Below are 72,089 nucleotides of genomic sequence, written 5' to 3'. Positions count from 1 at the left end.
AGGTAAAAAACTCTCTGCAGAGTTCCTTTGTTACATCTTGACCTAATTAGGTCATAAAAAATGACTACTTGACCTAATCCTATCCTGAAATAAATACAAAAAATATCTCGGGCCGTGCTCAGGGCCGATGTATCAAAACTGAATAAATGATGTTGTCCTTGGTGGCTTGCTGCAGTGTTTTCTGCAATAAATGAGTATGGGTTTCTGCTTCCTTGCTGTCCTGGTGCTTTGAATGCCTTGATGGTGATTTGAAGGCGAGGATGGGCTGATGCTTATTGATTTGACTTTCTGGGGGCTTCATCAATGTTCAGGTGCCTCGAGCCCCTAAAAATCGTGACTGATTCTCTCTGGCGTCTTTTCTTCCACTGATACTCTCTGACAAAATCTGGACTGCTGATCTGATGTGCTGAGGGTCTAATCACCAGTAAATGGCCGCTGTTCGGCCTCTGTATCATTTGGAATTGTCTTCTGATCCTTTTGGTGTGCTCTGTGAAGAAAACGGATCATTTTTGCGCCTTTTCGGGCTTCCTGGGGCCGCATGGTGAGAAGATTCCTTAAAGATTCCCTGAAGATTCTCCATTTTGATTCTGGGGCTCCAAAGTGCGACTTTTACGCCTCTGTGCCCAAAAAAGAGCTAATGACGTCAGCATTGTACGGCGGGTGACGTCAGTAGGGTGATGTGGCGGGATGACGTCATCACGTACGGACGATGACGTGGCAGGTACGGTGGCGGGGACACGTGGCAGGAGGCCACACAGGCAGGTAACTCATCGGGTGACTGGACAAGGGGTGACGTAGGCGGTGACGTCACCTAGGCAGGAGGTGGTAAGTGGTATGTGGTGCACTGCTTTTCGGGGATGGCGGTTTTGGAGGGAGGGGCTCCGCCACAGCCCAGTGCCTGATGCGTGGCGGGAGTACGGTGGTAATACCGCCCATCTCCCGGACGCTAAAGTTCGGGCGGTTTAGGGATGGGGCGGCCCGCCCACCGTCGATCTGCGGGGCTGTGGATCAGACAGCTGGCGGTTAATGCGATATGACGGAGGGATAAGGGGCTGGTATATTCGCGGTATATGCCTTTTTTAATAATGCGCGCGGGGTTTAAACTTCGGGAAAGTGGGTTATGGGGTTTCAAGAATGCGCGGGTTAATATTTATGCACAAAACTTTGGTTTAGGGGCGGAATATGGGTTTTTTTTTTTTTTTTTTTGGGGGGGGGGGGGGGGGTTTTGGGCTAAGGAAGAGGTTACTAGCTGACCAGATGTCAAACTAGCTCCTTAATGACTCGGATGGGCTAAAAACAGTCCCAGATGGACTGAGATTTCCCGGACTTAGTGAATATATGGCTATATTGCCAGGGAGGGGTATTTACATAGGGGAGTTTATATACATGATTAAAGTTAGGGGAAGGGGGAAATTGTTAGGGAATTATATAATAAGGGTGATGAGAAGAAGGGAGAGGTTAGTGAATTCTAGCCTGAGTACCTCCAGCTGAAAAACTGCCTCAAACCAAAAAATGGATTTCTTATCAAAATTGGAACACAGCAGTGGCACTTAGACTAGCACCCTCTTATGGACACTTCTTTGGCCATCTGTAGCAAATATGGAGCATTGCAGCATGCATAGTACGGCATATTTGGCATGTAAAAATGTCAATCATGAAAGATGATTAACCTGCTGCAGCAGGAGGCTAACAGAAAGCTTCTATCATCTCAAATGCAATGTCAACAGGAGAATGTGTTTTTACAATCTGGCCAACAATCCAATTCAATCAATAAGTTTCCATTTTATTTGAAAGATTTCCATCCATTTCTCATTAGATTATTTGAAAATTGTTTGAAAATTTTTCGTTCAAGGAAGATTGTTAATAGTTTAACATTTGTACATAACACTAACAATTTTTTCTAGGACTTTGAATGTAAAAGTTGATATCCATAATCTGCCTTGTTATCTTTTCATTTGAACATTTCCGAGTCCTTAATAGAAATCCATCCAGATTTATATGATCCAATTGGTATTCAATTGGAAAGGAAGTTTCAAGAGAAGGAGATTTTAATTAAGTTTCTAACAATAACTATAAATTCTATTTACAAATTTATCTTCCTTAGTTTAGTTAGATTTGTATTTTTAATACTAACAGTTGAACTGTACATATATGTAGCAATTAAAATGAGAAAATGGTTACACTAGAAATATGACTATTGTTGGAAATATTACTGAGAGGGGGGGGTGAATCAGTATTATCAAATTAATATAACTTTTTCATTTCCAGAGTCTGAGTCATATATGCTGCTTCAATTAAGAATACCCACTTATATTCAGTAAAGTTATGATTCAGTTAATTGATCTTCAATGAGTGCATTAGAACATTATCAACCATATTAACAGTAAAGAGGTGTGGTAAAATAGAACAGATCATCACACATAAGCCACACACATGAACACCATGATATAAGGTGGAAACCCAATGTGGGAGAAAACCACCTGCTTCAAGTCATCTCAATCTTCTTCTTAATAAGAAAATCCTTTTACAATATTTCTGTACTAGTGCAGTCTTGTACCAGTACGCAGGCTTCTACCTGCAGAGAGCTACAACCCTCTCTTGTTTTCCAATCTCTCTTGGAAGGGAGCTACAACGCCCATAGTTCTTCCACTAGCCGATCCATTTACTAGTACGCAGGCTGCTACCTGCTACAATGCTCCGATGTTTTCAACTGCTACTGAAAGGGAGTTTCCACCCCCTTAGCTCTCGTACTAGCTAAGATACTAGTACTTAGGTGCCGGCCTACAATCTTCTCTCCTCTGGGTTCCACGTTTCATACATTTGCAGACTGGATACACCTGAAGCACAACACATAATCTAAAAGGCCACGTTTCATCCAATTTTCATACTGGACCCATAAACATCATTGAATCACATAATCAATCAATCTTCTGAATCACCCAATCACTAGATCAATACATATACAAGGATAATATGTGTGTTAGCAATCAAATCTAGTCCATCAGATCATATAAGGATAAGTCATTATGAACATAATCAATCAATCAATCACTTCTTAGAATGCTGTTATCAGAACACAGTACCAGTACCCAGACATCACTTCAGAACCCAGAATACTGCAATAATAAACAGGACCAGCTAAATGAAAAATCTGCAACTTCACGAATAGAAAACCTGCGTACATCCGCACCTTCTCCTATTGCTTGCGTGCGCACCTACGCACCTGAGTCTATGGCTTGCCTACACACCTTCGCACCTGCAGCGCTTCTGGGCTTGTGAACCTCCACACCTGTGGTGCTTCTAGGCTTGCGAACCTCCGCACCTGCTACTGCAAACCGCCTGCGGACCTCCGCACCTGATCTGTGCGTGGACTGTGGTCCTCCGCACCTGCAGCCGTGTCGCACCTGTGGTCCTGTAGGTATAGATCAATTTTTCAGACTTTACTCATACCCCAGACTATCATATCTACATATCTGATCATGCACCAAGGAGATCTCGACCCATCAGTAGATCTGCCTTATAAAGCTGAGGTTCCTTCTTTATTCAGATTTAGATCTGCACCATAACCCAATCACCGTATTATCGATCTAGCACTTTATCAAATATTCAATTAATCAGAAGATGCCTTGCCAAATGATCTCCTTCCTCTTTTATAGCCTTAGGCCTTTCACAATACCATGGACCAAAAACCATAACAATTCAATACCATGGACGCAATACCACGGACCAAAACCATAGGATCAAAAACTGTTGAACTAATACCATGAACCAACCATGAAAGTGCGTGAACTTTTCTCTACATGAAAGGAACTTTTCTCTGCATGAAAGTGCGTGAAATTTTCTCTTCATGAAAGGAACTTTTCTGTGCATGAAAGTGCATGAACTTTTCTCTACATGAAAGAAACTTTTCTCTGCATGAAAGTGCATGAACTTTTCTCTACATGAAAGAAACATTTCTCTGCACGAAATGGTGTGAACTTTTCTCTACATGAAAGAAACTTTTCTCTGCATGAAAGTGCATGAACTTTTCTTTACATGAAAGAAACTTTTCTTTGCATGAATGTGCGTGAACTTGAAAATAAGTTTGTTGCACAATAATTTATCATCTGTGTGATTTGCCATCAAGGACAACACTTGTCTCATAATGCCAACAATCTCCCCCTTTGGACTTGATGGCAAAGCTAACTTGTCAAACTGAGAATTGTCATCTGATTCCTTTGAGCTGTCCTACATCCTATGTATTCTGTCACATCTGATATTTTTTCCATAGATTCATCTAGATATATATAAGTGAGTTGATCTTCTACGAGTTGGTTTCCATCAATTACAACACATGCATCATAATGCCAACAATCTCCCCCTTTGGACTTGATGGCAACAATACCAAATCACTCTCCCCCTTTGACATAAAGGGCAAAGGGCAGACCAAGATATTCTCTTCCTTTGCTGTCCATACTCCCCCTGAGTGTCTGCTGAAATTTCTGAATGAGCTCCCCCTTTGTATATGCCAAGGTGTACCAATCTGTCCATGCTTCCCTTGAGTACATGCTGAGTCTCTGCACTGCTGAAGTGTGCTGTTCATGCTCCCCCTGACTGTAGGCAAGATCTACAAAAATATGTTCTACAAGAAGAACATGACTCTATCTTAAATGACCTTCCTATCACCAAAGACTCATACATACATCCATCTCTCAACCAAGTGAGGATATACAAATATTGACCCATCCACCCATCCAAGTGGGCTTACACCAGAAGTTTACTCATGATAAACAAGTACATTACATCATTCATCCTAGGCATAGTGGGGAAACCAAAAAAGGTCATTACATGACCTTGATAACAAAAGACATATATGACATAGAGACGAAATATCTAGAGAAAGACTATGAAAGTTATCAATAATTAATATCAGTAGCATCTGTCAATCACTATTCAGATCAGCAACCTGTAAATGTCTTGTAGCAAGGAATGTCTGCCTATAGATATTAAGTCATCCTCTTGAAAGACATCATAGCCATCTCATCAAGATCAAGATCTGCATGATCTTATATATCATCCATGTATCATCAATCTGGGACATCTGTATCAATCAACATATGTAAGTATCAATCTGTCATTTTATCATCATCATGTCTCCAACAATGCATATTTGAGTAATCATTCATGTATCCAACATACTGTATATAGTACTATGTATCTTTAACTCAAGATCATCAACCGCAACAATCCTCATCCACATGAGAGCCAAGAACTATATGAGACTTGCATCAACTATATTATATGATCTTTATACATATGATGACAGCAGCATATGATAAACTCATCATCAAGTAATGAAGATGTGTATACAAGCTTTGTACTTTTCCTTATCCTTATAAAGATCACCATGTAAGAACTATATCAGAGAATCAACCACAAATCTGATCTGATCATCAACTATGTAACCCCAAACATCATATGAGATTTTGTCATGGACAACTCATAATCATATCATAGCAAGATGTATCCTAAGCATCATCACCAAGGACCACTAACCATAATGCCAAGAATGCATTATTAAAAATATCTCCTCCCCCTGAACCTGTGCCATCTATTTACTGTCAAATCTAATCACGCATATATCAACAAGAAGTATCAAGACATCATCATCATCAAGTTAGGATCAAGACATTTCCACACATCATTAACAGATTGTAACTATTATCAAACATGTTAAATAATGGACCTCTTTCTTGAGCATGTCCCTACTTCTTTTCCTCAAACAATCATATACACGATTGTGCAGTGACCAACTCGCGTATATACGTAACTTTCCTTTATGAAACTTGCGTATGAAATTCAAGATACTGAAGTCTCACACTTTCAGCTCCTTCTAAGTCTTTTGTGCCTGTACATTGTGCTGTGCCACATTTTTCTGACTGTACTTCCTTTTTCTTCCATATCTTCAAGTGTGATGATGTTTTCTCCTTTTGGTGTGGTGCCCGTACCTTGTTCCTACATTCCTTGGCTATATGTCCAAGCTTGTTGAATGCATAACATATTACATGTTTCATATTCCTTCTGTAGCAATCAACAACTTTGTGACCGAACATATTGCAAGAAAAACAATATCCACTAAAATACCTGAAATGTGATGATCTTTCTGTGTGATGATCTTGAACCATTCTTCTTCTGCATCTAGCTGCAACATGTCCAAGATTATGACATTCATAACATTCAATATTATTCATCTGAGTAAATGGCCGACTATTACATCCATAGTTAGGAGTAAAAGATTTTCTTTGAAGAATCTCTTTCCTTGATTGTTGATGGGGTTGAACTCTCCTCTCCTTGTTGATCATTTTAGATTTCTCTTTAGAGTTCCTTGCCTCACCTTGTGAACTAGATTCACCTTCAACAGATTCATGAAAACCAAGACCAGTTTTGATAGCAGGAGACCTTTGACTACTAAGAATATCATCCAAGACTTTAGTACTATCTTGAAATCATAACAGTTTATCCTTTTCTTCTTTTAAGATATTTACCTCAATCTGAAGTTGTTCTTCCTTTACCAGAGATTGCTTCTTCAAAATTTCTTCAGACTTTCTTCCTTCTTCCATTTGTTGCATTAGTTTGAGAATCTCCTTTTCTTGTTCTTCATTCAGATCCTGCTGCATTTGACGAATTCTGAAGGCACATTCCAGCTGAGATTTCAAGCTGATAACTTCGTTTTGTTGTTTTTCAATAGCTTGGAGTAGATCTTTATTCTGCTTCTTTGATTCTTCAAGATATTCTTTTAGTGAGAGGATCATAGCTTCAAGCCTTTCATAATAACTAGATCTATCTCTGAGTTTCTTGATTGTTGTGCTCTTTTCATTGACTTCATTTCTTAGAGATGTTACTTCATCCTGCAACTTTTGATATTTGTCCTTGAATAACTTCCTTACCTTGCTTCCTTCCTCTTGTTGAGCCTTTAGTCTGGTAGCTACTTCTTTGAAGGCACCATCCTTTATGTTCAATAGATCTTCTTGATCTCTAATTTTGTCCGTCAGCCTCTTAAATTCTGCCTCTATTTGATATCCTTCTTGCTCACCCATAAGAGCACATTCAGTTGTTTCGTTATCACTTACATCACCTTCAAATGGATAGATAGTTGGAATATCAGAGGATAACAAATTCATACCTGATAGTTCATCTTCATTCTGAAATGATTCTGAATCTGATTCTCAATTTGAAGTGCTTTTGCATAATCCCCAATCGATTCTCCCACTGTCATAGTTCTTCTGAGATGTCTTCTTCTGCTTAGGCACTTTCTTCTTAAGCTTCTTTCCCATTGTTCCACGGATCTCCTTCAAGCGATCAAGCTTCTAGAAAAGGACCTGCTCTGATACCAATTGTTGGAAATAATATTGAGAGGGGGGTTGAATCAGTATTATCAAATTAATATAAATTTTTCATTTCCAGAGTCTGAGTCATATATGTTGCTTCAGTTAAGAATACCCACGTATATTCAGTAAACTTATGATTTAGTTAATTGATCTTCAATGAGTGCATTAGAACATTATCAACCATATTAGCAATAAACAAGTGCGGTAAAATAGAACAGATCATCACACATAAGCCACACACATGAACACCATGATATAAGGTGTAAACCCAATGTGGGAGAAAACCACCTGCTGCAAGTCATCTCAATCTTCTTCTTAATAAGAAAATCCTTTTACAACATATCTGTATTGGTGCAGCCTTGTACCAGTATGCAGGTTTCTACCTGCAGACAGCTACAACCCTCTCTCGTTTTCCAGTCATTCCTGGAAGGGAGCTACAACCCTCATAGTTCTTGTACTAGCCGATCCATTTACTAGTATGCAGGCTGCTACCTGCTACAATGCTCCAATGTTTTCAACTGCTATTGAAAGGGAGCTACCACCCCCTTAGCTCTTGTACTAGCTAAGATACTAGTACGTAGGCGCCGACCTACAATCTTCTATCCTTCGGGTTCCACGTTTAATACATTTTCAGACTGGATACACCTGAAGCACAACACATAATCTGAAAGGCCATGTTTCATCCAATTTTCATACTAGACCCATAAACATCATTGAAGCACATAATCAATCAATCTTATGAATCACCCAATCACTAGATCAATACATATACAAGGATAATATGTGCGTTAGCAATCAGACCTAGTCCATCAGATCATATAAGGATAAGTCATTATGAACATAATCAATCAATCAATCACTTCTCATAATGATGTTATCAGAACACAGTACCAGTACCCAGACATCACTTCAGATCCCAGAATACTGTAATAATAAACAGGAGCAGCTAAATGAAAAAGCTGCAACTTCACCAATAGAAAACCTGCGTACACCCGCACCTTCTCCTCCTGCTTGCCTGCGCACCTCTGCACCTGAGTCTATGGCTTTCCTACACACTTCCACACCTGCAGCGCTTCTGGGCCTGCGAACCTCTGCACCTGTGGTGCTTCTGGGCCTGCGAACCTCCGCACCTGCTGCTGCAAACTGCCTGCAGACCTTCGCACCTGATATGTGCCTAGACTGCGGTCCTCCACACCTGCAGCCGTGTCACATCTGTGGTCCTGCAGGTATAGATCATTTTTTCAGACTTTACTCATACCCCAGACTATCAGATCTACAGATCTAATCATGCGCCAAGGAGATCTCGACCCATCAGTAGATTTGCCTTATAAAGCTCAGGTTCCTTCTTTATTTAGATCTAGATCTGCACCATAACCCAATCACCGTATTCCAGATCTAGCACTTTATCAGATATTCAATTAATCATAAGATGCCTTACCTTAGGCCTTTCACAATACCACGGACCAAAAACCATAACAATTCAATACCATGGACCCAATACTTGGGATCAACACTTTTGGATGCAATACCACTGACCAAAACCATAGGATCAGAAATTGTCGAACTAATACCATGAGCCAACCCTGAAAGTGCGTGAACTTTTCTTTGCATGAAAGGAACTTTTCTCTGCATGAAAGTGCGTGAACTTTTCTCTTCATGAAAGGAACTTTTCTTTGCATGAAAGTGCGTGAACGTTTCTCTACATGAAAGAAACTTTTCTCTGCATGAAAGTGCGTGAACTTTTCCCTACATGAAAGAAACTTTTCTCTGCATGAAAGTGCGTGAACCTTTCTCTAGATGAAAGAAACTTTTCTCTGCATGAAAGTGTGTGAAATTTTCTTTACATGAAAGAAACTTTTCTTTGCATGAAAGTGCGTGAACTTGAAAATAGCTTTGCTGCACTATAATTTATCATCTGTGTGATTTTCCATCAAGGACAACACTTGTCTCATAATGCCAACAATCTCCCCCTTTGGACTTGATGGCAAAGCTAACTTGTCATACTGAGAATTGCCATCTGATTCCTTTGAGCTATCCTGCATCCTATGTATTCTGTCACATCTGATATCTTTTCCGTACGTTCATCTAGATATATATAAGTGAGTTGATCTTCTACGAGTTGGTTGCCATCAAGTACAACACATGCATCATAATGCCAAGGACTATACCTAGCCATTTTCATGTATATGGTTAGAATAGAAGTAGAATTAATTTAGTTTGTTTATTTTTATTTCAACAGTTTTGCAGATTAAAAAATAAAACAAGGCAATCAACCCTTCTTATACATGTTCAGTGAAACATTTTCTTCCTATCAGAAAGTTTTAATTCTTCTTTTCGTTTTTAAATTTCTTACAGTCATACCTCTACCCATGAATACATCTCTACCTATTTTGAATAATGTATTGATAGAATTTAATTGAGTATGCACCTGGCACACATTTAAATCTATGTTGATATTCTTCCATAGTTAGTGGCTTTATCCCATTTGGATCTTTATTTTATTATTTGATGTTGCAATATGCATCATATTCATTTACTAAAGGAATTATTGAACAGTCACCATAACAATACAGATTCTTCTCAAGTTATTCGGAATAAGCAGAGGTAATAAATTGTTGTTCCAATTCAAAAGGGAAGACTACTTTCATATTTATTTCTGGTAAATTTTATATTTCCTGAACATGAATAACCAAATTTTATTTAGGCTGATTGCTCACTCCGATTTAGAATAAATAATGAGATGAATCTGGACAAAGGAAAAATTTTGATAAGGTGAAGGAAGAATTAGAAGATTCATGAGGTAAAATCTACAGACAATTTCCTTCCAGGTACGCATTTACAAGTTCATTCTCATCTATTATTAGTTTCTCTTTTCCTTAGTTTATTTTTTATTTTTGTTTTGTTTTATTTGTAGTTTTCACTTGTTTTCAAAACTTGAAGTAAGCAGCAAACCCATTTCAACTTTGCAATAGGTTTAGTGAAATTTTATTTGCCATTCATTAGAATCTGAGCATTTTTAAACTTTGCTTTCATTTAACAGAAAACCCAATTGAAATTTCAAGCAATATCACAGGATTCATATTAGAAACATTTCAACTTGATTTTCATATTGCTGATACTACAGTGAAGATATTTGCAATATTCCCATCCCGCTCATCGTCATCAATTATTTCATGCTGATATCACATCATCCATATCACAACCATTTGCATCATAAGATTTCATCAGAAGTAGCTCTTAGCATTTCTTTTGATAACAAATTGTTCATAAAAGATCTCTGATGTATTACCTCACTCATATGCCATATCACATTTCGCATATTGGGGGTTTGCAGTTGAAGTGTACTTCCATTATCGTGAATCACCGATCTTCGATAATCGACTTTACCAATATTGCGACAACCACATAGTTCTAGACTCGATATGAAATTCAAATCAAATACATAAGAAATATCGCATCCTCTCAATCACAATAATGGTAGGAGGATAACCTTAAAAGGGCTGATGTCTCGAATCCGATATGTTATTAAATTTCCATCATAAAGTTATCGTGTCCACTCTTCATCGCATATCAGCATGGGAAGAACCATATTGTTATTGGGTCCACTCTTCATCACATATCAGCCTATCAAGAATTGTTACCTCATGTGATTAAGATTGCCGATCACCGATTAGCCACGTCATACATCACATCACCGATATCACAATCGCTTCATCGCAGTTTTATTTATGCTCACATCAGAATTCTGAATCTGCAATGTGTGTTGTGTGATGTGGGAAGCACAATGTAAATATTCCTCGATCCCGAATATAATATTTCTTCAATGATGTGATTGCTCCATCTCATCGCACATCTTCTCGTTACATGTTTTCATATCGGCAATTTATCATTGCAACCTCCGATGCGATAGCTTCCAGTGAAGCATGGTGAAGAAAGGTGAAGTCTTGAAGATTAAACTTGAAGCATGGTGAAGAAATATGTGATGTGAATCATCCGATACGATGATGTGTTATTTTAAAAGCGAGCTTGGGTAACCACTATGGTAAGAAAATAGTTAATGACCAATTTACAACATATTTAAATCATTTCGATTTCTCATATATTTCAGTTTTAAATATATGATACCATAATTAAATATGGAATTCAAAACCTCTCTATCTTCATATTTAAATTTTATTATCTTGGATTTGATCTTGATTTTGGACAATTTATAAAATCATAGAGTTTATATGAAACTTACAATATTTTGAGAAATAGTCATTACTGCAAATTCTCATTCTCATTTATGATGCATTTGTTTTAATTTCAATTCCCTTGAACACTAAGCATTCCATTTTTACATTTTACTGCTTATTTTAGTTTAAATAAAATAAATAATGATTTTGGGTTATATAATTTTGGTTAGTTTGCCTTCTTCATGTTTTAATGTTAACTAAAAGAAGAAGTTAGTTAGTATTGGAGAAACTGATACATTTCAAGTAAGATCAAATGCAATTATCTAATGGTAAGATCCATGTACCCACTTTCATTAATTTCCATTTCATTACTTTAGTTTTTTTTAAAGTATGGTGATATAAAAAATCTGTTTTACATTCCTCCATTTGAAGCTTTCAATCCTCTGTCAGATCATATTTTCGAAGTCCTATACTCTTCTCTTGGTTTTATTTCAAGAAGAAACGATAATCTTCGTCGGAACAACTACACTATGAAGGTTTTGAACCTCTAGTTTGTTTCTTTAAGCATTCCTTTCATTAGAAAATTATTAAGATGATGCTTTGAAACAAGAAGATTGATATCAGACATAAAGTTTTCATTGTGGTTGAATTTTATCGTCACTGCTATCCAAAACGTCTAAAATACTTACAGCCCTACAAGGTATGATTTTTATAAATCTCAACATAAGAAGGAATGATTACATGATTATTTTCTTGTTTTCTCATATTGTTGAGACATTGGTATAAACATTCTTGTTTGAGTTTATCTTTCAAAACATGGATTTTTCTTTCCACTTTTAAATTTCTTTATTTTTATTTTTGTTTGTCGATTTCTTTTCTTATTTTAGCTTAAGAATTCTTTGGGTTTCAGTTTGGATTTTGGTGACTTTGCTATGATTTATATGGAAAGCCTTCTTGCTACCTAACAATGGTCGACATAAATGGGGAAGAATTGTTAATAGTCACATATTAGCTTTTTCTTAAATCCCTTAACAAAGTTTGATTTTCTTATTATAAAGGTAGACATACTTAAGGAAAAGATTACAAAACAAGAGAAGTTGACAAAGTATCTGTTGGTTCCTTGAAAATCGCTGCATAAACATTGGGGAAAAGCACCCATTCGGAACCTTAAAAGCAGCTCCTTTTCCGTTTGGTGTGGTGGCTCCGACTGGATATAATGGGACCAGTTTCCCAATGATTTATAAATGGGATGGATAAGTGATTGATTTTCTAATATCTAATGGGAATAATGAATGATTTATTCTAAAATGTAACAATATAAATAATTAATCTATCCCAGGAAGTCTTTCTCTTAGTGCATTTTTTGATGATTCTTATTGACAAGTAGGCATATAGATCACTCTACTTATAAACAAAGATATTTATTCATATGATAATTACTGTGTTCAATTAGTTGAACAAAGTAATAATTAAAACGTTATCACACTAATATTTATATATTATTGACATACATATGTATGAAAAATAACAACTCTTAAACATTCAATAGTGATAAGTCAAAGAATTGTTGTGAAAGCATATACATACATCAATAATAGCAAAATAAATAAATGCTAGCTCACATAAAAGCATGAAGCAAAAACATAAATAGTAGTACCATATGTATTTCAGTCTCCTCCAATATGAATTGCATTCAGATCCCACCTTTCAACTTGGAAATACATTTACAGGAAGCAATAGTGCATATCACATAAAAGTATTCTTCATCAAAACCCAGAATTCAGGTCTAGTTTTTATAAAAATAAATATATCGGAAGCACTATAGTGCAACTTCTGATTTAAGTCTTAATACAAAAATTTGAGGACCCTTTCTAAAAACATGAAAGGGTCTACAAATACTATTTAATATAACAAACCATGAAATAAATATGCTATGCGCTAGTATAACCAAATCACAAACATGTGAAAATATTCTCAAAATAGGCATGTTGTAGCCGATCAGAATGGCTCATTATATTCGCTGATCATGTTATCACTTGAGCTAACAAATGGTGAGCATCGGTTGAAATTTTGGTGGACGACTCATGCGTGAGTGTAACTGAGCGGTGTATGTGGCATCAGTAAGTTTAGGAATCATATCGCTGGCTGCATCGGTGAGGTATTTCATCGTTGTCCGTTGACTATATGATTTAACAAGGAAAAATCAAAAGGTTTCCCATGTTAAAGTTTGAATACCTATGATCAATCTTTCCCTGTGCTCTAGTTCCTATTTGCATGTCTGTTCTAATGCTTTTACTGATGGAAGCTTCCTTGGAGAACACTCTGTGATTAAATTTGATAAATAAAGAGTATCATTAATGAATTCAACCAGATTGTTTGTTGCCGATCTCCATCTTGATGTCACTCTTTCTTCCTTCATTAGTTGAGATTGCCATTCAGTGAATAGGATTTCTTTATGCGATTCCAGAATTTGTGGTAGATTAGCAACTTTTCCTTCTTTGGTTTCTTGCCAAGAGAGAAAATTTGTTAATCTTTCATCTGCATTTTCCAAGTTTAGTCTTCCATCAACTGATTTATCAACCATGGATGATGAAATTTCACACAGAGGAGGAATGAGTGAGATATTATGACATAATAGGCTCAACTAACTAGATGATGCCTTGGTAATTTGTAAAGCCTCCGATATGAATTCTCCCACTTGGGGATATTCTTTGAATCTTTCTCTCTGGAGATATAGTTGAGTGATCTTTTCTTCCTTTGATTTACTCAATTGTTCATTTAAAGATTACAACTTTCTCAATTCTTGGGATAATTCTTGTTGTTTATGAATTACAAGCTTATCAATCCTTTGTTTTTCTTTGAGCAATTGCTCGTTCAATTGGTCATTTGACTACCTCTGGACTGCTAACTGTTGTTCCAACTGCTCTATCTTCTATTGTTTCTCTTGTGCCTGTGTTTCCAACAAAATGATTGCTTGGTCTTTTTTTTGAGCAAGTTACTCACCTCTGATGGTTTGCCCATTTTGGCCGCTGTGTATGCTCCAGCATATTGAGAAAGTTTAGTGAGATCTTCAGAAGGATTAACTTCTTCTCTCCATACCATGTTTGTTATCTCCGTTTGTGAAGTCAAACGAGGAGACTGATCAACTTTCCTCTTTTTCCTTTATCTTTTGATTACAGCCCTATGCTTAAGGTTGTAGAAGACTTCCAATGATGGTATTTCTTCTACATGTAAAACAATTTCATCGGAGGGATTTTCGGCGATTATTTCTACATCCTTGTGAGTTATGGGTGGGTCGCTAGTTCCTTCAGTCAAAACTGTATTGATTACTGATTTTTGACCAGTTGTCACCTCAAGTGTGTTGAATCCTTGAAGGCTCTCAGTATTACAAATGATGGAATCAAATTGCTGCCATTTCTTGATCAGTTTAGGATCAGCATAAATGCTTGAATCAATGAGTTCAGTACTTTTTCCTTGTCCCTGCTCCTACTCTGGCAATTTTTCTTTTTCAAGAATCTTCTCCACTACAGGAGTCTTGTCAGCAACTTTCTGTTCACTTTGAATCTGTGGCTAAACATTCGGCGATGTGGCTAATAGGTCCAAAGGCAAAGTTTGCAACCTCTGGGCTCTGAGCCTATTGAATGTTTCTAACCCCTCTTCTCCATACCTGATCCTAGCCAATCCTTTAACCTGAAAAAATATTTCAGCTGAAGCAAATAAATCATCAAAGTCATCTGCTTCGTGATCAAATTTAGCAAGTTTAGCTTGAGCGATAACATTATGGGCAACCTTCCTTGGGTCATATTGCCTATTCGGAATGGTGGCAAGATTCAACATCTGAATCTTCTCTGCCTCTTTCTCTGCATGCTTGTAATAATGTAAGGTAAAAATTCCACATCGTAGGGGGAATATAGGCCATATATGTTTCTTGGAATCCTTAAAGGTTCTTGATGTTCCTTCAACTATTATCTAATATCCCAATTCTGGGGCTAACAATTTATTAGGAACATATAAAGGAAGAACTTGGGATTCAGTGATACTACCAGAAAGCCTTACATAGGTAAATTTCTCTTGTCCGAACCAGCTACCTACTGCTGTCAGGTCAATTGCTGCTTCCTGAGATATCCTATGGGCAGGATTATTGAAAATAGAATAATATACAGGTAAAACAAAACCGTTGAAAATTCTGTACAGGTGATTTTTATATTGTGTCTTCCACAACTGTTTGTGATAGATATGAATAGGATTAGGATCTTGGGAAGTCCACTTCCGTCTGAGTACTATGTATTCAGAATTGAAACAAATAATATCCAGAATACATGCACTGTAGTAGAAAGGAGGAATGATCCGGAAAGTTGTATATGCTTTCCTTTTGTATTCTAATATCTTAGTGGCTAGTCTATCAGAAAAATATTTTCCCAATCCATAACATAACCACAAATCGTAGCTTCCACTAATGGGACCATATATGTAGTAAATTTTGCAGAATCATGTTGTCCCCATAGTATACACATCATAGCTCCAACATAGGAATAAGGAGACACTAATGAGTTGACAACGTACTTACCCAATGACTCGTGCTTATGTTTCTTCGGGAAATGCCTCCAGTGCTTGATTGGGTCCAACTCTAAGTCGTTTTCCTTTGCAAATGCTTCCACGAATGCCTTGTTATACCGCTTCTCGAGGGGAGGTAGATTGTACATTTTCCTGAGATCTTCAGGTTTGAATGACCCGAATATCATTCCATCAGTCATGGAAAATTTTTGATCTGATGTTGGGATTTTCTCGACAACCCATCTAACTACATTACTGTATGGCAAAATTCTGGCCCATACTGCTATCCTGTGAAGGTATGAACGATCCAATTCTTTGAGAGTTCCCTCTGACTTGTTGGTTGAATCGGTTGTGGCTTCCTCTTCTAATTCTTCGGGCTCCTTTGCTTCTATCAAATTATAAATGCTTTTCCAGCTAGCATTTCCCAGACCAAGACATGTTGTATCTGATATTAATCCCTTCTTGCTTGATCCTGGTTGTTTGGCTACAGGAGTTGCTTTGGCCTTCTTAGATTTCTTTCCCATCTTCTCTGGATTCATGGGTTTGAAGAAACTCTGCATAGACAATTACAAACTGTAACACAGAGATATTGCCACTGAAAGCCAATATGAAAATGAATAGAATTAGGGTGATTGACATATGATAAATCGGATGTAGTTAGGAATTATCACGAATGAAATATTTTGAAGGATTTACTCTTAACTGTAAAATTTAATAGCCATTCGAACCGCCAATTGTGGTGAATAAATACCATAAATACCCGTCTCGTCGATCATATATCAAATGATTATCTCAAGCGTGTCTTCGGATTTCCTCAATCGGCGTTTCAGTGATAAATCACAAATCGCAATCAGGAGTTTCAATGGGAGAGGCTTTATCACTTGCAATGAATATCTCTAATTTTTGAAAAGTGATATTATAATAAAGTGGAGTATTATGCATGCAAACCATTTGAGTGTATGTTTTCCTTTTGAGATGCACGCCCAATTGATTGATCACAATTGGGGTTTGGCTTGTGCTTTTATCCCTTTGTCATATGATATCTCATATTTCTGATCGTGATTTCCTTCATCAGATCGAAGGATTTGATGAAGCCTTGTTTGTGTGTGTCTCTTTGCCATTGCGATATGCAATCTCCGATCGCTTTATCGCAATGTAGAATTATTTATAATATTTTTTAAAGTAACATTTTGTTCTTTTCAAAAGGATTTATAAAATGAATTATTTACATCAAGCCTTTTGATAAAGATTTTTCTTGTAATGGAGTCAATACCAGTTTTATTTATCAACTCAAAAATCTAACTAAGTTTATTTAAAAAGGGACCCATTTTATATTAAATTTTTTTTATAAACGTTTTATAGAAATGCAGGGTTGTTGTAGAGCACAATAATTGGCGATTCACTGGAACAAACTGTTATCTCTAAGAAGGTAATGTAACATTTTAACTTTCTTAATCTGAAAACCATAGTGGATAGAGAAAATCTAATATAAGTAGGTAATCATAAACTCTGAATATAATGAAAACTATTTTGCTATCTCTTTCTCATCTCAAAATTAAATACATTCTAAGTTTAAGTAAACCTTAATTAGTTGATAATCATAAAACACGAGACTTCTCCAACTTAGCTTGTATAATGAATCCTTTGTCATAGGTAGAGCCACTGCTACCAACAAACGTTTATAGTCTCGGTAGGGTTACCTTTTAACCATTTGATCATTAATTGTCCCATCCATTATAATTTCAAAGAACGAACCCAAAAGATATGTTTCCACACTTTTTGTATTGCATTTTGTTTTTTCCTTATTTTTTTATTTTGTAAGATAAAAAGCCATTGTCCTGGTTTGGTGGCCAGTTGTTGACAATTCCATTCACTATTTATAATTGAACTGAACAAGCTGGCTCGTGATGAGACCCCTTGTCTTATAATTATAAGCCATTATCCTGTTTTAGTATGCAGTGTTCGTAATGTCAGTTGAACTAGTCCCCTATGATTATGGTAAGTAGGCTCGTGATGAGACCTCTTATCTTTTATATCAAATATATTTTAGAATTACACTCTGAAAAATCATAAACTTTGATGGATGGGATCAATAATTTTCTCCTTAAGAGAACACGGATGATAGTTTTGAGAGTTTAAAATGCTAAAATTGGATCAGTCTTTGTTTTCTATTGATAAACGTTTTTTAGGCTTCTCAAACTTAGAACGATTTACAGTATTTTCAAGTTTTGAAACGATTCCACAAAAGTAAAAAGGGTTTTCAGAGTTTAACTATACCTAATTTCCTAGAGCTTTTTCCTTTTCCTTCAAGGCTTCCATCTATCAAAAGTAAATATTAAGACTATTTTCTTTTAAGTAACCTTTTCAAAATAGTAAATACTAATAGAAGGCTATTTACAAATTTATTTTCTAAGAAAGAAAATAATCTAATTATTCACACAAATATAGCTGAAAATTGAATATTTACAAAGTAAGAATGGGTTACCTCCTCAATTGAAGAATTTTTTCAAAATAATCCCATTGACAGGAAGAGAATCTCTCTTTTCTGATAGATCTTGCAATATGAATGTCGATGGGCCTATCTTCTCATTGATTTGAAATGGTTCGAGCCACATTTTCTGAAATTTAGTGTGTTTTCCTTTATCCTCATGGGCTTTGTCCCATTTCAAAACAAGATCACCAACTTGCAAATGTTTTGAGTCGGTTGAAGTTGTATCAAAAGAAGAATTAATAATTTGTTGATGCTTTACTTGTGTAATTCGAGCTTTCTCCCTTCCTTCCTCTAGTTTCATGATCTGATTATGTCTCAATTGAATAGAAGATGAGGGATTTTCTTCAATAAACTTCACTAAGGCTAGTGATGGAAGTACTAAGTTTGCTGGTATGACAACTTCCTTTCCATACACTAGATTAAATTGAGAAGTGCCTATTGAGGCCTTATGTGTTATATGGTCTGCCCATAATGAAAATATTAAAGACTTATGCCAATTCTTATGATTCTGATCAATAGTTCTCTTAATGATTTGGATAAGATTTTTATTGGTGGATTATGCTAAACCATTACCTTGAGGGTAGTAGTTTGTAGAATATTTCAATTTGTATCCTCTTTTGATAGAAAATTCAAGTATGGAATTACCAAAGAAATAAGATGTATTACAAAAAATAAGAGCATTTGGGACGCCAAACTTGGTGATGATGAACTGATCTATGAATTCAATGATTGCCTCAGAGTTTGTTGTCTTCAAAGGAATTGCTTCTACCCACTTAGTAAGGTAATATGTAGTTGTAAGGATATACCTATGCTATTTGGATGAATATGGAGTAATTTCTCCAATTATATCCAACCCCCATTGTTCAAAGGGTTGTTCAATGTTAAGTAATTGTAAAGGAAAAGCTGGCTTCCTTTGTCTTCCACTGGTAGTTTGATCCAGATTTAAACAGGAACGCAACAAATTACAAAGAAAACCATATACACAAAGATGCAGTGGAAATAATACTTCATTTCATTAATGGAAAATACTGAAATATGCTTACAACCAGAAATGGAAATAAACCAGCTAGGGCGATGGTAGCTTATCTCTGAGAAGAGATGTGATGGCTACATGCCTCTGAACTGTGTGACAATGAGGCTCGAAGGCCTATTTATTGTTGAGAAACAATGGAAAACCCTTAACATTCCAAAACCTAACCCTAGGAGATGAAACGCCAAACTGTGGGCCCCGTTTGGGGTAAATTGGTACATCAACTTCCCGGGGTCGTAACTTTGGCATATGATCTCCGTTTGACGCATACAATAGCTCGTTAGAAAGATCTATCCGAGTAATACCATTGTTGGAATAGGCAACATGGTCCATTCCATGGACCCATGTTGCCCGCGGATTCCCCAAAAAACGTCGTTTAGGGCCTCAAAATGGCTCCGGAAGTTCAGGACCCGAAAAACTGCTAAAAATAGTAAGTTGTGCTACAATTAAGGAAACTGAAAACGCTGAGAAAGACAATGGTGGGGGTCCAGGTGGACTTGGCAGGTGGCCACCAATATCCACCTGGATCATTCCTCCCCCCTTAGGAAGCAATGGTCCCCATTGCGTTGAGCTCCTCCATGAGATGAGGAAACTTTTGCTGAACTTGTTCCCTGGTGAGCCACTTGCCCTGCTGAAGGAGTTGGCCTGCTTTGACAACTCGATACAGTTGGATATTCTGTTGGCGAGTGTTCTTGATCTGTGTGTCCATGATCCGATCAGTTGCAGCTTGTTCCATGCAATCTGGATTTAATTCTGTGGGTTTGAGCTGTTCTGCAATGTCGGATGTGTCTAGCAATGGTGGAAAGTATGGCCGAAGGCGGTCCACATTGAACACTGGGTGCAGGCCAAGGAATGGGGGAATGCTGAGCTCAAATGCATTGTCTCCCATAGCCTTAGTAATGGTGTAAGGACCATATCGGAGTGGTCTCAATTTCCGATAGGCTCCAGTAAGGCGTTCCTTTTGCAAATGCAACCAGACTTTGTCGCCCACCTGAAACTTGTGTGGCACCCGATGTTGATCATGTCGCTGCTTGTACTTGGCATTTGATTTCTCAAGAATGTCATGGACCTGCTGGCGAATATGTTGGATGCACTCAATGAAGCTGGTGGCCTTATCTGTTTCGGACTGGACATGAGCTGAATTCATGTGAGTAGCTGCAAGTGGCATGGCCACATCAATGGGGCATAGTGGCTGGAATCCCAAACCCACCTGAAAAGGGCTATGGCCAGTGGAGCTGTGAAGAGCTCGGTTGTAGTTGTGCTGAACATAGGGGAGGCTCTCATCCCATGTGCGTGGATTCTTTGAGTTATACATGCGCAGAATGTGCACAATCATCCTATTGACAACCTCTGTCTGGCCATCAGTTTGAGGATGGAAGGCTGTGGACTTCGTGAGTTTGGTGTCCAGCATTGACCAGAGACTGGACCAAAATGTGCTGAGAAACCAACTGTCCCGATCTGAGATGATAGATTGTGGGATCCCAAAGTGCACCCACACTCGTTCAAAGAAGAGTTTAGCAGTGGCTTCTGCTGTGATATTCTTCTTGCAGGCCACCATAATGGCCATCTTCGAGAACCTGTCGACGACCACAAAAACATAGTCATTTCCATGCTTAGTGGAAGGAAGGCCTGACATGTAATCCATGGAGATGGATTCCCAAGGTCGACTAGGGGTAGGCAACGGGGTATAGAGGCCGTGCTTCTTAATGGTCGGTTTGGCAATGGCACAGGCAGTACATGATCTGATGTACTTCCCAACATCCTGTCGAAGATTCGGCCAATAGAAATAATTTTGCAGTACTGCCACTGTTTTCTCGACCCCGAAATGCCCAACAACCCGACTGTAGTGTGCTTCCCAAATCATCTTGGCACGCTCGCTTGAAGGAACACAAAGGTGACCGAGGTGGCATAATAGGGCATCCTGGAGGTGAAAATCTGCAACACGCCGACCCTCCAAGAGTGTCTGGTATGTGTGGCCGAATTCTGGGTCACTTTTGTAGAGAAGTGGCCAATCAGAAGTCTCGTGCCCACAAGAGTTGAGCACGGTGGTTAACGCCATGATCGGTGGTCGACTGAGGCAATCTGCAACATTATTGGTGCTGCCATTCTTATACTTGATATCCAAGTGGAACTGTTGCAGGTATGTAGACCACTTCTGATGGCGATCATTCTGCAATTTCCCTTGGGTCTGTATGAACTGTAGGGGTCAGTGGTCTGTGTGGATGACCATTTTCTTCCCCAAAATGTAATGCTTCCATTGTCGGCAAGCCTGTACAATGGAATACATCTCTTTATCATAAGTGGGGTACTTCCAGACTGTGTCTGAAAGTGTTTCACTGTGATATGCCACTGGATGTCCATGTTGAGTAAGGACTGCCCCAATAGCATAGTCAGAGGCATCTGTCTCGACCTCAAATGGTTGTTGTAAATCTGGTAACGCGAGCACTAGTGCCATGCAGAGGCGATCCTTCAACGCCATGAATGCCTTCTGTTGAGATTCAGACCAAAAGAATTTTGCTTTTGCCCCTCCCTTGGTGACCTGACTCAAGGGCCAAGAAATATGAGAAAACCCCAACACAAACCTGCGGTAGAAGTTGGCAAGCCCTAGAAAGCTGCGGAGCTCTGTTAGAGTGGTTGGAGAGGGCCAATCCCGAATGACTTGGATCTTGGCTGGATCGACATGCACCCCCTGTTCATCAATGATGTATCTCAGATACTGAACCTGGGTCATGCCAAAAGTGCATTTCTCCAAATTGGCACATAGCTTGTGTTGCCGCAGTGTTTGGAGAACCTATCGGATGTGGTGGAGGTGCTCTTCCCAACTCTGGCTGAAGATTAGAATGTCATCCAAATATACTACTACAAAGGAGTTGGTGAATGGCTGCAAGATGTCATCCATTAGCCTCATAAAGGTTGCAGGAGCATCGTCAATCCGAAAGGCATGACCAACCATTCGAAGAGGCCCTCCTTGGATTTGAAGGCAGTCTTCCACACATCAGAGGGTTTGATTGGTACCTGGTGATATCCTGACTTCAGATCGATCTTGCTGAAATATTTCACCCCCTTTAGTTGGTCTAGGAGGTCATCAATCCGCGGGATCGGGTACCTATTACGGACAATGATCTTGTTCAGCGCCCTATAGTCAATACAGAGTCTCCACGTCCCATCCTTCTTCTGTACCAACATGATCGGGCTCCCACAGGGCGATGATCTCAGACTGATTTGACATTTCTGCAGGAGCTCCTGAATCTACCTCTTGATTTCATTGTTCTCCAGAATGGAACGCAGATAAATTGGTCCATTGGGTAGCGGCGCACCTGGGGTCAAATCGATGGAGTGCTTGACTTGACAGTGCAGAGGAACCCCTGCCAGGGAGGTGAATATGTCCTCGTACTCCTCCACAATCTTGTCCATCTGTAGTTATCGTGAAGAGGGACCCCGTCTAGAGGCCGCGGCCACTGTCTTCTTCTTCCCTTGAGGACGTATCATCAGGAAAACAAATTTCCTGGTTTTGGAAATGATCTTACTGCATTGTTTTGCAGTAATCAAAGAGATGGCGGCAGGTGGTGCTACCTCGAACAACTTATTTCCCAATGTAATAATAACAGCACGGGGCCTTGATTCATACACAGCATGTCGCTTCCACAAGCATGGTTGTCCTAGTAATACATCACAAACCTCAAGGGGAGCAATGTTCACAATACCTCATCCGTGAAGGGCTTGATGTTGTATGGAAGACGGCACTGCTGGCTCATGCGAAGATCTCGTCCTTGGTGAAGCCACCCAATGGTGTATGGTTGTGGATGTGCTGTGGTCGGTAAGCCCAACCGCTTCACGACCTCTGCCGAAGTGAGGTTCTTTTGACTCCCGCTATCAACAATGAACTGTATCGGGGAGCCCTTTACCCACATCTGAGAGTGGAAGAGATGCTCCTCCTCCTCTGGATCTTCGGGTTCATTTTTCTAGATCTTTGCGGTAGCAACAGTGGCACTGGGATCCGCATTAATGATCTGCTTCCCTTTTTCATACCGCTTATTGGGTTCTGACTTAGAGTCGGAACATGCATCTGATTCTGAAACCTTTAGCTCAGCCACCAGTGACTGCTTGGCCCGACACTCACTTGTGTTGTGAGTGGAGCTCTTATGGAACTCGCACCATTTTCCAGTGTCCTTTCTCAGCTTTGCGGCACTGTTCTTTGCTTGCAGCTTCGGCTGGCTGTCTTGGGCTATCCCGCCTTGGCTTTGTCCTTTGTTCTGTGGTTTTGGGGCACCTTTCCCCTATTTTGGATTCGCAGATCCAAAGTCTCGCTTCTTTTGTTTAAACTTCTGCTCGACCTTGACGGCATATCAGTATGCTGCGCCGAGCGAGGGGATGTTTAGGAATTGTATTTCTTCCTGGATGTACTTGTGCAGGCAGCCACAGTATTTGAGTATCAAATGTTGCTCCGAATCCTTGATACCCAACTTTGTGCGAAGGGTATGGAAAAGATTGGTGAACTCCGGCACGTCTTGGTCCCTTCCCTGCCGCAGCGTGGTCCACTTTATGTATTCATCCTCATAGCTTCCAACAGGGTAGTACTGCTCCTTGACGGCATCCCAGAACGAATCCCAGGTGGGTGCGGCTGAAAATAGTGAGCCAGTACTTTCATCCTTCTGCTCGCAGTAGGTTTCCCACCAGTCCTTGACGTGGGGGACTGCTTTGAGAAGAGCAAAAACAATCTTTTCCCCACTCGAAAATTCATGAACAGAAAAATAACCCTCTAGCAGATTTAACCATTTATCTACAGCATCTGCGTCTATCTGACCCTCGAATACGGGGATTTCAAAATTAACTTGTACCTTAAAGGGTGTGGCGTTTCCAGAGTAGCTGCTGGAAGTCGATGTGTCGCTTCTGGGTAGCCGCTGAAGGATCTGGGCAAAGCTGTCCATCATCGCGTTCCGCTGTCGCTCGAGGGCTTCTTCGAGCAAGATTTTGATGGGATCTCCTGCCCCCTCGTCTTTCTTCTCGTCCGCCATGGGAGGCCGTCGGGATTTGCGAAGCTGGTCTTGCAAAGGTTCAACCAGTTCAAGCCCTAACTCCTTATATCCCAACCTTGTTGGGGACATGCAAAGAAAAACAGAGAAAAAACAGACCGCTCTGATACCACTGATCCGGATTTAAACAGGAACGCAACAAATTAGAGAGAAAACCATATACACAAAGATGCAGCGGAAATAATACTTCATTTCATTAATGGAAAATACTGAAATATGCTTACAACCAGAAATGGAAATAAACCAGCTAGGGCGATGGTAGCTTATCTCTGAGAAGAGATGTGATGGCTACATGCCTCTGAACTGTGTGACAATGAGGCTCGAAGGCCTATTTATTGTTGAGAAACAATGGAAAACCCTTAACATTCCAAAACCTAACCCTAGGAGATGAAACGCCAAACTGTGGGCCCCGTTTGGGGTAAATTGGTACATCAACTTCCCGGGGTTGTAACTATGGCATATGATCTCCGTTTGACGCATACAATAGCTCGTTTAGGGCCTCAAAACGGCTCCGGAAGTTCAGGACCTGAAAAACTGCTAAAAATAGTAAGTTGTGCTACAATTAAGGAAACTGAAAATGCTGAGAAAGACAATGGTGGGGGTCCAGGTGGACTTGGCAGGTGGCCACCAATATCCACCTGGATCATAGTTTGACATGTTCTGCATTTCGTTACATATTCATGAGTGTCTTTAAATAAGGTGGGCTAATAATATCCATCATGAATAATTTTGTGGGTTGTTGTATCAGCTCCAAAATGTCCTTCTACTGGACCATCACGTAATTCCTGCAAGCCCTTTTCCACTTCAGGTTTTTCTAAGCATCTTAACAAAATTGAATCATAATTCTGTCTAAACAACACATCATCAACAATCATGAAATTTTTTGCTTTCAGTCTTACTGTGCCTTTATTTTTATAGGAAATATTAGAAGGAGCATATCCATTTTTCAAATAGAATATGAAATCTACATATTGGGATTCAATATTAATGGTACTTATCTCATTGATTTCTTCAATATTGTTTGTAACTTCATGTTCCTGAATATTAGAAGCTCTTGCTAACAACCTACAAAAACCTTGGCCTTTGACAATCTTTGCTGATCTAATGTCCAAATCATACTCTTGTAATGCTGTGACCCAGTTTGCCCTTTTTTCTCCCAATTCCTTTTGAACTAGTAACTGTCTTACTGCTGAAAAAGGGACTATAACTTTTGTGTGAGCCTTTAAGAGAAAAGGCCTAAAGTGTTTAATGGCTTTGTATACAACAAAGGCCTGGTTTCCAACTTTAGAGTAATTAAGTTCAACGCCTTGAAGATTTGAACTATAAAATGAAATTGGTGCTTCTAAGTTTTGATCACTGATTTGTGTCAGGACTATTGCGTAAGATAAATCAGATGCAAAAGTATATAATATGAAATGATTTGAAAAATAAGGGGTGTTCAATGTGGGAGCATTATTATTGCTTGCTTGATTGAATCAAAAGCCTTCCTTTCTATATGTCCCCATTTAAACACTGAGTTTTTTTATTATGTAGAAATGGAATATCAGAAATCTCTTTGATTCTATCTGGATCAATATAAATACCATCTTTTGAAACAATGAACCCCAAAAGTTTACCTTAGTCAAGAGAAAGAAATGACTTCTTAGGATTGAGTGAAATGCCATACCTTTTACAACGTTCAAAGATTTGTTTCAAATCATGTAAATGATTTGATATTTTCTTAGAGAAGACAGTAATGTCATCGAAATAGACAACTACTGATTTATTTATCAGACCTTTGAATGCTATGTCTATCGCTCTTTGGAATGTAGCTCCAGCATTAATTAATTCGAAAGACATTTTTTGATAGGAATAAGTTCCCCACTTAGTTCTAAAAGTAGTCTTAAGTATGTCATTGGGGTGCACCAAAATTTGGTTATATCCTGAAAAACCATCTAAGAAAGGCATTAATTTAGAACCAGCAACTGAATGGAGAGTTTGTTCCATTGTTGGTAGAGTGAATTTATCCTTTTGACTCGCTTTATTAAGACTTCTGAAATCAATACAAATTCTAATGTCACCATTTTTCTTTTTTACTGGCACCAAGTTGGACACCCAATTTGAATGTCTAATAGGAAAAATTATCTTAGCTTTGAAGACTTTGTTTAACTAAACTTTTATTTGACTTTCAAGGTTGGAATGATTTTTTCCTAATTTCTGTTGTACTGGTTTTTCTTCAGATATCATTGGAATTGTATGTTGTATGATAGAAGTATCATATCTTTTCAAATCAGCATAATTCCAAGCGAAGACATTTTTATATCTATTCAATAATTTGATAAATGCAATTCTTTCTTCTGAAGTAGGTCCTAATCCCAGATTGATGTTTCGTAGCTTGTCCTCTATACCAAGGTTTATTAATTCAAATCTCAAAGTAGAACTTTGAAGCTTTGAATTAGTAACCCGTTTAAACCTATCTTCGATGTCATAAAGTTCTTCAAGTTTGACCACTGGTTTAGGTATTGAATTTTCTTCAAGTTTTTCCTTCATTTGAAGATCATGCTCACTTTCATCAATAATTTGATCATCATAGGACTTATCAGAAGTTAATAAATTTAAGATCTTATCATCATGATTGAATATTCGCTAGTTAGTACCATTATCAGGAAGTGATGGTCTGAAAATTAACTCTACTAAAAATCTATCGAGACTGTAATCTTCAGATGGAAAGAGCTTAGAAACAATAGTTGCCAACAAAATCTAATGCTGCATTCTGAGATCTAGGGATGGGAGAAATATTAAATGCTATAAAATGAGATGCGAGGTCTTGTACCAAGGATTGATAATGTTTAAGGTGACTAGAAAGATAATGTATAGCATTTTTGACTTGTCTTATAACAATTTTAGAGTCACCAAACACTTTCAAATATTGTACCTTAAGACCAATTGCTTTATAAAATCCTTGAATCAAGACTTCATATTCAACAATATTATTTGTGCATTCAAATTCTAATGTACATGATAGCATGGTCTTTTCTCCCTCAGGACTAACTAAAATACATCCTTCTCCTACACTGCCATTAGATTTAGACCCATCAAAATATAATGACCAAAACAAAGGTTTATCTACAGTTTTATTTTCAATTTCCTTAGCAATTTTAACACACTTTGATGTATCTCTTTTGGAAAAATTTCAATTTGAGATGTGAAATTATTAACTGAGAAACGTGATGATTGAGCAGTAAAATTACCAAAGAATTATTCAGTTGAGTAGTTACCAAAAATGTTATTATTGAATGTTATAGGCTGGTTTTCTTGTTCAAACTTTGTTACAGTATGAGTCATATGCTTCCCCTGATCAATCTTAATCTGATTTGGCTTTCCTTTATAGGGTAGCCACATATGAGAGAAATCGGAAGAAATGTAACCATGAGGTTTCTCAGACCATTCTCTACTTAAAATCAAACCATAGAACTCATGAATATCAACAATCAATATGTCAATTCTCTGATCGACTCTTGGATCAGCTGATAACCTGATGGTAATTGGGTTGATTTTTCCTAATACTTGGAACTTAGTTCTATCCAACTGGAGAATATGCACTATAGACTTTTGGGGCTCAATATTCAGTTTAGATCAAACTGAGGCCGACATTATATTTGATGAAGCCCCTGAGTCTATCAAGCAATTGTGCAGATTTTTGTTATAAATCTCGTAGGTCAAGAGAAAAGGAAGAGTATGGGAATTTGATCTATCTCAGATTAGAACAACATCAGTAGCTTCTACTCTACTAGGTGCTGGTTTACCTGTCTCATTAGCATCTTTGGACAATACAACATTAGGAAGTGAAGAAGAAGGTACCACATCTAATTCCTTGAGCAGCAATTTTTGCTGTTGTTTGAGTTCAGTAAGCTCAAACATAGTGATATTTTCTTTCATTTTCTTCATGTCTTCAATGATATTGTAATCCATAGTGTCTGCAACTACTAATGTTTTAGATGCTGAAGGTTGATTGAAAGCTGATAGCTGATTTTGAGTAGATGTCGTTGTAGACTTCTTTGTGAGAGCCTTTTCTTTAGTAGTAGTACCCATGTTCCTTTTCTTCTGAGTTACTTGAATAGGTTCTAGAGTGACTTTACTCCTGTTACTTACTGGGAAAGCTTCTTGTTCATTTTCAGTATGAGAGTTGGGAAAAATGAATTCCCACATCCCATGACATTCTACAGCTACCTCTTCTTCAGTTTCTTCAGATGATAAAACTGTGTCTTCTTCTTCATCATCCTTGGGGTATGACTTTGCGTTGGATATAGCATTAGGGGGTTTTGATTCTAGTTTCTTAAAGTTTCTAAATGGATTTTTAGTTGAAGTCTCAGCTACTTGTTTCTTGATTTCTATCATTTCATTTGACATAGTCTTTAGAACTTTTTGGAGACCTTCCATGCCGTACGGATCTTTAGCCATTTTCTTCTTTGAATCATCTTTGAAGGTGACTTTTTTAGATTTTCTATCTTCAAGAGCAACTTTCTTTTCTAAGGCGATGATATGTTTTTCCACAGCAATTGCCTCTTTCATATTTTCTGCTAGAGTAGGTTTTGCAGCTCTATCTACAAATATAGCTATTTTTAAAGGTAAAGCTGATATATACCATTCACTTCTAACTTGTTCACTAGGTTTAGAGGTAGTAGGAATCTTATTTAAGAGTTTATTAAATCATGAATTGAACTCTTTTATAGGCTCTCTAGATTTTGTTTTGATATTTGAAAGATCGTTTATTAACGTTGCTATAGATCTCTCATCACCGTATTTAGTTAAGAACTATTCTTGGAAAATATTCCAACTAGTAATGGATCATGATGGTAAGGAAAAGTACCAAGACCCGGCTGATCCTTGTAGGGTATAAGGGAAAAGTCTGACAACCACATCTTCCTCAGTAACTCCTTTTAAGTTGACTAACAACATAAAGTTGTTTATGTGTTCGTCTGCCTGTATGCCTGCATCTGGATTGAATTTTGGCAACCATTTTTCAGGATGAGCTGGTAATGGGTTCAAAGGTGCAAGCATTGTGACTGCACCAAGATTGTTCCATGGGTTCTGTGCCATTGTCAAGCTACTAATGGATGATAGCATAGATGAAGTTCCAGATGGTTGGGAAGGAGTAGATATTGAAGTTTGAGATGGTTGGGAAACAGATGTTGAAGTTCCAGTACCCTGTTGAACGACAATCTAGAGTGGAGGAGTGGATGGTTGACTTCGCAATGGAGAAGATGAAATGGATGATGATGATGAGAAAGTTTCACTATCAGACCCTTCAGTTGTCTTCCTTGCTCTTTTCCTTTTAGGCAAAGGTAACTCAGTAGGTTCAATACCAAGCTTTTCACTCTGAAGTCTGGTGAGGGGGTGAGAAGGAACGAATTGCGAAGTCACACTGCCTTGAGATAACTCGGATTTCTGTGGTGATATTGAGAATCCTTGAAGTTTGTGAATTAGAGATTGTACTTCAGGAGATTCTAGAGTTGATTTATCTGAGATGTTTTGGGGTTGAGCAGTGGTTGTTGTTTCCTCAACTTCTTGCTTGAAAACCAGAGTTTTAGCATGCGAGGGAGAAATCAGAGGTGAGGTGGAGGGAGATTTACTCTCAAAATGGATTATATATTTGGGTTTGCTCACCATTCACAGTTCATGCCCTCTTTTTGGCGCAAAAAATGTTGATGCCTCGAAAATCGCTGCATCAACATCGGGAAAAACCACCTAGTCCGGACCTTAAAAACACCTCCTTTTCTGTTTGGTGTGTTGGCTCTGACTGGATATAATGGGATCAGTTTCCCAATGATTTATAAATGGGATGGATAAGTGATTCATTTTCTAATATCTAATGGGAATGATGGATGATTTATTCTAAAATGCAGCAATAAAAATAACTAATCTATCCCGAGAAGTCTTTGTCTTAGTGCAATTTGTGATGATTCTTATTGACAAGTAGGCATATAGATGACTCTACTTATAAACAAAAATGTTTATTCATATGATAATTACTTTGTTGAAGTAGTTGAACAAAGTAATAATTAAAATGTTATCACATTAATCGTTATATATTATTGACATACATATATATGAAAAATAACAACTCTTAAACATTCAATAGTGATAAGTTAAAGAATTACTGTGAAAACATATACATATATCAATAATAGCAAAATAAATAAATGCTAGTTCAAATAAAAGCATGAAGCAAAAACATAGGTAATAGTACCATATGTATTTGACTCTCCTCCAATATGAATTGCATTAAGATCCAGCCTTTCAACTTGGAAATACTTTTACAGAAAGCAATAGTGAATATCACATTAAAGTATTCTTTATCAAAACTCAGAATTCAGGTCCAGTTTTATAAAAATAAATATATTGGAAGTACAATAATGCAACTTCCGATCCAAGTCTTAATACAAAAATTTGAGAACCCTTTCTAAAAACATGAAAGTGTCTATAAATACTATTTAAATTAACACACTATGAAATAAATATGTTATGCACTAGTATAACCAAATCCCAAATATGTGAAAATCTTCTTGAAATAGGCATGCTGCAGTCAATCAGAATGGTTCACTATATTGGCTGATCATCTTGTGACTTGAGATGAAAAATGGCCAACATCGGTTGACGTTCTAGTGGATGACTCATGTGTGAGTGTAACTGAGTGGTGTATGTAACATTAGTAAGTTTGGGAATCATATGGCCGATTGTATCGATGAGGCATTTTATCACTGTCCACTAACTATATGGTTTAACAAGGAAAAACCAAAAGGTTTCCCATGTTAAAGTTTGAATACCTGTGATCAATCTTTCCCTCTGCTCCAATTCCTATTTCCATGTCTGTTCTAATTCTTTTACTGATGGAAGTTTCCCTGGAGAACACTCTGTGATTAAATTTGATAAATAAAGAGTATCATTAATCAATTCAACCAGATTGTTTGTTACCGATCTGCATCTTGATGTCGCTCTTTGTGCCTTCATTAGTTGAGATTTCCATTTAGTGAATATGATTTATTTATGCGATTCTAGAATTTGTGGTAGATTTGCAGCTTTTCCTTCTTTGGTTTCTTGCCATGAGAGAAAATTTGTTAATCTTTCATCTGCTTTTTCCAACTTTAGTCTCACATCAACTAATTTATCAACCATGGATGATGAAATTTTACACAGCTGAAGAACGAGTGAGATATTATGACATAATAGGCTTAACTAACTAGACAATGCCTTGGTAACTTGTAGAGCCTCGGATCTAAATTCTCCCACTTGGGGATATTCTTTGAATCTTTCTATCTGGAGAGATAGTTGAGCGATCTGTTCTTCCTTTGATTTACTCAACTGTTCATTTAATGATTGCAACGTGCTCAATGTTTGGGATAATTCTTGTTGCTTATGAATTGCATGTTAATCAATCCTTTGTTTTTCTTTGAGCAATTGTTTGTTTTATTGGTCATTTGACTGCCTCTAGACTTCTAACTGTTTTTCCAACTGCTCTATCTTCTGTTGTTCTCTTATGCATGTGTTTCCAACAAAATGATTGCTTGGTATTTTTTTTTGAGCATGTTACTCACCTCCGATGCATTTTCCATTGTGGCCGCTGTGTATGCTCCAGCATACTGAGAAAGTCTAGTGAGATCTTCAGAATGATTAACTTCTTCTGTCAATACCACATTTGTTATCTCCATTTGTGAAGTCAAAAGAGGAGATTGATCAACTTTCATCTTTTTCCTTTGTCTTTTGATTACATCCCTATGCTCAAGGCTATAGAAGACATCCGATGGTGGTATTTCTTCTACATGTAAAACAATTTCATCGGAGGTATTTTCAGGGATTATTTCTACATCCTTGTGAGTTATGGGTGGGCCACTAGTTTCTTCAGTTGGAACTCTATTGATTATTGATTTCTAACTAGTTTTCACCTCAGGTGTGTTAAATCTTTGAAGGCCCTCAGTATTACTAATGATGGAATCAAATTGCTGTCATTCCTTGATCAGTTTAGGATCAACATAAATGCTTGAATCAATGAGTTCACTACTTTTTCCTTGTCCCTACTCCTGCTCTGGAAATTTTTCTTTTTCGGGAATCTTCTCCACTATAGGAGTCTTGTTGGCAGCTTTTTGTTCACTTTGACTCTGTGGTTGAACTGTCGGGGTAGTAGCTAATAGGTCCAAAGGCAGATTTTGCAACCTCTGGGCTCTGAGCCTATTGAATGTTTCTAACCCCTCTTCCCCATACCTGATCCTAGCCAATCCTTTAACTTGAAAAAATATTTCGGCTGAAGCAAATAAATCATCAAATTCATCTGCTTCATGATCGAATTTGGCAAGTTTATCTTGAGCAGCAACGTTATGGGCAACCTTCCTTGGCTCATATTGCCTATTCAAAATGGTGGCAAGATTCAGCATATGAATCTTCTCTGCCTCTTTCTTTGCATGCTTGTCATCATGTAAGGTAGAAATGCCACATCGTAGGGGGAATATAGGCCACATATGTTTCTTGGAATCCTTAAGGGTTCTTGATGTTCCTTCAACTGTTATCTGATATGCCAATTCTCGGGATAATAATTTATCAAGAACATATAAAGGAAGAACATGGGTTTAGTGAGACTGCCATAAAGCCTCACATAGGTTAATTTCTCCTTTCCAAACCAGCTACCTACTGCTCTTAGGTCAATTGCTACTTCCTGAGATATCTTGGGGGTAGGCTGATTGAAAATAGAATAATATACAGGTAAAACAAAACCATTGCAAATTCTGTACAGGTGATTTTTATAGTGTGCCTTCCACAACTATTTGTGATAAATATGAATAGAATTAGGATCTTGGGAATTCCACTTCCATCCGAGTACTGGGTACTCAGAATTAAAACAGATAATATCCAGAATATATGCATTGTAGTAGAAAGGGGGAATGATCCGGGAAGTTTTATATGCTTTCCTTCTCTATTCTAATATCTCAGTGGCTAGTCTATCAGATAAAATATTTGCGCAATCCATAACATAACCTTTAATCACAACTTCCATTAATGGGACCATATCTATAGTAAATTTTGTAGAATCATGTTCTCCCCACAATCTACACATCATAGCTCCAGCATAGCAATAAGGGGAAGCTAATGAGTCGATAGAATACTTACCCAATAACTCGTGCTTATGTTTCTCCGGGAAATGCCTCCAATGCTTGATCGGGTCTGACTCCAAGTCATTTTCCTTTGCAAATGCTTCTAGGAATGCCTTGTTATAACACTTCTCGAGTGAAGGTAGATGGTACATTTGCTTGAGATTTTAAGGTTTGAATGACCCGTATATCCTTCCATCAGCCGTGGAAAATGTTCTATCTGAAGTTGGGATTTTCTCGACAACCCATCTAACGACATCTATGTATGGCAATATTTTGGCCTACACTGCTATCTTGTGAAGGTATGAACAAGCCAATTCTTTGAGAGTTCCCTCTGAATTGTTGGTTGAATCGGTTGTGGCTTCCTCTTCTAATTCTTCAGGCTCCTCTGCTTCTATCAAATTATAAATGCTTTCCCAACTAGCATTTCCCAGACCAAGACATGTTGTATCTGATATTAATCCCTTCTTGCTCGGTCCTGGTTCTTTGGCTATAGGAGTTGCTTTGGCCTTCTTAGATTTCTTCCCCATCTTCTCTGGATTCATGGGTTTGAAGAAACTCTGCACAAAAAATTACAAATCGTAACACAGAGATATTGCTGCTGAAAGCCAATATGAAAATGAACAGAATTAGGGTGATTGACATATGATAAATCAGATGTAGTTAAGAATTACCACGAATGAAATCTTTTGAAGGATTTACTCTTAACTGTAAAATTTAATAGCCATTCGAACCGCCAATCGTGGTGAATAAATACCATAGATACCCATTTCGTCGATCATATATCAAATGATTATCTCAAGTGTGTCTTCGAATTTCTGCGATCAGCAATCGGTGATAAATCACAAATCTTGATTGGCATTTTCAAAGGGAGAGGCTTTATTACTTGCAACGAATATCTCTGATTGCCGAAAAGTGATATTATAATAAAGCAGAGTATTATGCATGCAAAACATTTTAGCGTATGTTTTCCTTTTGAGATGCGCAACCAATTGATTAATCGCAATCAGGACTTGGCTTGTGCTTTTATCCCTTTGTCATATGATATCTCTGATTGTCGATCGCGATTTGCTTCATTGGATCGGAGGATTTGATGAAGCCTTGTTTGTGTGTGTCCCTTTGTCATTGCGATATGCGATCTCCGATTACTTTATCGCAATGTAGAATTATTTATAATATTTTTTAAAGGAACACTTTGTTCTTTTCAAAAGGCTTTATAAAATGAATTATTTACATCAGGCTTTTTGATAAAGATTTTTCTTGTAAAGAGGTCAATACCAGTTTTATTTATCAACTCACAAATCTAACTAAGTTTATTTAAAAAGGGACCCATTTTATATTAAAAATTTTGTATAAAAGTTTTATAGAAATGGGGGATTGTTGTATAGCACAAGAGTATCATAAAATCTAAAGAAATTATTTTTCATCAAAATTGTAATCATTTTGAGATTTTGATATTTTATTAAGATCTTTCAAAGTTCTATTATCAGTAAAGAAAAGTTAATTTTAACCAAGTAAAGACACTTTACAACAAAGCACCTTTAACTCTGAAATTGTCATTCTTAACTCTTAAGGTGTCAATGATTCTCCCTGTCCCAAAGAGTCTTATTTTTCTAGAGTATAATCCAAAAATATATTTAAACTTAAAAGATAAGAGGTCTCATCATGAGCTTGCTTACCATGATCATAGGGGGAAATAGGCTAACATTACCAACGCTGCTAAACAAACCAAGGTAATGGCTTATGATTGCAAACAATTATAAGACAATGGGTCTCATCACGAGCCAGCTTGTTTAGTATAAGTATAACCAGTGAATGGAATTTTCAACTATCTAGCTACCAAACCAGGACAATGGCTTTTAAGAACTAAAAAAAATTGAAAAAAAAAAACATATATTAATGGATTTATCTCTAGGTCAATAATTCTTAAAGAGATGGGATTCTGAATCATTGATGATTAAAAGGTGACCTCGTTGAGACTATAGATGTTTGTTGGCAACAGTGGCTCTACCTATGACAAATGAGTATATTTTAAAAGCTAAGTTGTAAAGTGACCCCTTCTTTATCTCTACAACTAATTAAGGACTGATACAGAGTTTTGAAATATTTTAATTTATGAGAAATTTTGAGAAAAATTACAATTAGATGATTTTTGTTTTTATTTAGAATAATGAACCTAGTCAAGCATTTCAAACATAATTCTCTCTTCTTTAATTATTTTTACTTGAATTTTGGGAAAACCTCATTCATATTAAACAGATAATTGGTTCTTCTCCCGTGTTTCGCCATTGTTATGGTAAAAACACAACGTACCCATTACTCATTTGTTCACTTCAAATAATGGGGACCCTTTCTATAAAATTTTGGCTAAATACCTTGTAGGATTTTCATTTAGTTTATTATCCTACACGTTTGTTAATTTTTCATTTTCTTTGGATTCTTGTTTTGATTACTTTGTTAAAATAAATTTTTTATAAGCTTCCCATTGATGCTTGTTTCACCTCATTTGGTCAACTAGTTTGTAAACAACACTCCTTTGAAGTCTAATGAATTTTCTAGCCTGGGTTAAAATGCGTAAAATGTACAAAATCCCATTTTTGTAAATAAATTAGTTCAAAGTGGTTGTAGTTTATAAACTAAAATTCATAAAATAAAACAAAATAAAAAATTAATGTTTAATGTTACATAATAAATTAATTAATATAATTAATATAATTAAATTAACATTTAACACAGAAAGCATATATAATAACAAATAAATAATAAAAATTTCTTTTGATCGCATCGAGACCTTTGATCAGATCAGAGGTTCTAATCAGGACACACCCTTGTAAACCCCCGATCGCATCCTTCCCCGACTTCGATCTCCCGATTAAACAAAAGTCAAAGGGACATAACTCATGAAGGCAAAACAATAAAAAGTTTTTTATATACGATCGGAGGATCGCATTGGGACTTTCCAATGGACACAGTTTTTAAAGACCCCGAGGACCTTCCTCCCCTGATTGCCTATTGCGAAAAGGACTTCAAGCGATTAACCAAAGTTTTATAACTCATTTGGTTTTTGAGTTTTAAACTCATTTATATGAATGAGTTAAAAGGTAGTGTAGGATAGTTTTAAGTTAAAATAATATTAAATTAATTTTTAATATTTATTAATTTAAATAATAAATTTTATATTAATTAATTTAATTAGTATATAAAATTTAATTAATTTAATTAAATTTAAATTTAAATATTATTTAGATTAATATTAATTAGTTATAAATAGTTAATTATATTAACTAGTTAGATTAAGATTAATTAATAACAGCTTATTAATTAATTAGTTTAGTTCATATTTAACAATTAATTTAGAATTAATTATTAGATAATTAGAATTCTAATTTAGGATTAAATTTTTAATTAAAATTCTGATTTTTTAGCCCAGCAACAGAAATTCCAGAATTGTGCCAGATTTGACTCATTAACTTTGGAGGTTCATAGATTGAGTTATACTTGGCCAAATGAGGCCGGAGATGGCTCATTGGAAGGATAAAATCGAGGAGAACATTTATGAGGAGGATTCACTAGCAGATTTGGTCATTTATTGGGTTGAAAATCAGGCAAAAGAACAAGCTTCAAATTTTCAAAACAAAATCAATTTTCTGAGTTTTATTTTCTACATTTTCATTTGTCCAAGCCTCTTCTAAATGTAGACCCATTTGTCAATGATATCCTTGGCCAATTAAACCATCCCAGGCATCAATAGAGAGCTTATATTTTATTTTCAATTATTTATTTAATTGAATTTGATTGGATTTATTTTAATGACAGAAATGATATTTTGATTTTATTGTTGCATTTTAATTTATTTTGATTTCTTCTTGCAGGAAAACAGTAAAATAGATATGGAGAAAAAGATCTCAATCAATGAGAATGCTCTGGCAATTAAATATTGGAATTTTGAGCAAATAAAATTAGATTGGGCAGATTTCTCTTCAACAAACTTTCCTCTCAGGAATTCCTTTGCAAATATTATAAATAGTAAATTGTAGAATGTAATTAGGGGCTGCTCTCCTCTGCAATTTTAGACTTCTAAAAGCATTTATGTAATATGTATTTAAAGCTGTAGGAGGGAGGAGAGAAAACCTCAGATATGGGGATTATTGAGGATTTTTCTTTTGTATCTTGAATTATGTATGATGGGCTGAGTTTTCACTTTTGTGGCTCTAGTTTTGAAAGCAAAAGTTCAAGCAATGTAAAGGACTATTGGAGACCAGGGATAGAGAAATGGATGTAATAAATTGGTATTTTTAATACTACTGTTTCAAATATCAATTTCATTTCTATGGTAACAGGAATGTGTCATTTTATTCATGTTTGTGCACTTTTGTCAACATGGGTAATTTGTCTCAATATTGTTATTATGTATCTCTGTTCTTATGTATTAATTTCTTATTTCTGAGTAACTATTTACTCAGAAATCTATCTTATAAAACTGATTTATTGAATGGTAATGTGTTGTGAACTATTTCTGCATATTATTGTTTAATTATTGGATTTAGTAATTTGACAATCAATAACATTTTTGTGAATTTCTTCCTGAGTGTTGTTGACTGATTACTTCAGTTAATAGGTCTCAATAGGATGTGTTTTGGTATCCATAATGTCAGTTAATTGAACTATTTCATTAACTTGATATTCATTATAAACAAGACATATTTAAATCCCAATACTTTAAATATATTGCTCTTGGTTGGGTTAGATCTATATCTGCCTAATTGAAATAGGATTAAGATTAGTTTATTTATCTTGCATTATAGAATAAGTTTGCATTTAGAGTAATTTCTACATTCTTTTAAGTCCTCTTCTCAAAGAGGCAAAATTTAAGTTGTGGCTTGGCTGAACCCAAATTAGTTTAAGGGTCATTCTTTTGCCGAATTAGCAAGAAGAAGTGATCTGATATCCCTAACTATTGGTAGTTGAAGATACATCTAGTTAAACTAGTTGGAGCGACCACACTAAATGAAAAAGGAGCTGCTTTAAGGTACGGACCGGGTGGTTATCCCCCATTATTGTTACATCAATTTTCGAGACATCAACAGGTCCTTAGCATTGGAACCAATTAACTATAATTGAAAGAGACATGAGAGTTGATTCTCAATATGACCTAGGCGAATATTCTGTTGCTGGATTTGGAAATAGATCAATTGCAATTCCTTTTGCATATCCTAGAGGCCAAGGCTAGACTTAGTTGCATTGGTTGACATAGTCATAATGGTTTTAGCCATCAAATTCTTCATGATCCAATACAAAACAATTGTCTTCTTGAACTGGGTGGTATGGCCAATAGTATGCCCCAGATCTAGAGCTAAGAGATGTCAGTTTGTCACTTACATTTCAATCTCCATGCGATGGTTAAGATTTGACTCCCAAGATTTTATCAACTAATGCACTTGGGCTAGAGTACCAATTGTATAAACTTGCACTGCTTCTTATATGATCTGTACATCCAAACTTATGTCCCTTTGTTTTGGAGGCATAATAGAGGGGGAGGCTCTAGCACCTTTCATTTCTTTCTTCCTATTATTACATCGGCCGAAATTTCCTATCGAGAAAGCGCTAGGGGTCAAACACACCATGTTTCTTATTATAAATTTAACTAAGCACTACACAAAACCACAATGAGGATATGACGAGGGACGATTCGAAAAGGTCGACCCATAGCCATAGAACACACTCTGATTACTCAGACATGAGAGAATTACATTAAAGACAAGCAAGATAGCTTGACTATCATGAGTTATCCAAGTCAAAGAACTGAGGGGAACCCTTGGAGGCTTCCAACATCGAGGGATGCCACAACATACCACTATAGTCATAGAAGAACCATAACACAAAGAAGGACTAAATAATTTAAGTCTTTGCATGAACCAAACAACAAAAATTGACCCCCCAAGTTTCAAGAATATATATTTCACGATAGAATCATCACAAATAAAATGAAAAATCAAAATTTTCAGAGCAAAAGTAGAAAATAACCCAACCCTTACAAAAACCTCACTCTTCGCACACCATTTGGTGTCGAATTTGTAGGGAGAGCAACCATGAACATACATACCTATTTTAGATAAAAGAATGCCAAAGAGGAAGGAAATAGCTAGAGAAAAAACACATAAATAATAAACAGAGATGCCCAAAACTATTCAGCTTTCCAAATTACGATCCCTAAGCCACCTGACATGTTGAATTATAAAACCAATATTTCCATCAGACATCAAGAAATTAACACCAACATAGACTTTCCATAGAACCAAGCAGTCATTTATGGACCGTCCATCATTCCTATTCCCAACAACACGACAACCATCCCTACTTCCATCCATTTAAATAGCCCGGAGACTTCAAGGCAAAGGAATAGAGAAAGAGACATACCCACATACCAGTGCGATATACCATACTATGGTAATCCATCCAGAACCTGATGAAAGCAACTCGAGTAAGCTGATGTTCTGACCTCTGAGCGCCAAAGACCTCCACTACGACCACCGCCTTCAACCAAGGAAATTGCATTAAACAAGTTTCCTTGCTTCACCACTTGGTGATTTACCTCTCCAACACCCTCTATCGCATCAAATTCCATACTCCCAATTATTGACCTTCGCTAGTCACCACACATGCTTGGGATGAGATTTGGCTGATCTTCTGATCTTATCGCTCATGTCGTAAATCCCGAGAGGGATACAGTGATGGTTCACACCCTAATCGGGGAAAAAATGAGTTCAATTTAAAATAATAATAATATTTCTTTTTAAAGCCAATATATGTGGTTTAAATATTTTTTTTTTTTTTTTTTTGAAAAATAAGAAAAAATTCAATAAATGAATTTTTTTTCTAATTGAATAGTTTAATGGAATTCAATAAATTCAATAAAATTTCTAATGGAATTCATGCAGGAATTGAAATCCCCCCCAAATGAAATTAAAACAAATTTAAAAAAAAATACAAAAAACAAAATAAAAATTAACACCACTTTCTTCATTTCAAAGCCCTAAAATTTTTATTTTTTTTTAATTTTCTCCTAAAAATCCTACAAATTTAATTTTTATTTTTGTCTTCTTCACTAAAAAAATATTAAAAAAATAGATTTTTTTACGTGGTTTTTCCTGTAAAATATGATAGTGCAAAAAAAGAAATTTGATTAAAAAGGAAAAATGGTAAAAAAAATAAAAACATTGCAGCATAAAGACCATAAGAAAAACAAAATTTCCCTAAATTACTCTTTAGTTAGTGAGAATAGAAGGAAAGCTAACCTTTCAAATGTGAAAAACTCCCACTGAATCTATTAGTGATGAAAATGTAGCTCCTCTGCAAAATTGCTCCAAACGTTTTGACAAAACCAAGAAGACCTGATGTGATGTGATGAATAGAAACAATAAATGTTATTATATAGAGAAGATTGTGGGATTTCTTTAGCCTTCCTTGAATGTGGAATTAAAATTTAAATTAAAAAAACTAATATATAGTTTTTATTATAGCTTTAGATTATCTTTTATTCATTGTGTGATAGAAAATAAAATATTCCTTATAAAAATTAATTTATTTGTGTAGTAAATGTTAAATAATTTAAATAGAAAATTTATTTCAATTTCGAAGGAATGAATTAAATGAAAAATTTATGTGGATATTTTGAATAGAAAGTAGGGTGAAATTTTTCAATACCAAAAGGTTAGTAATATGTTTTCAAGTAAATATAAGGCAAAAATTTCGGAGGGAAATATTTCAAATGAAATTTCTTTGAAAGGGGGGGGGAGAAACTCTCGTCGGAAATATTTGGCAGAACTTTAGAGGGAAATTTTCAATATCTAAGCGAGAAATTGTCATCGGGAGAGAGTGCATTTGTATCATTCGACATCTTTTGGTTGAAGGTCATGGATTCTTTTGAGAGTGAATTTTTTCTTTCTAAAGCATAGACATCTTCGTCATGCAACAACTCAATTTATTTTAATGAATATAATAGGAATTCCTTCACTATGAATAGAGAGACAAATTTTCCACTTGTTATTAGTCTTAAGGATGACCAGAACATAACTTATGAAGGGTAACAAAAATAATTTCCTTTGAATGGAGAGACATTTTTTCCACTTAGTCCTAATCCTATGGACTATGAAATCACCATTGAGAAAGGGAAGGATGAAGAATTTCTAGTAAATAGAGTCAAATTTTCCATGTGGTATTAATCCTAAGGATTTTGAGAGAACCATTGATGAAGGGAGGTATAAAGAATTTCCATAGTCAAATTTTTCAGATAGTCCTAATCCTAAAGATTATGAGGACCCCACTAAGGAAAGGCGGGGGCGAGGATGAACAATTTCCAATAAATAAAGATTTGAAGTTTCCACTTTGTCATAATCATAACAATTATAGGAGCACCACTGACGAAGGGGAGGATGAAGAATTTCCATTAAATAGAAATTCAAAGTTTTCACTTAGTCCTCATCTCAAGTATAATTTGACCACCACTAATGAAGTGGAGCATGAAGAATTTCCTTCAAATGATAATTTGACTATGAATAGAGATATATATTTTCAACCTAGTCCTAATCCAAAAGATTACATGAGACCTAGTTATGAAGGGGAGGATGAACAGTTTCTTGAAAATGATAATTTTAGAGGCATAGATGTGAATAATGAATTTTCTCTAAGTGATTCTTTCAAAGCTAATCATGGTGATAACAAATTGAATCCTCCATGGGAGGATTTCAAAAGCACGAATGAAGATGGTGAAGAATTTCGTCCAAGTTAAGATTTCAAAAGCATAGATATTGGTAGTGAAGAATTTCCTTCAGCTAAGGATGGTAATGAATATTTTCCAAGAAATTATGGCGATTAATTTTATAACTATGCTCAAAATGATCATAGTGAGGATAATATTCCTCCTATTCATGATGAAACTATTCTACAGAGGATAATTAAATGATGGAGATGTTGCAAGAAAATATTGTATCTAGGAGTAGGAGTAGAACTTTTCATATCAATCCAAAATATTCCTATTATAGAAGGTTTAGAACATAATATCTCACAAGTTTTATGAGTGATTTGATTTCAAGTTAATGTTGTCAAAAGGATTTCTTGAAACATATGAAGTTCTAGTTTTCTTTAGGGCAGAGGAAGAGATATTTGTGAATGAATAAAAGCATGCAAAATTCATATTTAGTGGGTTTCATGCAATCTACACTAGAAGGTTATGACTGTCATATTGGTAATGTATTTCTCTGTAGAAAGGCTTTCAAAATGTTGCATTCAATTGATAATTTTTGTTTGTCAAGAATCCAAGAGAGACTGGAAAAAGATTGTACATTTTATTCAGAAGTACATTTTAACAGATAGGTTGGGCCATCAACAATTACTACAACGTCATGGATGAAAGAATTTTTTTCAAAGCATGGAGCTTTTATGTGAAACAAAGACACAATATATATTCCATATAATTTCTCAAGGCAAGAAATCTACAACTTATAGAGAGAATATGGAGAAGGCGTTGAAGGAGATGGTAATTTTATTACATATTCATATTTTAAAAAGATATGGAAGAATTAATTCAACAATGTTCGTATTCCCTAGAAGACAAGGATGGGGGTTTGCAATACACGTGCTTGTCTTAAATCAAAAAGGGATAACTGTGAAGGTGCAGAAAGAGGTATGCATTCATAACGCTATTTTTAAAAATTGGATAGTTATCAACCATGAAAATATATTTATTAATAGGTTTCTTTTATTTTATGTGCAAATTCCATTTTCAAAGAAATTCAAGAGCATCGCAAACAACAAAGAAGTGAAAGACTAAAATTCTATAAGCATCAAAATAAGCATTATGATAATCCAAGTAAGTATTTGGGTTTCATAATTGATGGTATGAACCAAAAGAAAACATTTCTGACACATTTTTTCTATACAATGAAAAATTTACAGGAGGAAAATTTTATTGAGTTTCACTTGGTTGGTTGTATGGTATTTAATGGGAAGATGTTACCAAGGGTTTACTTCACAGCTCAAAATATTCATAATGATGCAAATATGACCATAACTATAATCCGTGATCTGTTTCTCATTTTCCTGGTATTCTTCCTCCATTTTTTAATTTTCAATTAGACAAAGTAGTGAAAACAAAAATCAAGCTCCTTTTGGATATCTGAACATGCTTGTTGAATTAGGAGTTTTTAAAAAGGTAAAGGTTGGTTTCCTTCTTTTTGGGCATGATTATGACCATATTGATCACATGTTTGGTCATTTTTCAGTAAAATTCAGGACGAAGGATGTTGGGAACCTCCCATCACTAATTGGATGTATTAGGAGATAATACATTCCAGAGCCTATTTTTCATCTGTTAGAAGAAATTATTGACATCAAAAGGTTTATTATGGTATCCCATGGTGAGGCGAAATGCATTGAGAAGCTTAATGACATTAACTTTGAGCTTCAATTTCCTATCAAAAACATTGATGGGAAAACACTTATATGGGGCTAGACATATTCAATTGTTACAGAATGGAGGTTTTCATTAGGTTTATTATTCTTGAAGTTCATTCTAGATCATCCAATATTTGCATCAAAGACATTATTATTACGATCAGTGGTTGAACTCCACAAGGCACGGAATTATAAGAGAGAGAAAATATATTATGAATTACTAGAAGAAATTAAAAGATGTATTAGAGATACATATGAGTACTTTGATGTTGCTCATTCAATTTGGTGGGAGTCTTTTTTCAATAATAAAAGTGATATCATTTCAAGATTAAGAAATAGAAATAAAATTTTGAAGACTCCATTTATTTGGCCACAAAATATGCCAAATGAACAGGAGGAAAGACACATTGCTGAACGGAAACAATATCAAGGAACTATTAGTTCTCCACATGTAGAGGAAAGATAAATATATATTAGTTCTAAAAGATCATGTGCACAATATGAAGCTATGGAAGACCTCTATAGGTGTTCTATGTAGGATGTTAAGGAGGGTTGCATGATAACAGTATTATCAGATGGAGATCCACTTGGCTATCCATTTTCGGTCGCCAAGGTTATCAAGGTAATTAAATAAAATGAAGATATTAAACTTGTTGAAGTATATTGGTATGCCAAAAATACCCATCCATTCAATGGTGTGTATAAGGTAGAGATTGTAGTTGATAAAAAAAATTGGTAGAAAGAAAAAAAGAAAGGGTGCAAATATAAATCATCACCGCACATACCTCTTAAAATTGGAGGATGTTGACATAATTTTCTATGACTTAAATTTAACAAAGAGAGGAACTCTTTGCTTTAGGACCATAAAGATTTTGAAGAAGTTGCTACCAAAAGAAATAGTGTTGAGATGGGAGCCTGCTAAACCTAGTAATAGATCTAAAAGGCTTTTGAAACATGAAATGGTTGGCATGCATGTTGACTCATATGGGGCTCTAGTTTATGAAAGAGAAGGATATGGTTCATCTTTATCTGCATCCAGTCCTTCATCTGAAGATGTAGATTTTTATGGTGTGCAAAAACCTCTGAGTGATTTTGAATAAATGTCTAAGACATTTTTATGTAGCTGATGTTTGCATCGTAACATGAAATAAATATTTTTAGTTCCATATGATCTTACATAATTTATGATTCATTTCTATGTTTGTTGGATTGTATGTTTTAATTATGAAGAATTCATCATTTTAGAATATCCACAATGCAACCATGGGGGCTTCACTTGGGGATAAATATCATACCAGGTCAGTTCATAATGGGAGATATATATTGAGGAAAAACTGACATAATATATTGGGGGATATACAGGGGTAAAGGGTTTTTATATTGGCAAATATAAAAATGGAGCTTAAAGTTAATGAAAAAATATAAAGGGATATAAAAAATGTTAATGAAAAAATGGATACCTATAATATCTAGTGAAAGCAAGGGTTTTTTAAATTGGGAAGTTGTATTGGGTTCATATTTGTAGGGGATTAAATAATGTGATTTTTAGATGGATTTTCCAACATGTAGTCAAATTAAGGGTATTTTTTAATATGCCACGAATGCACGTCATATGTCTAAGGTTCACTGAGTGAATCCCCCGTGAATGCAATAACGAATTACAAAAACAATGTATGTTATATTCAATCCACCAAAGTTTATAGTTTCATTAAAAGTAAATAAGTATTAGAAATTAATGTTGCTTCTTTCAAATTATATAGTGATATTCCCATGATATTATTTATTGTTATTGTTTGGTATAAGATAGTTTTAAAAATGTTGAAATTTTAATACCACATTAGAAGGGGAAACTTCATTTTGATGGTTGATTTTTAGGTTTTTGTTGCAATAGGACAAGTTGTCTTAGGCTAAGATTTGAAAAGAGTTGTAGGTTTAGCTTTTAAAATAAAAATTACTCTTGGAATAGTGAATCTTTCATTTACTTCATTTTTAAAAATTCATTTAGTCGTATAGTTTTTCCATAATTTCATGGTTGAAATATGTTAAAAACTTAAGCTTTTTAATTCCATGGTTGAAATTTTGTCAAAATTTTAAGGTTTTTAAGAGTTATGCGATTTTATCTTTAATGTTATTTTTGAAAACAATTACAATTTTAGGGTATTTTAGAGTCAAGATATTTTATCTTTAACAACATGGATGGAAATTATTTGAATTATAAAGATTTAAGACATTATATTTTATCTTTAACATCATGTCCGAGAGTTGTTGGAATTTTATGGTTTTCCAAAGTCCTCATATTTTATCTTTAACTTCATAGCTAAAAAGTTCTAGAATTGTAACCCAATTTTTATTTCTTTTTGTTCCAACATCAACGCTTATTGTTTTGAGGATATTTTCTTCATCTATTTTGCCAAAAAATAATTGGTTTTTCAGTTCCATCTAAAAAAATGTTGAAATTACCCCGGATGCGGGTGTCATTAATGAAGCATATGGCATGCCACATGTTCAACACGGGTTGCCACGTGAAGGGATGGCTCCTTCAATTCCCCTCACCGCCGAGATTGCAAGTTGGGGGAGGCATAAGGGACGCCTTAATGGAGAAGATGGAGGCGATGGCAATTCATCCGAGCGCATTCAATGCGGGTAAGTTACGAGGGAATGGCAGCGAGGTTAAGTATGAGGGAATGTTGGGAAGAGCAGTTCAGTATGTCGAGGAAGAATATCAGAGCGCTGAGTGTCAATGATGTTACATGGTGGATGAGAGCTCGGACGTGGTACGCACCTTGCTTGATTTTCCTGGTTTTTGTCTTGGCTCAGTCGAGCTCTGGTTTGATTCATTCAAGGGACGGCAAGTTCCAGGGAGGGAACGCAACAGTGACCTGCCCACCTTTGCTTTGGAACAGGGCAAGAAATTTGAGGATCCCATGGCGCGGCTGCGCGAGAGACAGCCTTGCAGAAGAGGTTCAGGGCATAGGAATTCCTCTCGTCCTCCTGCAGCAGATGCCCATCATCAATGCTGTTGCTGCTACTGTTACAGGAGGGCAGGAGCCACCCCAATTCCCTCTAGTCAGTTTATGGAAGCTGGAGGTTCTTCTGATGGAGTACCCATGCTCCCAGCGTTTGGTTCAGTTATCTTCACCCTGGGTAGCTCCAGGGACAATGCAGGAATCAATGCACATGTTTCTGTGCTTTTCACCAAAATTCCGGAGAACAATGAGGATGGACCGTCACAAGCACCTGTTGAAATTCGCTCAGTCATTGACAAGGGGAAACGCCCAATGGGGGAGCCATCGAATTCAGAGGAGAAGTCAGCCCCTTCCCGCGCTTGTGAAGAAGAGAAGCCAACCTCCTCACAGGACCCCATGGCGATGTGGGAGGGAATTCCTGAAGGGCAAGGTTGGTGCAGAATACTGGAAGAAGCACCAGAGGATTAACGCGCAGCGGCTCTCTTTCGCACTGAACTCCTTCGTGCAGAATGGGTACGAGGCCTTGATGGTCTACCGGCTTTCGTTCTACATTTTGGTTTGTTTACTTCATGATCTGGGTCGTGGTTTTGGTCATTATAGTCTTGTTGGGTTGGCGTCATATGTCTGGTATTTGTCTGAAGATTGCGTATGGTCTTTGTCTGAGTTATGTAAAGCACTGGGAGTCTAAGGTCCTTCGGGACAGCATGTTCTTTGTGGCTCGCCCCTGCGTGGGCAATTTTGTTGCATCTTTGAATCATCACCGAGTTTTGGAAGCTGAACTTATCTGGATTTGTAGCCCTGAGAGGCAAATGTTTGAAAAGGTTAGAGTCACCCATGAAGCCACAGTTGGCCCTGGGCAGACAGTCTTTCTGGATGTAAATTTTACCTGTACACATTAATATAAAGTAGATAGTATTACTGAGAAAAAAAAAAAAAAATGTTGAAATTAACCCAAAAAATAACATAATTCTGACATGCAAATTTTTTTTAGGTTTTTTACATGTTTTTTTGGGTTTTTCAGCTACAGTTAATGTTTTGAGGTAACAGTTCTCATTTGATTGGAAACTATGTTCATAATCAAGATGTTGAAGGGAGATATTTAATAATTTAATGATCAAATATTTAAATTATTAGGACATATAGCAAGGGTCAATATCGTGTGACAAAATGGTGGGAGTGATGGCAGAGGGTGGAAGCACGTTTTTTGCCCCGGGGGGTTGCGGGGGTAGCAGCGGTAAGTATTTTATGAGGAGGGGGAGGGGTTATCAAAATCCTTGAAATTTCAACACACCATGTTGGGCAGTAAGTGTAAAACCATGTTGCAAATCCCACTTCATTAAATTTCAGGAGTGCAGGGAGTCCCACAATTCTTTATTACTTGTTAATATGAACGATGGTGATCTAGAGTGTCCAAATATGCTCACACGATAAATTTTCTTTGCAAAACATTTAATTATATTTAAAATAACATTTAAATAAAATACTCGGGCCTATATCAAACATTAAAGCAACATTTCAACATTTTCGGTGCAGGACAAAGTTAACTTAATTTTTTTTAACTATACAATTTAAAGATAAACTACACAGGTAAAAAGAAGTTACCACATGCTCTATTTGTGAAATCATTCTTTATGTTATTCAATATGTGGAACTAAAGTTTAAGATTATAATTAGTCAATTTCGTGAAATCCACAATCAAGGAGATCAAAAAAGATTTCCTTTGAATACATTTTTTTGTGTGTTCTATTTCTAAATTTTCTTTGTAAAACATTTATTTATATTTAAAAGAACATTTAAATAAAATACTCGGGCCTATATCAAACATTAAAGCGACATTTCAACATTTTCTCATCTTTATTACAAAGTGCAGGACAAAGTTAACTTAATTTTTTTTTAACTATACAATTTAAAGATAAACTACATAGGTAAAAAGAAGTTACGACATGCTCTATCTGTGAAATCATTCTTTATGTTATTCAATATGTGGAACTAAAGTTTAAGATTATAATCAGTGAATTTCGTGAAATCCACAATCAAGGAGATTAAAAAAGATTTCCTTTGAATACATTTTTTTTGTGTGTTCTATTTCTTTTCTTGGGAAGTATATGATTAATTATTCCACTTTTATCAGTCCTAACAACTTAATCTGCTCCTATGAGCCAAGGGAGTTTAGTCACATTCGTAAGTTATAAAATTTACCATACCTATACTCACATTATGTTTCTACTAAATGGGTTTCCCTTGATGGAAATATTCTATATATTACGATATGTTCTAACACATATTAACATTGGTTACTTTTTGAGTGGTGCTATACTCCATTCTATATAATATAGACATTTGAACCCTCTTCTTAGCAGCTTTTTAAATGAATTTACATCCTTTAGGAGCGTCTTGCATACATTTTATTACGTTTTTTTATTCTAAACAAAAGAATTCATAGCAAAGGTTCCCCAAACTTCTTAGTCATCATGATGCACTACTACTTTTTGCTGGACTCATAAACTTACAAATAGAAATTTGTTAAATTTTGAGATCGTTCTATGTTGTATCAATTACATCCGTCCAATTCAATACTTCGATTAGCAATATTTCCAATAACAATTAGTCTTACCAATAATCAAGGGTAATTGAAGATAGAACAATAAATGCAATGGCAAAGGTGACAATCAACACATCAATAAGAGACACCAAGTTTGGTCAAAGAGCAAGGGGAACCCCACAAGGGGGAAAACCATTTGAAATTATTCTACTATTAGATTGTCATAAAATGTTTAAAAAAGATTATGATGAGCCCAACACAATACCATCTAGTGAAAAAACCCAACAACATTCAAAAATTTATTTCCAACATCAAAATATATGAGAGACAACTTTTCCTATTTGTGATCAATAGAAATCAACTTTAATCCTCTTACAATTCTGATTCAAAATTCCTAGTCACATGGAGGAGGAGATTTGAAAATGACACAAGGGTTCTAGTCAAACCATTGAATCTGCAAGCCAACGATTGTGGTCAAACTTTCTCTATGACGTGCATGCATTTATAACTCAAGAACCGGAAAAGAGATGCAAGCCTTGGACACTATAATTTTAGACCTTTGCGAACTTATTTTGTCATCCCAACCTCAAACCTCTGTGAATCAATCAATGAAGAAAAGAAGAAGAATATGCTTGGTGATGTCAAAATGATCTTGAGGTCACTTATAGTTATAGGCTTCCAAGGCTAACCAATTTACCATTAGGGCCAAGCTGTCGAAATTTGCATATGTGGGATTTTCTTCATAAGTACACTTTTCCTCTTCCAAATGTAATGATCTTTAGGTCGATTTTGGTCCTCTCAAAAAGAGGAATTCAAAGTAGTCATCATATCCATAAAATAATATTTCCAAAGTGGAATTTCACCGTAGTGTCATAATTTAATACTCCCTCTCAACTAGGGAGAACTCCTCTTGTCAATATTGAACCATCGATCAACATATCATGAATATCCTATATTCGTATCATTTCCCATCTTTGCTCAACTCTATCTATTGAAAAATTCTCAAATATAAAGAAGAATAATCATTGGAGAGCTAAAGCTACCACCCTCTACATCATAAGAGAGCATATCTCAATCTGAAACCACATCAGGGAGCACATCTCAACCTAGAATATCATGGGGGAGGTAAATATCTCCGACCCCATATTAAGTAATAGGTGATATAGGGTAGTACATCTCAAGCCATCCTATTACCTATTGATCTTCCCAACAGTGATCCTCAAGAGTCATGTGGTAGAAAACCTGCATTATAATTTGAGCTTGGGCTCGATACCTCAATTACCAATGAGTAAGGATGACATGGCCCAAGCCTACTCAACATATTTTCTAGATGGGGAGGCACTATCCCAATAAGCCCGACTTGTGGGTATGATTCCAACTAAGGTATACTTTACAAAGACCAAGATAAGGGAGAAACATATCCAACCCTATCAGTAACAGATAGGGATGATATCCTATTTTTAGGAGATTCCTCCTCCCCAAGAGCCATCCATCTCAATTCCACACCTTGGGAGATCAAATACAAGGGAAGATTTGGCTCAGTGTCCTTCATCAGTGATGCCCCTTATTAGGATGGGTCACATCCATCAATCCAGGCTACTCTCTGAAGACCAAGAACTCCCCTTTCGGCAAAGACTTGGTTGGAATATCTATAATTTTCTCATCTATTGATATGTGATGTAGTTTAATGGCTCCTGCCTGTACCATGCCTCGAATGAAGTGATATAAGATCTCTATGTGCTTGTACTTATCATCAAATAAGTTACTCTCTGCGAGAATAATCCCACTTTTATTACCACAATATATCACTATAATGTCTAGGACCTACTCAAATAGCTCTCTAAAGAGCTTCCTCAACCAAACTACTTCACAACTAGCAATGCTAGCAGAAATATACTCTACCTGAGCAGTACTCAATGCTACAAACTTTTTCTTCCTGCTCGTCCATGATATCATGGCATATCCAAGGCTAAAACAACATCCAAATGTACTCTTCTTGTCGACAACATTTCTTTCCTTGTCAACATGGATGTATCCATGGAGTTTAACATATCTGGGAGACTATCTCATGCCAAGTCTGATCATCCCACTCAAATATCTCGAAATGTGTTTGCAACCTATCCAATGTGTATCGAGAGGTTTGGTCATGAATTGACTCAACATATTTAATGCATTTTCAATAGGGACTTCAGAGCCCCAATCAATTGTTTCTACTCAGATGGATTCACCAAATCGTGTGCTACATCTTCTCGACATAAATTCTTGAAGTTCACATGCATTGGTGTTGGTAGTGACTTTCATTCTGCCATTCCAAATCTTTCCAACAACTTCACAACATATTTTCCTTTTGAAAGGAAAATATGACCGGACCTTTTCCACAACTCAATGCCTAGAAAGTAATGCATAATTCCAAGGTCATTCATATCGAATTCAAAGGCTAGATCCCTCTTACACTCGATCATCATGGGATCACTACCTGTCAAGAATAGATCATCAACATATAAGAAAAAAATCAATGTCATACCTTGGACTACCTTGAAGTAGAGGTTGGGATCGACATTGCTTCTTGTCAATCCCAACTTCACCAAATAACTGTCAATGAGGGTGTACCAAGCTCTGGGGCTTGCTTCAAACCATACAATGCCTTCTTAAACCTATAAACATCTTTCTTTTGATCCTCTACTTCAAATCTCTATGGCTGCTCAACTTAGACTTCTTCTTATAATATTACATGGAGGAATGTAGTCTTCACATCCATCTCATGAAGGGCCCATCCTTGACTTGCGGCAAGAGAAACTATCAAACTAATAGTGGTATATTGAGTTGTAAGTGAAAATATATCATCATCATCTTCTCTCTCTTTCCAGGAGAATCTTCAAGCCACAAACCTTGCCTTGTATTATTCAATGCTATCATCAACTCCATGCTTGATCTTGAATATCCACTTTGAAGTGACCACAAATTTTCCCTTATGTCTCGGAACAACATCCCATACATCATTCCTCATAATCGATTCATATTCTTTGGCCATATAATCGTTCCAAACTTGTTCTTTTACGACTTATTCAAATGTGGGATGTTCGGCTTGAATCATAGTGGTCATGGCTCCAACATAACCCTAGTACCTACATGGCTTTTTCCTTTCTCTAAATGATCTTGGAATGGGAGCTCGACTCTCATCATCATCTGATGTGTCTCCAACCCAATGTGGTCGCTTCCTCGCTACGATCACATGGAAGAGGATCTAAGGGATGCATGGGCTCCATGGGATGATTAACAATATATGTCAGATTCAAGCATGGAGGGACCATATAAAATGTCCTTATCATCATTCCTCTCAAGAGGAGAAGGCAGAAAAAGGTCCTTTTTGTAAAGGTGGTATCTTCATCAAATTTTACATCCCTACACATATCAAGCTTCCTTTGAATGTACGTTTTTCTTTATGAGACTTCCAACTTGTCTCTTTTATCCTTCAACATACTAATTGGATCGACTATACCAGTATACAATCCTTAATTTCAATCAAGGAACATATAAAGAGGAGGATCGAAATTTATATAAAGGCTATTTAGGAACCATATGATATAGAACAAGAGGAGGTTTGAAATTTATATAAAGGCTATTTAGGAACCATATGATATAGAACAACACATAGTTCATGACATGTTAAACGTCTAGCATATAATTCAACGCAGACTTGAATGGAGAGGGAACCCGAGAGAAAAAATGGAGGCATGAAGAAGGTCTATCAGCCCTGTGCTCTTCAACGACTTTCACCAAACCACCGATTCAGAGTTTTTGTAAGGACACAGTCCAGAAGCAGAAATTCCAGCGAATAGGAAGAGCCATTGATTACGAAGTGCACAATCTAAGGGAACCAAATGAGAAACTGCAACAAGAACCTACAGTAATTGCCCATTAAAGTTTTAAATCGACAGTATCTCAGGCCATTTTAATTTATACAGTCACACCATAATTAGCTTGAAAAATTCTGCGTGGGTTCCAAACTCCGCCAAATGAAGTCATCACAAAGAACTGATAAGAGAAGAAATCACACCATAATTGAGTTATTCCAAACCAAAAACTGTCTCTAAATTTTCACGTGTGTACGTTATAAACCATTCACATCGCAGCGGGCAAGGTTCAAAATTATATCATTTTTAATACACTATAAAATCATATGCTCAGAATTTAGTACTACAATACTTTACAGTTGTTGCTAGGTGGCTCAATTTCACCGACTATAGCTATTAAGCATCTTCATAACTTTCTCTGGTCGTTCCATCTCGTCTTATGCTCAGCTTGTGCTACGCAACGCGTCTCTGTCACAACGTATGTTCCATATCACAAGCAGAGTCCTCCGTCGTTATCTGTTGTGTGCGCCAATTCTACATGGATTGTTCTGTCCCTTATCTGCCCGTTCAAATATTCAACACATTCAAACAGCGTACACTCCTAACAGTGTTATCTTTTGGACCAACGTATGCATAGAATGGAGAGGCAGCGTTATCTTTTGACTTTTAAAATTGTGATTCAACGCACTCACTGCACAGAGACTCAAACTCAACGCATAGAGCCACTTTGTATTCCTTGACCAACGTTCGAGTTTTATCCGGAGTTATTCGAGAGTCTATGCAAAGTTCAACAAACAGCGCAGTCATCGAGATGATCATGCACTGTAACAATGAATCAACACACTCTTCCGTTGGTTTGCAGGAATAGGTCTGGGCGGGAGCATTGAATGGAAAAGAGCGTTAGAGCGTTACGTTGTCAAAGAGGGACAGGTGTTGCAATATTCCTCTTTGCAGTCGCAGGGACAGGTCTGCTCGGGACAGGGGAATGAGGGAGTTGAGAGAGGTAACGGTGTTTGTTCTGAGAAACACTTAGAGAATCACAGAACCAACCAGGAGGAGAGCTCAGGTTTACAAAGGCCACAAAAACAAGTGGCTCACACTTACAGTAGGGCAGGAAATAGTTGGCTCTGTTAAACACACAAATGTAGACAATAAGAGTAGGATAAATTGTGATCTGTATTTACTATTAAGATAATATACCTTTTATAATACATTTTTGTGATTTTTGGTTTTTATAGATTAAATAATCTCTTCAACTGCAGTGATGGTTCACATTTTATACTAACTTTAAAAAAGTAAATGTCATTGGTTGAAATTCATTAGAATAAAAATAACAGAATATTACTCTTGGTCTAACTATTATAAAAAATATAATATCATGTGTATTTTTTTGAGCATTTGCCTCTCATCTGTGTTGGTAGGAAGAGGAAACAAAGCATGAATTCACAAATAAAACATTAGTTGCTTGTTTATTGATTACACAAAATATGATTTTTACAATGAACGAGGTGAAGGGTATTTATCTTTTTCTAACTACAGACTTGCCTAAAATAACTTGACATGCATCTACATGCAACCACACACTAAAAATAATCTATCACTTAAATTGACTTGACTCAACAGTGAAATACTCAATCACTCAATCGCTCACTTAATTGACTCTCCATGTTTAACCAACTCCACATGTGAGAGTAATCACTATTTCGAACACTCTGCAGAAGCCTCTTATTAATTCCATAGATTTATGGAACAAAGTAGCCCGGTGTGATTAGTTAAGTATGTGTAAAGCCAGGCCTCCAAATTATATATATCTATGAATGAATCATATACCATGCGTGATAAAACCGAAATAGCATTTGAGATATTCTCACCCGAACTGTTTTGTATACCGTGACAACTGATATAATTCATTGCAAGGAAATGTTGGAAACCATAAGTAATTCCAACAACCTGTGAGCAATATTCAACAAATATTTAATGCTTTATCTAGAACTCAGCCGCTGTTCTAGAAGTCGGCAGATACATTGAAAATGGGGGAGGCTTCTCCAGGAAGCCACCGACTGAACCCTGCTCCAGAAACATCTACAGCTTGTATATATATGTCTGAAAATCAATCAATGGAGGCAAGTTCTCATGTTCTTGTGTTCAATAGTTAGTTCTGTGTTGTGTGAGAGCAGCGTGCGCCTCTAATCACTTTCATGGTATCAGAGCCAGTTGTGAGCTCAGTAAGTATTGGTGAGCTGTGAGCGAAGGTTGAGCGCTGAGTGTGTGAGCCTGCTGTGTGTGCAAGTAAAGCATTGAGAGTGTGCTCAGAATTGTTGGTAAGAGAGGGCAGAAAAACCTGTGTGAAAGGCGCTATGTGTAAGTTCTGTGCTGTGTGTTTTGAGTTGAGTGAAGAGCACTGAATCAAGCTGCCATTTTTGAAAGAACGCTGCAGATACTGGTGTCAGAAGTGGGACTGAAGGTCGCAGGATCGTAGTCTGCTGGGAGCTTTCTCTGTATTGGTGTGGCTGCTGGGAGCTCTCTCTGTATTGGTGTGGTAAGCATGCCGGAAAAACTCTGAGTAAGTCGGATTTGTAAAAGTTCCATGCATTCTGTTAGCATGCGATTTGCAGTGATATTTTGCTCTCGATATAAATAAATTTTGTGCGAGTTAATCTTCATATATATCACATATATGGATCTGCTAAGTCATAAGGCAAACTTGAAAATTATTTGATGGTATTTGAACGATTTAGATCATTATGGTTCAAAACTTCTTGTAAATATGTTGGGATAAACTGTCCAGTCAGCTAAATATCTGAAATCTGTTATGTTTATGCTCAATTAATTGGCGATTCTGTTAATGATGTTTCAAAAGCTGAAGATGGGTATAACAGTGTGGACCTGTTTTTGATTTGAAGTGGTATTCCAGTAAAAAAAAGGAAAACAGCATCTGGTTGATTATGGTCAATTTGTCTTTGTTGGCTTTGCTTTGAATCATTAGTGGATGTGATAAACAACAGAATAAGAGTCCAGAGTTATTTCTTGTCAGAAATTTGGCTTATCTTGACACTTTATTATTGAATAAGGAAATATTGAAGTTGTGAAAGATAGAAAAATTTGGTGATTGGAGAAAGTTTGTCATCATGGCAAATTTGTTGCTTGATAATTATATGAATGAATCCACCAAACTTGATGGAGAAAATTATGTGAATTGGAAATTTAAGTTAATGACTATTTTAGAAGGAAATAGCTTGTGGTCCATTGTGTGTGGGGATGAGCCCAAACCCACTGCTGCAGGTTCTATTCCAGATTGGGAGAGAAGGGAGACAAAAGCAAAGGTGTTGCTACGCATGTCCGTAAAGGACAACATTATTCCTCATATCAGAGACTGCAAGACATCAAAAGAAACATGGGATACATTGAAGGGTTTGTATGAAACAACAAATACAAATCAGATCTTGTTTTTGAAGACTAAGCTTTTATCTTTAAAAATGGAAGCAAATGAAAGTATAAGAAATTTCATATCTTGTGTCAAAGATTTAAGTGATAAGTTAGGAGATATTGGTGAAAAGGTGTCTAATACTGACTTAGTCACTATCATATTAAATGGCTTAGTGCAAGATTATCAAATTTTTGTTTCAAGTCTTGCAGCCAGAGAGAAACCCCCTTCATTCGATGAATTGACAGGAATTCTTCTACAAGAGGAGGAGAGGATGAAGAACTTTTTGGGCTCTAGCAGTTTAGATTTGGCATTGGTGGCCAAGGGCAAATATCCATACAAAGGCAAGCCATGGGACAAGAACAAAGGAGGCAAGTTTCAAGCAAAGCAAAAAGGTATGATACAGTCTAAATTTCCAAAGAAGAATGATGAGCGTTATTATTGTGGCAAACCTGGGCATCATTATAAAGATTGCTATAAAAGGAAATATAATGAGTCTAGGCAGAGAAACAGAAGGCATAATGGAAATTTTGTGGACAAAGATATCAATGATGGATTTAAAAATCTTAAATTGTTTGTTTCTGATGCTGCATTGTCTGTGGAAAATGATGATAAGAATGCTTGGTTCATTGATTCTGGTGCATCACTCCATATGTCTTGTAATAAGGAGTGGTTTGATGAATATCATGAAAATATTGATGGAACATATGTTTGCCTAGGAGATAACAGATCACTTAAAGTTCAAGGTTATGGAGTAATAGGTGTGAATTTGCCTAATGGACAAGAGAAACATATTCATAATGTGATGTATGTCCCTGATATCAAAAATAATTTAATTTCTATTTCTACCATTACTGACCAAGATTTGAAGGTGGAATTTGTTAAATCACAGTGTGTAGTGAAAGACATTCAAGATAAGTACAAGGTTATTGCCACAGGAACCAGAGTTGGAGGCCTGTATAAGCTGGATGTGACCAGGAAAAGTCATCAAGCATTAGCATCTACAGCAATATCAACAGAAGATTTATGGCATCAAAGGTATGGACATCTAAATCACAAAGATTTAATGCTACTACAAAAGAAAACTATGGTTGAAGGTCTTCCTGTCTTGAAAAATGATCATGTTGAATGTGAGGCATGTGTACTAGGCAAGCAACATAGGGAGGAATTTCCTATACATAAAGAAAAAAGGCAAAGGGAAATACTTGAATTAATTCATACTGATGTATGTGGACCTATGCAAACTAGATCTATTGGTGGAGCATGGTATTTTCTTATTTTTGTGGATGATAGATCTAGATATACATGGGTTTATTTCATAAGAAAGAAGAGTGATGTTTTTGAGTACTTTAAAGAATTTAAGAATATGGTAGAAAAACAAACTCGTAATTACATCAAAATCTTGAGATCTGATCAAGGGGGAGAATTCAAATCAAGAGAATTTAATCAATATTGTAAAAGCAATGGGATTCAGCAACAGTTTACGGTGCCACATACACCTCAGCAAAATGGAGTTGCTGAGAGGAAAAACAGAACACTAGTTGAATGTGCACGTAGTATGCTTCAAGGTAAAAATATCTCTAATGTTTTTTGGGCTGAAGCCATTAATACTGCTGTTTATTTGAAAAATAGGAGTCCAACCAAAAGTTTAGAGCTTTAAACACCTTTTGAAGGATTTTATGGGTACAAACCAAAAGTGAGTCATTTAAGAGTTTTTGGTTGCAAGGCATTTGTTCACATTCCAAAAGATGAAAGAAGGAAACTTGATGCAAAGTCAATTAAGTGCATATTTGTTGGTTATTGTGATAATCAGAAAGCATACAAGTTGTTTGATCCCAGTACTCATAGACTGCTTGCAAGTAGGGATGTGGTGTTTCATGAGAATGCAAATGAAGGTAATAAAATAAATAATAGTGTACGGCATGATATTGATGACTATGTCAAATTAGACACAAATGTTGAACAAGAACAGGAACAAGCACAGGAACAGGTACAAGCTCAAGAGCAAGGAGCATCAACCAGTCATGATACTCCAAAGAGAGGAGAGGAGACTCTACAAAGCCAAAAGAAAGATGAAAGCAGTAAAACTCCAAGAAGGTCATCACGTCAAAGTCAGGTACCTGTAAAGTATAAAGATTATGCATTAATGTCTCAGATTATGAATGTTGTAGAACCTGCAAGCTATGATGAAGCTAAAGAATATAAAGAATGGAGAAATGCAATGAATGAAGAATATAACTCTATAATGAAAAATGACACATGGGAATTAACAGAATTGCCTAAAAATAAAGTTCCCATAGGATGTAAATGGCTTTATAAATCTAAATTTAATGCTGATGGAAGTATTGATAAATATAAAGCTAGATTGGTTGCTAAAGGATATTCACAAAAGGAGGGAATTGATTATGAAGATACTTTTGCACCTTTAGCTAAGATGAACACAATTAGAATTATGATTGCATTAGCTACAAAATATAATTGGAAAATGCATCAGTTAGATGTCAAATCTACATTTTTGAATGGTGAGTTAAAAGAAGAAGTTTATTTAGTTCAACCTGAAGGGTTTGTAAAACAGGGACAGGAGCATCTGGTTTGCAGGTTAAAGAAAGCTTTATATGGCTTGAAACAAGCACCATGATCATGGTATGTGAAAATTGATTCTTTCTTTTATGAGAAGCAAGAATGATCCTAACTTATACATCAAGGAAGATGAAGACAAGAATATTGCTTTGATATCTGTATATGTTGATGATCTAATCATAACAGGAAATGCATGCAAGTTGATTGAAGAAATTAAAAATCAGTTGTCACATGTATTTGAGATGAAGGATCTTGGTGAATTGCATTATTGTTTAGGTCTTGAAGTTTGGAGGGAGCCTGGTAAGGCACTGATCACACAAAGCAAATATACAAGGGAAATCCTTAAAAGATTCAATATGATTGAATGCAAGGCAACATCTACTCCTTTAGAACAGAATGTCAAATTGTGCAGTGATGATGGAAGCAAACAGGTGAATGGAACTATGTATCGTCAACTGGTGGGAAGTCTGAACTATCTCACCACTACCAGGCCAGATATAGCATATTCTGTCAGCATACTTAGTCAGTTCATGGCTAAGCCTTGTGAAAGCCATTGGAAAGCAGCAAAGAAAGTCCTTCGATATTTGAAAGGAACACTTAATTTTGGTATTATGTATACTGATGAATTTGATGTTGAATTGGCAGGTTATTCTGATTCTGACTGGGCTGGAAATCCAGATGATAGAAAATCTACTACTGGATACGTGTTCAATATTGGTTCAGGACCAATATCATGGAGCAGTAAGAAACAACCAACTGTTTCATTGTCATCCACTGAAGCTGAATATAAAGCATTATGCAGTGCTACCTGTGAAGCAATATGGCTTAGGAGAATACTTGAAGATGTTGGGGAAACACAAAATGCACCTACAGTAATCAGTTGTGACAATCAAAGCACTATCAAATTAGCAAACAATCCTATATATCATGCAAGGACAAAACACATTGAGACACAACATCATTTTGTAAGAGAAAAATTGCAATCAAAAGAAATTGACTTATCATATTGTAATACAAATGAAAATGTGGCTGACATATTCCCCAAGCCTCTTGCAAGGGCTAAATTTGAAATATGTAGAAATAAGATGTACATTGTAGAAAACCCAAATTATGTTGTAAGCCTAGCTGAGACTTTTTTTTTTTCCAAGGAAAAAAACGGTAACTTTTTATTAAAAAGATAATGAAAAGTTACACTAGCAGATGCAATGAAGCATTCCATATGATGCCGCAAGGGCCCGAGTGCTTTCGCACCCCACGCAACGTTAGAGAACTAACGTGCACAAAGAATAAGAAAAGAGAAAGAGAGGAGAGAGAATGAGAGGGGCAAAAACTGAAATCCGGTAGTGAGGAGGACTCACACCTCAAGTTTTCCGCCCCTTTTTCTTTTCGACCTTACGCCACTCTCCTTGAGAGGGCTCGATTGAAGCAATGACTAACTGTTTCTCTGTATTCTGTGAACCATATTCTTTGTCTGAATCTGAAGTGTCTGAGTGGTGGTGTTGTTTGATGCCTCCCGGACTAGGATCCATGCTTGTCTCCACTGCCTTGTTGTCTGATGAGATTCCTTTCTGATTCTCCATTTCTTGTGCTACCTCAGTTTTCTCTGCTGGGATTTCTTCCTCTGCTGCTTCTGATTCTTCATCATCTGAATCTGGAGGAGGAAAGTGCCATCCTTTCCTCTGCTTCCCTTGCTGCTTCTTTTTATACTTGACTTCTGGACACGAGCTTTGTAAATGACCTGTCTGCCTACAGGTCCTACATCTGAAAGCAGTGTTTTCATAATCTAGTACCTGCAACCAGTTCTGTTGTTTGTAGATCAACCTTATATTTTCTGGCAGTCCTTTACTTAAATCTACTTCCACACAGATACGTGCGTAGGTGTAGATCCTTTCATCGATCCTTTCCAGATCTGTTTTGATGTACTTCCCTATGCTGTTCCCAATGCCTTCCAGCACTCGTTCATCCCAAAAGTGCAAAGGAAGATTGTGTAGTCTAACCCAGACAGGCATTTTGGTTACAGTCATTTTATTTGGATCGAAATCTGGGAACCATGGGGTCACGAACAGCCCCGATGTTCCCCAAAACCATGGCCCGGTACTGATGACTGTATCTCTGACTTCCTTGGATGTAAATATTACTATGAAGAAACACTTTGAACATAAATGAATATCACATTCCATGGTCCAGCTGGTGAAGATCCAGTGGAACAGATCCTGAGGTTTAGGCCAAAAGCTGTTGAACCGGCAGATTAGAGCTTGTGTTTCATAGGACTTGACGAAATCATCAAGCCCTGAAGAATCTAAGTTTAAAGCTGGGACTTGCTCTGACTGGTCTACTATGTATGGTCTGGGCGTATGTCCACCTTTATCTGGAGAGAACCCTGAATTCCTGTTGCCCTGTAAGATGTTTTTGTATGATCCCTTTGGTTGATGCTGATCTGCAGCTTTTTTCCCTTTGTCTCCTCCTGAAGAGCTTGTCTGTCCCTGAGGCAGAGCCCCTCCTCTTAGTCTGAGATTTAAGATAATGATTGATCCTGGTCCGATCTCATAGTTTTCCATCAATCTGCAGTCTTGGAGGGACCGTCTACCACTGACCAGATGTTGAATCTGAACAGGGTATCCCATTTCTGCCCATATTTGGTGTTTCAGCTGCATGGAGGTGATTCCTGCATGAACCCACACTAGACGAGATTTCCCCTGAGGGGGTTTTATCAAAATCTGAAGACAATTAGTTTTTACCTGCTCTGTCTGCAAGCAAAAATCCAGATCTGGGCCTGTTTTTGTTCGTTCTTCCTTGTGCATGTCCAGATCTGCAGAAGCTCTGCACACTCCATGGTTATTGCCTTCGATTTGAGTCCTGGGTTCAAACTGTACACGAATATAAGCTAGATCGTGCCGATCTAAGCCTATACTGCAATGTCTGGGTTCATGCGATGAGGGAGAGAGCGGATCTGCCTTGAGCTTTCCCCCCCCCCCTACCGTTTCTCTGAGCATTCCTCATTTGACGGGGCCTTTCCTCTAAACGCCATACGCCACAGGGTCTTCTTTGTTCAAGGGCATAGGTCGAGATCTCGTTCTTTCGCGAGAGAAAACCCTCCTCATTTATCCACGCAGAAAAGAGGGCTTCCATTAAAATCCTCGCTTCACGATCTCGTTGAAAGCTTTTATCTCGTCCCTGTTCCATGATCACTTGATTCTTTATGGCTGCAGCCCCCATAGATACATAGCCGCACAGATCTGGGTAGATTTGTGGCGTTTGACTGCTAAGGACATGGGTTGAAACGAGCTTAACCTCTAAACGCCATACGCCCAGCATGCATCTTTGTTCATGGCCGCGGATAGGAGCCTCAAACCTTCGCAGGAGGAAACCCTTCTTGTATCTCCACGCAGCCTCGGTATCTTTCGTTGATGCCTGCACCCCTTCTCGCTGAAGACGCAGATCTGAGTAAATTTGGGCCGTGCGCCTGCGTGAAGCCAACCGTTCCTCTGAGAATGCTTTCAGTATAGACGGCCTTCCAACAATGATCACCGGTTCCCGAGCTCCTAAGCCGCCTTCGGCCCTTGAGACAGGCTTGGGAGTCGTTGCGGCAGCAACCAGAACGCTGTTCAAAACCCTTACCATCGCCATCGCTCCTCCCATTCTAGTATATCTAAATCCGTAGCCTAGCTGAGACTTAGACCAGCAGGCATGACAATTAAGAGAATAGTGACTTGTTTATTGTATGTAGTTGGAATTAAGGGGGAGTGTTGGAAACCATAAGTAATTCCAACAACCTGTGAGCAATATTCAACAAATATTTAATGCTTTATCTAGAAATCAGCCGCTGTTCTAGAAGTCGGCAGATACATTGACAATGGGGGAGGCTTCTCCAAGAAGCCACCGACTGAACCCTGCTCCAGAAACATCTACAGCTTGTATATATATGTCTGATCAATGGAAGCAAGTTCTCATGTTCTTGTGTTCAATAGTTAGTTCTGTGTTGTGTGAGAGCAGCGTGCGCCTCTAATCACTTTCAGGAAAAGCATCTTCCTTCATCTTGGTGCTCCGACTGCACCAAAATATTGATGTAGTTTTTGAAGTCATCCAAGAAACTTCAGCCAGAAATATCCTGTATTTTGATATTTTTTTAATTGTCCAATGTATTAGTGTAAGAATGCTTGACATATAACTTCAAACTAAGTTTCAACTCCATGTCACCATATTTATGTTACGATTCTTTTGTGGTATTCTTATTTTTATTTCTTTAAACTTTTCTACAATTTTTGAATTCATTGAAAATACATACATAACTACCCAAAAATCAGAATGTGATCGATAATTGTATAGCCAAATTCTGAACCTTTTTCCTTATTCTTAGATTTTAGGTTTTTGCTTAAACTTTCTACAGTTCTGAATTCATTGATGTATTTAAATTAAATATAAAACTACCAACAACCATAATCTGATTGAAAATTGTATAACCAAATTCTGAAAAAAAAAACATTTACCCTTTATAGAACAGCTTTTAAAGCATTTAAAATAACAAAAGCAATCATGAAAAAAAATTGGCACCCTTTTTCCAAGTCCGGCAAATGAACGTCTCTCGAACGAAGCAGATTTTTTACCTTTTTCTAGAGGATATGCTATGGGTTAAAAAATTGGTTTACATGTTGGAGCTCTCACAACTTCAATGCTATCCGAGTAGCTCACAACTTAAATAAAATATTTGAAGCGTCTTATAATAAAAATAATCTATTTATATTTTCTAATAGAATTATTTATATTCTTATAAAAGTTCGTCGTAAAGTTGTTGGTAGGAAAAATTATGTAGCTGCTTACGTTAGAATATACCTGCCGCAAGACAACCGGCCTAACTCACAACTTAAATAACGTATTTTAAACATTTTATAATGGAAAACACTATATATGCTTTTTAATGGAAATATTTATAAAATTTCAATCATAAAATTGTTGTTGGAAAAAATGATGTAGCTGCTTACAGTTTTATTAGTCCCTACCATCTGGTAATGGCAAGGACTATAGTAATCGAAATGGTAGTTATAAGCATTAGTTTCAAGGATTCATTATAACAAATAAGACTTATAAGCAATGTTTTGGCAGGGAATAAGCAATGTTTTTAGGTTTAAGTGTATTTTCAATAGCTCAATTTTTTTAGCCATTTTATTTGTCCTTTTCTCGAGGCCAAAGGCTATAACCATATAATATAATCAGTCGTTTTGGCAGGGAATAAGCAATGTTTTTAGGTTTAAGTGTATTTTCAACCGCACAATTTTTTTTATCCATCTTATTTGGCCTCTTCTCGAGGCCAGAGGCTATAACCATATAATATAATCAGCGTTTTCCTTCGCATTTCCTTCGCATTCTGAAATCAGGAAACTAATGCTAGCATTACCTGAAATGTTATGATTTAATGACTTGCAAGGGACTATATATTATTTCTAGCAAGGGTTTTTTTAACACGAACTCTATGCGACCATGTTAATAGTGCAACCATGTAATCCATATTTGGATGTAATCTGACATCTGCCAAAGTATGTAATCTAACAATAGTAAAATTTGCATGTAATCTAACGTCTGACATCTGTGCAATACTTCCCTTGTGTCTCATCCTTGTCCTTCATTGGTACCTCCTACTTCTTTTGTTGGCTGTGTGGCTTTTGCTACTGCTGGCAGGCTTTTATACTTCTTTTGTTCATTGGTTGGCTTTTGCTATTGCTAGCTTTTGCTGTGCTTTTGTTGGCTAGCTGGCTTTTGCTGTGGGATATTCGCAGAGACAGGCAGCAGAAGATGCGAGAGAAATTGAGATAAATTGAAAGGTGGCTATTGTTGTGGGATATTTGTAGATATCGACAACGGAAGAGACTGGCAGCGGAAGATGATGGGAGATAAGTTAAGATAAATTGAAAGGTTTACTTCTTTTGCTGGCTTTTATTGATGCTGGGGAATAACACAACCGAGGATGGGTGAGAAATTGAGAGAAATTGAAAGGTTTACTTCTTTTGCTGGCTTTTATTGTTGTTGGGGAATAACACAACTAATTTCCTTTGGATATTTCAAGTCTCTGCTTGTGCGATGCATGAGGTGGCTCTGCCCTTGTTCTAGTAAGCCCTTGTTCTGATAAGTATAAAGGTAGGTGTGATCCCCATATTTCTAGAATGTGCATCCCTTTTGTTTGATTACAGAGGCTGCATCCATACATTCACAATGAAAAAATGTCAGAATTGCATTTAACTCACCGGGATTATAAAATAGCACCAAAGACTACATAAATGTAAGTAATCTAATCGTTTATTCTTAGAACAGTAACTTCAAAGATTATTTTGGTGACATTATCCTAAGCTCTACAATGCAATGCAACATCCTTACAATGGATTGGCAACACTACAGTTAGGTTTTGGAGTTTACTTGAGCGTCCTGACAATGGATTTGTGCTACTACAGTCTAGTTTTGGAGTTTACCTGAGCGGTTGAAGCCTTTACAATGGAATTGTGATGCAGAGTCGGGTTTTGGAGTTTACCAATTTTCTCAATGGCCAGCGCACAAAGTTTTTGCACTTCATTGCCAGAGGAAAGGTCCCACCTCATCTTAAAGTTTTCTTGCTGCCCTGAGCACAGCGTTTTCCCTGAGCACACTAAGCACAGTGTCTTCCCTGAGCACAATGTCAGTAAAGACAGGTCCCAGAGACTTATGCGCAAGCCTCATTACCCTCTCTTAAAACCACCAGCTGGAACCTTGCTTTCATCCTTTACATACTGCCTCTTGACCCAACAGAGTCTAGCATAACGTAGGCACTATCGTTGTGAACCTTTCACCCCTGCCTTCCATTTCTAAAAGCAAACAAGCGAGCAAGCAGTCGCTTAGCATAAAAGCTGTTGATCCCATCAATCTGTAGCAGCAAGTGAAGACCATCAATCCGAGCCACCGGCCTGGAAGATCTTTAAGGCTCGAAGGCCATGAAATTGAAACTGGTGCACTTGTAGTGGGCAGTTGAAACTAGTGCACCTGCAGTGGGTTGTTTTATTAGCTTGATGTCTCATGTATTGACATATTAACATATTATCATGATACGATGTTAAGTGGAATGGTTTAAGCCCTGCATGATATGTTATGGAGAAGGCGAGGCATGTGGCGCTCATGGGAGGGCCCACATGGTCCATGGACGCCTTTTTATTTTTATTTTTTTAAGCACTTTACAGACCACCACTCATTTGCGAAACTATATATAGGTATTTTATTTTAATTTTATGTAACGGAGGTACCTAGAGAAATTCTAGTGACAAAAATGCGGGAAAAACATTGTCTATTTGATTGCTATAGGGGCCATATGAGGCTCATGTGTAACGGTTGCACTAATCAAGTTATCTTCAAGGTCAGTTTTGCATTTTGCCCAGATGGTTTAAAGGGAAATAACTTACTTCATATTTATGTTCACATATAGTTTGCTTTAGAGTTTAACAACCCATTAATGTTCCCATAAGTGTATTTTGATTGGAATTAAATTCATTCACTTTGATATAATTTACCCAGGAAAAGGGTTTATTCAAAGGCTTGCAAGATTTGATATTGTCATACTTGTATTTTGAATGTTCATGGTGTATGCTTATCTCAGTGCCGTCTTACAACACACCTATGTTATAAGCTTAAAAAACCCAAAATAGAAGACATGAATGCTTTTGTTATTTATTCTAGCTTTGTGGCAATTGGACATGTGAAAATTGCAACTTAAACAAAATGTTGAAATGTTGAAATTGTTTTCATGTAATCCTAAAAGATTAGAAAATAATCAAAGCTTTGATTAATTTGGCACTTGAATGTCGTTAGATCTCACTTTATAGCTGCAGAAGTTATTGCATGAAATTCGTCTTCCATATCCTTAATCTCACTCTAAGAAACTCAAAAGAAAGTAGTAAATGCCAGAAAAGGAAGGATAAAATCCTTCAATTCCACAGGCAAGATTCTAAGCTATATGTCAATTTTACATTTGATTTAATATTGCATTAAAATTTTGTACATAGAATAATAAGCTGGACAATTATGTTATGTTACGGATAGAACGTCGATACTTTCATCTGCAGATCATTTTTGTAGGTGAGATTTTGGATTGATAAGCTTGAGTCTGCATCATCTCCGACAATCTGTAACTTGCTGACCCCCTTTTATTTTTTGAACCCTTTTGCAGTCTGCACTATCAGCAGAAGGTTGTAGTGGTACCTAGCAGTATCCTCAAGCAAGTGTGATTACCAGGCTTCTGAACGTTGTCACGTGATCCAACTGCACCATCAGTCATGGTGATAGTTGTAGCTTCTGTGAAGGTAGGTGGGTTCTACGGATAACAGTTAATAAGCAAGGCGTTGCGGCACATAAGCATTAGTGGTCAAGTTCGAGATAGGTATTACTGTCCATGACAACAGTAGCACCATCTCTCGTATCATCCATGTAAGATTCATCACAAATCCTGAAATAAATGTGTGAACAAGTGTGCTTTCCATTTACAAGTGGAGACATTTGAGCTTTGTTGAGAATTCCATTTACAAGTGGAGTTATTTGAGCATACATGGTCAGACCTAGGAAGCTTATCATTGGCAACTGTAATTGTACTGAATAGTTGGTATCTATACTGGTATGGCTCTCATATCTCTTTGTGAACATCGGCTCTCATATAAAGGTAGGCCAAGATTTTCACCAGCTTGCCTAACAATAACCATACAAGGATAAAGAAATGCCTCGTCAACTGCCTTTCATTAAAGGAGTGCATGCACACTCGCATTTTGCCTATTCCCTATGATGAGATCTTCGAATCATATGATTTATCGACATCTCATCAAGTGCGTCATCTACCTTTTGTTGTTGCTTTTTGTCAGGAGATGATCTGGAAAAGTCCTTATACAAAAAGAAAACTGCATGCGGCTCTGCAACTATACAAGCTGGTCTTTCTTTTAGCTGCCACTCATTGTTCCTCCCGCTCCTCCCCCTTAAGGCAGGGACTAGTTGCCATGCAGCCATCCTTGTTATATATATATAAATGTTCATTCGGTTGGATGTGTCATTGCATTGTTTTTCCTTTTTGCTCTTAAATATGGGTTTGGATTCTGTATAACATATTTACCATCTTTTTTTAATTTAAATTATAAGAGTAATTTATATATGAGTTAGTTATGTCCCCGATGGGGTGAGATTCTTGACATGAGTGAAGATTTGGATGTGTGCCATCGTCTAGAGGTGCCACCTCTAGTTAAATGTTGCGGCAAAAGTTTAGTGTAGAGGGGTTGTTCTTTTATAGTTGAGTGTGCAATTTTAAATAGGTTATGATGTTTAAAGAATGTTTAAGGTGTGGGGCTAGTATAACTGGAAGTGAGCTCGTTTCTTGTTTTCCTTTACATGTTTTAAATGGGTGAGCTTTATATTTATGTTTGGTTTTCTAGTGTAAGTGGGTACGTAATTTTATTGAGAAGTGGTTGTGGGAAGATATCAAGTGATTGAGGGATCAGTAAAGTGTTCAATGGTGGTTGAAACTAGTGGTTATGATGTTTAAAGAATGTTTAAGGTGTGGGGCTACTATAACTGGAAGTGAGCTCGTTTCTTGTTTTCCTTCAAATGTTTTAAATGGGTGAGCTTTATATTTATTTTTGGTTTTCTAGTGGAAGTGTGTATGTAATTTTATTGAGAAGCAGTTGTGGGAAGATATCAAGTGATTGAGGGATTAGTAAAGTGTTCAATGGTGGTTGAAACTAGTGGCAAAATGTAGATCTCCTCTCTCTGAATCTAAATAACTAAATTTTTTGCAGGTTGGATGGAGGATTGCTGACTCGACAGTACATATGCTAACTAGGCAGGTTGACAGGACAGGCTGACTATGTTTTTCAAGCCAATGGCAGGCTGGCAAGTGGCCTCACCGGATTGGCTTGAATTGGCATGTTTTAATTGGTTGTGGATGGTTTTTTTTGGCCCAATAGTTGGGTGCCACATGGCCCAATCATAAGTTGCCACGTGACACCCTGGGGTTGTGTAAACTTTTGTTATGAACAGACTGGCTTCTAGGGGAATCAAACTCATGACCTTCAAGCAAACTTTGCAATGCCCTACCATTGTGTCATGGGTGTTTCTTAACCCCTAAAGTGACAAAATGTTATTTAAAGTTTTATTGGTGTTCATTTGTGGGACGGGGTTAGGGCGAAGCCTTGGCCCCTGCTCACCCCACTCCCACGAGGCTGTAGGGAGAAGGGAGCCAAGGGCTTGGGCATAACCCTGTCTAAGATTCTAGAACCCTCATGTAACCACAACACGACAGAGGTTTGGAGCTTTCAGACAGGGGGCTAGAGATTAAGCCAAGGTCCAAGTCATATGCACAAAATAGAAATATGGGCATGATGTTAAATAGACGGTTGCATAAATCAGGGTCAACCCTAGCTTATGTGGCACCATAAAATCAACGACCTAGGGAACATGGGGCCTATGCCAATGGGGGCAGGTAGTTAGCCCGAGCCCCTAGTCTTATGACCCATGTCGCCCTATTTTTCCACCAGAAGGGGGTCATTGGGCATTTAAAGGAAGCAACAAATTGCACCCGAAACGATGTGAATATCACCAGCGCCGAACGAAAATGTCTCTTGATAGTTCTAGAAAGGGCAGAATTTGTAGAACAATTAGCAGGGACGTCGAGTTTGTAGAGTAGTTAGTAGCAAAACTTCTCTAGAGCATAACTTTCTCCATTTCTGGCCAAATTGAGCCTAGCAAGAGTGCAACTTAGGGTATTTTTACTGTTCTAGAGCCACTGGAGACATTATTTTTACACTTTGATTAATGTAAATCCATGAAATCATAGATTTTAGCTCTTAATGAAAGAGGCCCAACATTGAAAGTTGGATCAAGAGATGTAGCCCAAGACGCATGAACTCCTTTATCATTTTGTTGTCTTGCCTTGTTTTGTATGGTATATTTGTTTCTTTTTTTATGCTACAAACTGAGTTAAAAGAAACATTAATTTATGTACTTTTTCAAATTGATCCATTGTCAAAAAGACAAACATTTACATGCAAATTTTCCATAAATCTTCAAGTTTGTAATAAAAATCAATTTCTTAACAAAGCTGAAGGTTATTTTGAAGTTTTGATTTTCTTTGCAAGTCTTTTCTGATGCTTACAAGGTTGAAGCTGAAAAGAGGAGTGCTTGTAGAACTAAAATCTCAAGTGGGTTCAAAGGAATCCACACATACCTCAAGCTTCATCAGTCATGGCACATGAAGAAGGTCATAAAGGGATGTTTGAAGATGAGAAAACTTTCATAAAAGCTTTCTTCGAAATTTTTGAAGTCATGAAAGTTCTTTACGAGGAGAAGAACTCAAGCTTGCATGGAGAGAGCTGAAAACCTAATAAAGGAAATGGAGAAAATAGAGACAAACCTCCAAAAGGGAATGGACAAGATGGTGACAAGCCACACCTTCACATCCATCCCCACCCTTTACAAACACATCCACACTCTCCAAAGGGACATGGTAAAACTTATTTGTTAAAGCTTGACATAAAGTTTGAATTGCCTATGTACAATGGAGAGGTTAATGTTGACAAATTAGATAATTGGGTTCATTAGATTGAAGTGTATTGCATGATACAAAGAATCAAGGATGATGAAACCAAAATTCAACATGCTTCTCTTAGGTTGGAAAGTGCAGCACTCATTTGGTGAGAGGCCAAAACTTTAGAGGACATTAAGAAAAGTGGTAAGGTTATTTCCTCTTGGGAATGATTTTTTTGTTGCACTAAGAAGAAAATTTTATCCATTAGCATACCTGGAAAAAAATTATAATGGATTGGAAAAACTTTAGGCAAGCTAAGGGTCAAAGTGTGCAAAGTTATACACATGGATTTAGGAAAAGATCTTTGATTTTGGGTATAAATTTATCGTCGCAAGATACTCTACTAAAATACATTGGAGGTTTACATAGTTATTTGAGACACACATTTCTCATGTTTAACCCTACAAATCTAGATGAAGTATGTGTATAGGAAACTCATTTATAAGCAAGAGGGATGAATGTTCCCCAAGAGGGCGGAAAAAATCCATTTAAGAGTGGAGACAAAGGAAAGGGGAAATTCAAAGGCAAAGCGAAGAAGAATGCTTCAGTCGAGGAGGAGGGAGAAAAACTCACATGTCAAAATTGTTCAAAAGAAGCTCATGATGAAGACCATTGTTGGAAACTTCATCTTGAGATGAGACCCAAAAAGTTTAACAAAAAAGGGAAACAAAAGATTGTTGCAACTACACAACATGATTTAGGATCCGATTCCAAGGATGGAACAAAGATCCCAACCATGGGATTAAAAGGTAAGGACTGTATTGCAAGTACTAGTTCTTCTTGCAAGCCCATTTAAACTCAAAATGAGAAAGAAAGAATTGAGCTTTTCCATATTAGGGTCATAACAAAACATAACAATGTAGATACTCTGTTTGAGAGTGGATCCAAGGCTAATCTTATTTCATAGGCCATTGTGAAGAAACTAAATTT

Source organism: Pinus tabuliformis, chromosome 1_1 (genome assembly GCF_031772625.1).
Source record: "Pinus tabuliformis cultivar Carrire ecotype Pingquan chromosome 1_1, CPIR1, whole genome shotgun sequence".
NCBI lineage: Eukaryota > Viridiplantae > Streptophyta > Pinopsida > Pinales > Pinaceae > Pinus > Pinus tabuliformis.
The sequence above is the reverse complement of the archived record's forward strand: the minus strand, read 5'-3'. Positions refer to the sequence as shown.